Genomic DNA, 54,154 nt, shown 5'->3' on the forward strand with positions numbered 1-54,154 from the left:
ACCCCAGATGACCCTGCTCACAGGATCTTCCTGCAGCAGTCTTCAATCTGGTCAGACAGGAACATCTCCCCAGCCCATGACAGCCAGTGCACACAAATGACTCGGCTGTACAAACAGCACTCCCTTCGTGTTTCTGAAACTTCCTTCCTGGCACGGCTTCTATGCAGCGGTGTGGACCTCTGAAGACTAGTCTCAGCAGTCGCACTGTCTGCTGGCGGCTTCTGAGTGCTGGCGGAGTGGGCCATGGGGGTTGTAGGAAAAGCAGGTGACTAGGAGTTACCAATCCCAAGCAGCCCAGAAACAGCTATGAGGTGGCTAGACTTTGACAGCTAGACTGCAGGGATTGGGGGTCAGAGAGCTGAAAAGCGAGACTGTGGAGCCATCAGTCCTGTGCGTGAAAGAGGAAGGCACTGAACCGCTGGCTCTGCTTGCTTAGGAGCTGGACTTGGGTTGGAAACTAGGCCACTGGCGCTAGAAGGCCACACTTGAAAGCAATATTCTGGCACACTGCATTTGGAGTTGCTGACTCTGAGTTTCCCTTTGAATAGAGCAAAAGGACCCTTGGTTTGATGTGGGAGTGTCATATATCAATCTGTTGATTTCATTGGCTAAGCAATAAAGAAACTGCTAGGCCCATTGGATAGGCCCACCCTTAGGTGGGAGGAGTAAACAGAACAGAACGCTGGGAGGAAGAGGAAGTGAGGTCAGACTCCGCAGCTCTCCTCTCCGGAACAGACGCAGGAGAGACGCCATGCTACCCGCTCCAAGCAGACGCACACTATGAAGCTCTGACCCAGGATGGACTTAGGCTAGAATCTTCCCGGGTTGCTGTGAACATCTTCAGAAAATTGCTTTGCTCAACTGCCAACTGAGATGAAACTAGCACACAGGTTATACCATGAAAGACCTAATTAACGACGCCCCCATTCAGCAGGAAGCAGTTTGGAGAGAAAAAACTGCGCCCATGTTCCCAAATATGGTTTATAAGTTCTTTTACATTTAAAGGGGGAAATGATATAGGTATGAATAATTTGCATTGGTATGGATTTTAAGGTCAATTTTGTTATATGTATAAATGTTTCTGATGTAACTTTTACTTGATAACTGTTATATGTAATTTTGCTATGTTAAGGTTAAAGCCTTCGTTTTTTTTTGTTTAAACAGAAAAAGGGGAAGTGATGTGGGAGTGTCATATATCAATCTGTTGATTTCATTGGCTAAGCAATAAAGGAACTGCCTCGGCCCATTTCATTGGTTAGAAGATAGGTGGGAGGAGTAGACAGAACAGAATGCCGGGAGGAAGAGGAAGTGAGGTCAGACTCCACAGCTCTCCTCTCGGGAGCAGAGGAGAGGCCATGCTCCGCTCTCCCAGGCAGGCGCACGCAATGAAGCAAGCCGCCAGGTCAGACATGCTGAATCTTCCCGGTAAGACCGGTGCTACACAGATGATAAGAAATGGGCTAGTCCAGGTGGGAGAGTTAGCCTAGAAGATGCTAGATAGAGATGGGTCAAGCAGTATTTAAAAGAATACAGTTTCCGTGTAATTATTTCGGGGCATAAGCTAGCCGGGCAGGCGGCTTGGGGTGTTGGGGACTCAGCCCTGCCGCCGCTCCATATTACTACATTGGTTCAGGACGAAGTGTGTTTTGTGTTACACCGGACCATCAAAGAGGGTCACTCCAGAGTGTAACCAGGCTCTGAGGCAGCGGAGATGCACAGTTTCTGATGAACTGAACTCCAAAAGCCCATGCAGAAGCATATTTATTGTCACACCAAAGTTTTTAGAGTAAAGCAAGTTCCTCATACCAAAACACAGATCTAATCTCCATGCTGCTTTTTTCAATTTATTTATTTATTTATTTATTTATTTATTTATTTATTTATTTATTTATTTATTTTTGAGACAGGGTTTCTCCGTAGCTTTTGGAGTCTGTCCTAGAATTAGCTCTTGTAGACAGGCTGGCCTCAAACTCACAGAGATCCGCCTGCCTCTGCCTCCTGAGTGCTGGGACTAAAGGCGTGCGTCACCACCACCCAGCTGATCACCATGTTTCTCGAAGGAGTACCTCACCCTTGCAGATTTAGCCCTTATTGTGCACCATTGCAGTACTCAATAATGCAAGGATTCCAGGTTTGCCAGGACTGTCTTGTGACTCTTCAAGGTCCAAGTCCTTCCAGAAAACAACTACTTCATTCTGATGTTTACCTAGGTACAGTGACTCTAAATTTCCAACTACAGTGGAACTTGGAGGTGATCTCTATGCCATGCTCCATGGTGTTAGTACTGGCCTGGGACCTGAGAGTCACATCTGTCTATCAAAGTGATTCTGCACAGGACTGAGTTGCATGGTATCAGTACCACCTTCAAAGGAACTGGAGACAGATCAACCACGTGGACAGCGATCTGTCTAAATGACCTACAGTAAAAACCGAATAAACTGGGCAGTGGTGGTGCATGCCTTTAATCCCAGCGCTCAGAAGGCAGAGGCAGGTGAATCTCTGTGGGTTCAAGGCCAGCCTGGTGTAGAGAGTTCCAGGACAATCAGGGTTACACAAAGAAACCCTGTCTCAAAAACAGGAAAAACAAAACAACAATAAAAAAGGGAACACTTCTGCATTGCTGGTGGGAATGCAAGCTGGTACAACCCCTTTGGATGTCAGTGTGACGATTTCTCAGAAAATTAGGAAACAACCTTCCTCAAAACCTGTAATACCACTTTTGGGTATATATCCAAAGGATGCTCAATCGTGCCACAAGGACATGTGCTCAACTATGTTCATAGCAGCTTTGTTTGTCATAGCCAGAACCTGGAAACAACCTAAATGTCCCTCAACCGAAGAACGGTTAAGAAAATGTGGTACATTTACACAATGGAGTACTACACAGCAGAAAAAAATAACAGCAGCTTGAATTTTGCAGGAAAATGGAGCTAGAAAACATTATTTTGAGTGAGGTAACCCAGACACAGAAAGACAGTTATCACAGGTACTCACTCATAGGTGGTTTTTAAACATAAAGCAAAGAAAGCCAGCCTACAAACCACAATCCCAGAGAACTGAGACAATGCAGACACTAAGACTTACGTAGATCTCATCTACATGGGAAGTAGAAAGTATAAAAAGACAAGATCTCCTGAGTAAATTGGGAGCATGGGGACCTTGGGGGAGGATTTAAGGGGGAGGGGAGAGGCAGAAAGGGGAGCAGAGAAAAATGTAGAGCTCAATAAATATCAATAAAAATTTTTTTTAAAAAGTTAAAACTTTCCTTTTTATTTAAACAGAAAAGGGGAGGTGATGTGGGATTCCCCTCTGTATGCTGTGAATATCATTGGTTAATAAAGGAATTGCTTTTCACCTATAGTAGAGCTATAGGGGAACAGAGCTAGGCGGGGAAAACTAAACAGAATGCTGGGGAAAGGAGGTGGAGTCAGAGAGAAGCCTTGGAGCCACCTGAGACAGACGTGCTGAGACATTGCTGGTTGGCCACGACCTTGTGGTGACGCACAGATTAATGGAGATGGGTTAAATTAAGATGTAAGAGTTAGCAAGTAAGAAGCTAGAACTAATGGGCCAAGCAGTGTTTTAATTAATATAGTTTCTGTGTGATTATTCTGGGGCTAAGTGGCCAGGAACCAACAAGCAGCTCTCTCCTCTTACAAGAGTGAGTTCTAGGCAGCCAAGGATACATAGAAAAATCTTGTCCCCCAAAAATAAACAGACCATATTACATTTGTATTTATATTGTGTGTGCGTGTGCATGCTTTGAGGTTTTGTTGTTGTTGTTGTTCTTGTTTTTGTTTGCTTGCTTGCTTTGTTTTATTTTGTGGGGGTGCTTCAGGGGTGTGGGAAGAACATGGGGGAACTGGAAGGTGAACAGAAATGGGGTGCATGATGTGAAACTCCCATAAAAAGGATATTAAATTTATAAAAACAAAGTTGGGTAGTGGCGGGCAGATCTCTGTGAGCTCCATGCCAGCCTGGTCTACTAAACAGTTTCAGGACAGCCAGGACTACACAGAGAAAGCCTTTCTTGAAAAACCAAAAACAGTAACAACAAAAATCATATTCTTGTGTATCAAGAACCTCAAAGCAGTGTTTTTGGGAGAAAGGAGTCTCAAGTAGACCAGCTGAGGCTGGACTTGATATCCTGACCCTCAGAGTGCTTTGAGTATAAGCATCTGCCACCATACCCGCCTCAAAGAGTGCCTAGTGAGAACTTTCTAAAGTATGTACACAGAGCTACCGAAAAGCTTAGAGCCTCCAAGTGGGGGCACACACCTTTAATCCCAGCACTGATGAGGCAGAGGCAGGCAGATCTCTGAGAGATTGAAGCCAGCCTGGTCTACAGAGCAAGTTCCAGGACAGACAGGCCTACACAGAGGAACCCTGTCTCAAAAACATAAAACAAAACAAATTGATTAGTCCAATAAATTCCATCACTGATAAAAAGATTTGGCCAGTGTTTGGATAGCTGTTTCCTCTAGGTTGACATGGTCAAAGTCAGAAGCAGCAAAGAAGCAGCCCACACTGCCACTAGTAGCAGACTCTTTTTCAGAGAGCTCCACTGGGGTAAAGGCGAGAAGGATTTCAGGACATACATGTCAGGATAAAAAGGTTTATCAGATTTTTGAGATGGATATATGGCATTCTAATTTTATTACACCTTAATGTGGGGGGCTGTGAGGTGCACATCACAGAGTTTGTGCGAAGGTCAGAAGACAACATATGGAACCAAGTTCTTTCCTTTCACTATCTGGGTCTTGAGACCTTTATTCAGGTCTTTAGATTTGGCACCATCATCTTTACTAGAGCCATTTCTCCAGTCCTGTGCGGGGAGCATCTCCACATGAACAGAACATCGTGCCAGGAGGCAGACTTCACAACAAACGCTGGTTGTGTTGGAATTCTCTGCTCTCAGCTAAAGACTTTAATGAGACTTGAGGGTGACAGGGCAATATACTTTGCTTTTTGGTTATTGTTTTTCCAGAGAGGGTTTCTTGGTGTAGTCTGGCGGTTATGGAACTCACTCTGTAGACCAGACTGGTCCACCTGCCTCTGCCTCCCAAGTGCTGGGAGTTACATTGCTTTCCTTCTTTTTTAGGGTTTGTGGGGTTTTTGTTGTTGTTTGCTTGTTTTTTTGGTTTGGGTTTTTTCAAGACAGCGTTTCTCTGTGTAAGAGCTCTGGCTATCCCAGAACTCACTTTGTAAACCAGGCTGGCCTCAAACTTACAGAGGTCTGCCAACCTGACTCTGGAGTGTAGTCAGACATTTCTCTCCTGACTGCCAGTTCCCAAATAGCCACTCAGGGGTTTAGTATTACTTCTAAATGCTAGGCCAATAGCTCAAGCTTGTTACTAGCTAACTCTTACACTTAATCCATGCTTCTTATCTATGTTTTGCCATGTGGCTCATGGCTTGTTACCTCATTTTCTATATATACTGCTTCCTCAGTGGCTGGCTGGCTGGCTGGCTGACACCTCTCCTCCTGGTGTGTGCCACCACAATATCCTGGAACTCACTTTGTAGACCAGGCTGGCCTCCAACTCACAGGTCCTCCAGTCTCTGACTTCAAGTGCTGGGACTAAAGGAGTGTGCCAACATTGCACGGCTGACTTTACTTTCTTACACCCTGTTTCCTTCTCTGCCTCAAGAATAGCTCTGAGTTTCCGCACGGGACAATCTGAGATTATACCTATGAACATTCCCTTGCAGAGTAGAGGGGGACTCACAGGCCTCCACAGGAGATCCTCAAGACTCAGAAGTCCGACAAGCATGTAGTGACCAATCCCAGACTGTCCTCAACAAGGCCAGTTATACAGGGGATAGTGAAGTGTGTGAAAGGAGCTGCAGGGAACCCAGCAGCCGTGGGATTTCATGTCCATGTCTCTTTTCTCCCTTTCCTCTTCTGCGATGCTGAAATTCAGACCCAGACCTCTTGCAAACTGACCACAAAACACAGAGGTGTGTGTGTATTAATATATAGCCCTAGAACTGAACTGCTTTAATACCAGCACTCAGTAAGCAGAGGCAAGTAGATCTTTGCGCTTGAGGCCAAAGTGACTTCTAGGACTGGACAGTCAGGGTTAAAAAGGGAAACCATGTTTCAAAACAAACAACAAAAACAACAACATAAAACGAAGAAAAAGAATAAATCTTTTCCTAAAACGAATATACAGGACTGACAAGATTGTGAACACAGGAACCATCCTGCCTCTCGAAAGCTGGGGTTACGTGTGTGCCTCCACACCTGGCTTAAGTCTAGAATGCTTAAAGAACTTTTCTGCCTTGTAATTTAAGAAACACTTATTTAATTCCTGATAAAGCTTTTTTTCTGGTAACAATATTAATTTTTCATGTATCAAGGTAACCAATGCTCTAGTCTGGCCTCTGCAGGCACCAGGGACATATGTGATACACAGACATACATGCAGACAAATAAATAAATACACATTAAAATACATAAAATTTATTCTGTAAACTTTTAAAAAAGATGCACACTATGTATGCCCCCCAGCACTTGGGAGGCAGAGATAGGAAGATCTCTCTGAGAGTTCAAAGGTCAGCCTGGTCTACAAAGCAAGTTCCAGGAGAGCCTGGGTTATACAATGAGACTCTGTCTTAAAAAACTCACAAAGATACACCAGCAATAATACTTCTCTTACATGTGTACAATATAAAAAAGACTATAGAAAAAGCAAAACAACATATTCAAGAAAAGATAATCTGAGACCAATCCAGACTGAATTAACTTTATTCTGTAAGGAATTTAGAGACCTTGAGCAAATATTGATATTGCATTAAAAACAAAATTTGTACATCATCCAAACTTTAAAAATCAAGTCAGTATTGATACTAAAAAAATGTACTAAGCAATATTACATTTGCGAACAAAATACTATCAGTGTTTCTTCACAGCAAGATCCACAAACAGAAAATTCGAAATGCTATAACTTTTGGGCCTCAACGAGACCCGGCGAGTTTCGGGGAGCACCATTGAACCAGTGTGACTGCCATGTACTCGTAAGGTAACAAACTAAGGCGGGAACAAGTGCTGATGACCAGAATTCTGGTGTGAAGTTGAGTTTCATGATATTGTTATAGGTATTTCCTCTACTTTCTTCCTTCAAGAGAAATAACTGGATATGTGAAGGTATAAAAATTATTTCCCAATTATATTTTACCTTTCCAGGACAAAGACGCTTATACTTAACAAACAGAATGCTCACCTGTCAATATGGCTATTAACTATATTAAAAATGTTTGACTGTTCTTTAGATTTCATCACTAGAATTACAGACAGATATGAGCTGCCATGTGGGTGCTGGGAACTGAACCTGGGTCCTCTACAAGAGCACCAAGCACTCTTAAGGAATGGATCGCTGATGTGGGATTCCCCTCGGTATGCTGAGATTCTGGGCAGCCGGGATGAACAAGCCTTAAAAGTATTTAACAACTCTAGTATACTCTGACTTAAAAACCTCTAAATCAAGAATATATACATATATATTTGTTTGTTCTCTTGTTTATAAGACAGGGTCTCACTGTATAGTACTGACTGGCCTGAAACTCATTATGTAAAATAGGTTGGCCTTGAACCCAGGGATCATCCTGCCTCTGCCTCCTAAAGGTTGGGATTACCTGTGTGTGTTTAAGTCAAGGATGCTTAAAGAAACTTTCTACCTCTTAATTTAAGAAGTATTTATTAAATACCTGAGAAAGCTTTTTTTCTGATGACAATATGAAGTTTTCATATATCAGGAGTATTGAAAGTAGTTTTAGGTAATCCAATTACACCACTCAGAATCAGACCCCAAAAGTTCTAAAGTACAAATCTTGGGGGGTTTTGTGCACTAAATTTTACCAAGAGAGACTGTAGCCTGAAACTCAAATACTAGTATTTCATGTAATTTGCTTGTTTTCTTTTATTATATTTGTGTGCATATGTGCGCTTGTGCCCACATGTATGTATATGCGCACGACAAAGAACAACTTATACTTTGTGCTATGTGGATCATAGGATTGAACTCAGGTGACCAGATTTGGTAGCACAAACCTCACCAACTGAGTCATCCGAGTCACCTCATCTGCCTAAGAACCAGCACTTGCTTTTTCCTTGTGTTAGACCTGGGACACACTTAGGCAAGTGCACTACCACTGACCTAGATCCCCAGCCTTGTTCTTTTGTTGTTTTGTTGTTGTTGTTGTTTTATGTTTTTGTTTTCCAAGACAGGGTTTCTCTGTGTAGCCTTGGCTGTCCGAATTAGCTCTGTAAACCAGGCTAGCCTAAACTCCCAGAAATTTGCCTGCCTCTGCCTCCTGCAAGGTTTCATTATGTAAGCCCAGGATGGCCTCAAATTTATCATCTTTCTGCCCCCATCTTGGGTTCTAGGATTACAGGCATTCACCACCTGTCATGTTGTAACGGGGAAAAATTCATAACCTACTCAATCAGTCTGAAGGAAAATTAAACTAAAAGCAGTAAGGTATTTATATATAGCACAGTATAGCTGTCGAAAGAAACACTTTGGAGGGAAAGGAATCATATTTTTAGTATGATAAGGCCACAATCACTTTCTCTAAAAGTAGGCAAGGACGAATTAGCACTCAGGCACAGTCAGAGCTGAGAGGGAACCTGAAATAGTAACATTGATGCAGCTGAGGGTGGCAATCTCAAGCACTAGAGAGGTAGACACAAGAGGATCACAAGTTCAAGGCCAGCCTATGCTACAAAGGGACTCTCTCAAAAGGAGGGAAAATAAAAGGAAGAAATGCAAAAATCTCATTATGTTGCTTATGTTTAATTTTACAAAACCAAAGGCAAACCAACTACTACTTATTTCTGATGAAAAAATTAAAATAAAAACTCTGGACCTATTTTGTGAATGTCTACTGTAACATTCTTTGATCCTGTTTATGAGTTCCAGTCAGTCAAACAGAGGAGGTAAGCTTAAAAGGCAGCAACAAACATGACAAGGCCTTCACCTTTCTTAGATGATCACATCGCATTTTCAGTGACAGAGGAGAGGTCAGTGGCCCTCAGTGACTGACAGACTTTATTAGTACATTCAAGACAACACCCCACTGTTTCCAGACTCTTAAATATTGGTACCAAAGGTTGACATAAAGGAGTATCGCATTCTGAAAAGAGGTCTGATTGGAATGGGGTTTGGACCAGTGTGGGGCAGTACTTACTGACAGGCGACTTCTGTAAAAAACAACTAGTTTCTTGTATTTAAAAAATAAGCAAGACAGAACTTTCAGGGTCTTACTTTACAATACATTGTAAACGTCACAGACCAGCACAGGTACAAAGTGGCTCTGAGTGGTTTATAATACTTTGTATCGTCCTTTATTTGTTGGTTGGTACGAATTTTGCTATGAGAGAAAATAAAAGAAAGGTTAGAAAAAGCACACATAAAAAAGGTGAATGTTTAAGATTATTTTCTTTTTAACAATTTGTTACACTATCACATAGCCAAAATAAAAAGGCTGTTACTGAGTGGAGGCAGAGGGATAGCTCAGTAAAGAATTCGTTCTCTCTGTTCACCCCGCATTCTTTCCCTGATAACTCTGTAGTCTCAAAGCATGAAGTTCTTTTTCTATTACTGTTAGGTGAAATAATCTCAAAACCTTTGTACACTACTATATTATTAATACATTTTAGAAACAACACATTCAATAGCCCAGACTAACCCTGAATTTAATCCTCTTGGCCAGCCTGCTAAGCGCTGGGATTACCAATATGAGTCACCATACTTGGCTTGAGCCCTTGACTTAAAGCTTGTTTGTATTTTCTCTTGTTTTGTATACCTTCTTTTTAAAAAAACTATTTCCCTGGGTTAGAGAGATGGCTCAGCAGTTAAGAGCACTAGCTGCTCTTCCAGAGGATCTAATTTCAATTTCAGCACCCACACATAGCTCACAACCGACTGCAGCTCCAGTTCCAGGGGATCTAACAGCCTCACACAGGCATTCATGTAGGAAAAACACCAATGCACATAAGATAAAAAAAATATTGTTAACAAAAAATATTCCCTGCCTTAAACTGGGGCACTGGCATTGAATCACAGCACTCAGGAGGCAGAAGTAGGTGAATCTCTGTGAGTTTGAGGCCAGCCTGGTCTATATAGTGCGTTCCAGGACAGCCAGAGTTACATAGAGAAAACCTGCCTCCAAAAAATTAAAAAATAAAAACTAAAAATCCCCCCAAAAGATTTCTTTGTATAAATGGAATTTCAAAAAAGCCCCCCAACCGCAGAAGCTGCTGCATGGAGAGTTTATAGCCCATATCTGGTACTTAAGATCAATGATGTATCTGTGGCTCCCTTAGAAAGGTTATCTTTAGTAGGTTTTTCTTTTTCCAAATTTAACTCACTGCAAACTTTAAAATACTGGCCACACCATGGGTTGGTCAGGACACAGAATAACTGGCATTTTCAGATGCTCCAATGAGTAAAAACTGGTAAATTCTTTTGCAAAACAATGTGGTAATAACACCTACTAAATAGATAGACTATATGGTACTTAAAAATAGAAATTCTATTCCAAAGTGTATATTCAATAAAAAGATGCATTAATGTATAGCAAAAAGTCAAAGATGGTTCACATTATGTTATTCATAAAAGTCAAAAGCAGAATACCCTCAAGTCCAGTATGTAAGTAAACTGCAATGTATGTAAACAATTAAATAGCATGCAGGTATGAAAAGGCATGCATTATTGCTACCTGCAACAATAGCCTGGCCGCCTCAGTATAATGCTGAGGCATGAAGAGTAGACAGCATGTAGCCCCACTATGTAGAGGTAAAAACACATAAAACTAATGGAAGCCAGAGGCCAGGCTTCTATTCTAGATGGAGCAATGATCTGCATTTCTTCATTTAGATAGTGACTACACTCAAGTGCCTACTCCAAAATTTCATCAAGATATATTTATGTGAGGCTGGAGAGATAGCTCAGAGGTTAAGAGCCCTGGCTGATTTCCCAGAGGTCCTGAGTTCAATTCCCAGGAACCATATGGTGGCTCACATACAACCATCTATAATGAGATCTGGTGTCTTCTTCTGGCATGCAGGCATGCATACAGATAGAACACTGTATACATAATAACTAAATTAATCTTTAAAAAAAAAAAAGACTTCCGTGTTGGGACAGGGTCTCAAATCCCACCAGGCTGGCTGTGAAACTCAACTGCTTCCATGTCCCAAACACCGGGATTACAGGTGTTCAGATGGCAAGACAGGTGTTTATGATTTCTATGCCTGTGTGTATTAAAGTTCGATAAACAGTCACTGAAACAAATAAGGCCCGAGGGTTTCACTTACCAGTCGGATCAGTTCTTCTTTTATGAGCCTGGTGATTTCTGCCTTTGCTTTCTGCACAGCCAGCTCGTTGGCACCTGATGATTGAGTAGAAAATGTATGGTTCATTCTACTGTTCTCCACTGAAAGGAGGTCCAAGAATGCTTCAGGTAATGTTAGGAAGTGTACTGCTTGCCAAGATAGTGAACTGGTACAGCTGGGTTACTTTCTAACTTAAATGCTGACCAAAGTATTTGACCTAACAGAAGTGTGTCAAGCCTGTGCTCACTTGGACAGCACATGCACTAAACTATGAAGATGCAGAGAAGAGAAACATGGCCCCTGAACAAGGATGACACACAAAATCATGAAGTGCTCAGTATTTAAAGAAAAGAAAATGTGTATGTCCTTAAAATTTGTACCTTCTTTAAAGCAATTTTCAAACGTAATCCCCACAATAGGTCTGGCAGCTTTAAATGTATACAACCATATTCTGAACTTCTAAGACCTCAAGTGACACATGGTCACGGATTTCCTAGAGGTGTTCCTATTTTCAGTTCTCTCCTACTATCAACTTCATACTGACTCGTGTTACACCTACACCAACCCTGATCTAACTCAGGTGTCACACAAAAGCAACGGTACGTACTTTCAATCGCCAAGTAAATTTTCCGCTCTCCTTCCTTGGGCTCCTTGCCAGGAGGGAAGTAGGTGCCTCTGATGGTGATGGCGGCTTCCGAGTACTCACTGATTCTCTGCAGGGCTTCCTTAGAGGTGACTTTCCACCTCGCCGTCTAAAAAGAAGGTTTGGAGACTCAAATCACAACACAGAAGTCTGAGTTGAGGGCAGGTGAGATAAATGCTCAGTGGATATGAGTCCCGCTACCCAGGCTACCGACCTGAGTTCAAGCCCTGAACCTGCCTGGTAGAAAGAGAAAACCAACTCCTGCAAGCTGTCCTCTGACTGACACGCCCATCCTGATCCCTGTGTTCCTCCAACTCCTAATACATAATATCACACAATTAATCTAAAATTCTGGGCTGAAAAAAAATAGATTCACTAGGCAGTGGCAGTGCACGCCTTTAACCCCAGCACTGGGAAGCAGAGGCAGAAGGATCTCTGTGAGTTTGAGGCCAGCCTGGGCTACAGAGTTCCAAGATAGCTAGGACTACACAGAGAAACCATGTCTCAAAACAAAAACAAAAAGGAAGGAAGGAAAAAAAAGAGAGAAAGAGAACAGATCACAGATTCACTATTACTCTCCCCTATATTGGTAAAAGTCAGGCATTTAATGTTCACTTAGAAACAATCCTGTCTCAGGGGCTGGAGGTCCAGATCAGCACTGAAGTATTGTCTGTGTGTACAAAGTCCTAGGTTCTCCTCTAGTGCAGGAAAAAATAAGAGACAGGACTAGAGGTGTGCACTTGTCAACCCAGTACCTGTGAGGTCAGGCCCTACCTAAAAAAAAAAAAAAAGAAGAAGAAGAAGAAGAAGAAGAAAAGAAAAGAAACAAACTAAGAACAACAGAGCCAATAGTTCATGTGTTTCAAGGAAAGGGTTCTGAAAGAAGCATTTCTACTTCACAATATAAAAACCTTTATATTTGTTACTTGCCTGTGGGAAGTCATTAATTTCTAACTCTTCCTCGTATCTCTTGAAAGATTCGCTCTGCCCACCCTCCTGCCTCTCCTCTTCCTGTTTCTCCAAAGGCACGTAATTGAGCTTGGCATTGATCTTTTCAGCAAGCTGTTCTGCAATGGTTTTTGCCGACACCGTGGGAGCCAGAATGGTGCCCCCTCTGAGAATGGCATTGGTGGCTTGCTGCATTACATCCTGCGGTTTAAGAAGACCTCCAGTTAAACCTCAGCTGCAGAAGAGAGAGGGCCAAGGACCTCACCATAAATGATTCTCCCCAAAGCCACTAATTCCACTTAATAAACAGAAAGTATCTTTCTAAAGCAATCCCTCACACAGTGTGAGTGCATAACTGATACTGTCACTTTCCTCTCATGCTGATGAGAAAACTGAGGGACAGTCTCTGTAGACACGGAGCATTAGCTAAGGCGCAGCACGCAGAACACAACACGGCTTTTCTAAAATCGCATACCTTGTGACTGGTGCCATTTCTACTTCGTTACAATGCCTGTGTGGCCATCATCACTGAGCCTTCCCCTACCCACAATGAACCAACCAAAAACGCAATAACTTATCACTCTTTGGGCATGCTATAAAAATTCTGTTTTGCTGGGTGGTGTTGGTGCACACCTGTAATCCCAGCACTTGGGAGGCATAGGCAGGTGGATCTCTGAGTTCAAAGCCAACCTTATCTACAGAGCAAGTGCCAGGACACACTCCAAAGCTACAGAGAAACCCTGTCTCGAAAAACCAAAGCCAAAGCCAAAAAAAAAAAAAAATCAAAACCTTCTGTTTTACTTTGTAGTAAGCAGTGCCCAGCACGATGGCTCACTCCTATAATCTCAGGAGCAGGAAAGGAGAAACTGTCAGCTCTGGGTTGGCTGAGAATACAGACCCGGTGTCTAAAAAACACAACCTCAGCTAGGCATGGTGCCGCACACCTTTAGTCCTAGCACTCGGTTGGGTAGGCAGAGACAAGGGGATCTTTGTGAATTGGAGGCCAGCCTGATCTACATAGTGGGTTTCTGGACAGCTAGGGTTACACAGAGAAACCCTGTCTCAAAAAAACAAAAAACAAAAAAACACTCAACATCAGGTCACCAAAGAAAAACAGTTTCCGATTATGGAGCATTCGGGATCAGGATGCGCATCTACTCTCTATGAGCTGTCCACAACTCAAGTGCCTTATGGGGTTCTACAAGAGGCACACAGAGATGCTCCTGGAGGGGACCCACACTAAAGTGGGGTCTGAAGCATGTGGGGCACACTGGTCATCCTGGCACATGGGAAGCAGAGATAGAAGGACTAGGAGAGGGTTATCCTTGGCTACACAGAGGGCTCGAGGCCAGCCTAAGCTACAAAAAACCCTGCTTCTTTAAAAATGAAAGACACTTTCCACTTTGAACCATCACTCTAAAGATTCTCTTGTCACAGCAACAGGAAGAATGACTAAGACTCGGAACAAATTACTTAATACCTGAGACTCGATGCCTAGGTTCTTCTGAGCGTTGATTCTAAGAGCCAGCCTCTTGGCAATCTCTAGCTTCTCAGCGTTGCCTGCGGTTGGGGCAGGCACACTAGATGTGCCAGGTGCAGCCATGTCTTTTACTCTCTTCTTTGAATTAAACATGCTCTCAATCTGTTCATCAATCTAAAACAAGAGAAAACGAAGAATTAGTAAATACTGGGTTAGAAATATTAATTTAGTTGCACCTACACAAAAAGAAATGTTTCCACAAAAGGTTAGAATTAGTTAAATTTACATAAATTCAAATACATGAATCAACAGAAAAAACAAACCAACTCTTCACTATCTTTTCTTTCAAAAATTTATTGTCTGCGATAGAAAAATTTAAAAAAAAGACAAAATCAAAAACAAAGAAATCTGCCATACTATAAGACTGCCGTAATCAGACTTCTGATAGGCAAAAAAAGAAAAGAAAAAGAAAAAGAAATCCATCCTCATCTTGTCAATGAAGAAACACAGGTTCTCAAGTCAGAGCAGCAGAAATGATGCACTGAACTATTCCAGGGCTCAGGCACTGAGCCGAAATTGTTCTATAATGATAGAAGGTGGAAGGGCTGTCACTCAAAGCCTGCGAGTCTCAGGAGAAATGATGCAGTGCTCTCCTAAGCAGGACTCCCACCCCTAACTCCTGAAACGAGGATTTTTCTTTTTCTTTTGAGACAGGCTGTCATGTAGCTCAGTCAGATAAACCCACTGAATAGCTGAGGATCACCCTCAATGCTTTTTTAATTTATTCATTTTATTTGATGTGTGTTTTGCCTGCTTGCATATATATGTACCATGTATATGCTTGGTGTCTGAGGAGGCCAGAAGGGGACTTTGGTTCCCCTGAACTGCAGTTAGAGAGGGTGGTGAGCCACCATGCAGGCACTGGAGGAACTGAACCTGATCTTCCAGGAGAGCAACAAGTGCTCTCAACTACGGAGTCCTATCTTTAGCCTGACAGTGAACTCCTGAACCTTCTCCTCTCCCTCTTCCAAGGGCTAGGACTGCAGGTTTGCAGCTCCACACTCAGTTCTTGCACTGCTGGAGATCATACCAGGCTCCCAATTGCCAGAAAGCACTCTAATAACTGAGTCCTTCTTTTAAATGAAGAAAAATGGGTCAGCAGAGAGGCATATACTTCTAATCCCAGCACTCTATAGAGACTGGGATAGAAGGATCAACAGTCGGAGGCCAGAACAGGCTGCATAACAACAACCTGTCAAACAAACAAACAAACAAGAAAGAAAAGGGACAAGGAAGGAAAAGAAGGCTTCCCTATGACGCAAGAGCAACAATGAAGCTTTCAATTCTCCAAGCCAGGAACCCTAGTGTAGTTATCTATACTGCCATTAAAAAAAGGAAAATCAGCTGGGCGGTGGTGGCACATGCCTTTAGTCCCAGCACTCGGGAGGCAGAGGCAGGCGGATCTCTGTGAGTTCAAGGCCAGCCTGGTCTACAAGAGCTAGTTCCAGAACAGGAACCAAAAGCTACTGAGAAACCCTGTCTGGAAAATAAAAAAAATAAAATAAAATAAAAAGGAAAATCACCTGCTATTAACTGTGTGTGTGCCTCAATGGAAAACACATGGAGTCAGCTCCCTCCTCCCATCTTTACATGGGTTCTGGGGTACCCAGGCTTATATGGCAAGGGCCTTATCTGAGCCATCTCACCAGCTCCCTTGTCTTAAATGTCTTTGAACAGGGCTTGGTGACACACATCAAAATCCTGTCTCAAAAACGGCTGGTGAGAAGGCTCAAGGGTCAAGGCACTTGCCATGTAGGCCTGCTGACCTGAGTGATGCTCCAGGATCTACAAGGGAAGAGAGAACGGGGTCACCTATGCTGTCCTCAGGCCCCAATACACATGCCATAAACACACACACACACACACACAAAATTAACTATTAGAATAGAATTAAAAAAAGGACAAAACAAAAAAGGGCACTTTGACCCAGAATGACTTGTGGAATCACGATGAAAGCCACATAATTTCCTTCAAAAGATCAGAGGTAGTGGGTCTTTTATCTTCTCAGACTCAAATGTAGGGGAAGCTTGTTGGACTTAAATTTAATTAATTTAGAAACCATTTCTAATGAAATGGTCTCAATTTAGTTTCTTTTTATAAAACATACATTTTTTCCCTTATGGAGTTAGAGCCAAATAGTTTTTATGGTGAGGGTGTTTGCAGCTGTGCATTTAACTGAGTGATGTTGTTTTAAATTAAACAGCACACATGCTTTTAAAAATCTCAGTAAAGAAGCTGGGTGGTGATGACACATTCTTTAACCCCAACACTCAGGAGGCAGAGGCAGGCAGGTCTCTCAGTTCGAGGCCAGCCTGGTCTACACAGTAAGTTCTAGGACTATCGGGGCTACACAAAAAAACCCTTGCCTCAAAACAAACAAACAAAAGAAAATCACATTTGTGTATTTTGTGTGTATGTGTCATGTGTACGACATGGTTTTTTTAATTAAATTATTTAAATTACATTCCTCTTAAAAGTAATCTAATCTAATGACTTGATCAACATCATTTTTTGTTTTTGACTTTTCCTTTTTCAGACAGGGTCTCACTATGTAGCCCTGGCTAGCCTGCAACTTACTATGTATACCACAGCACCACAAAATTCAAAGGGATCCTTCTGACGCCCGAGTGCTAAGTATGCTACCATGCCCAGCTCTAACCTGCTAATTTGAGTTTACTCAATACAAGGTAAACATATAACCGAGCAGCAACTTTACTTTATTCTAAGCTAGTGTGGTGCACCAGAAACAAACGGCCAGCAGCTGACAGGAACCCTGCCCTGTCTGTGTCCGGTCCTGAACCAATACTCTCACTGGTTTCAGTGTTCTCAACAGCCTGGTCAGGCTAAACCTACTTACAAGACGATGTCTCAACAGAGGTCATCTGTGGTTATATGAAAAAGTCTGCTGTGCTGCCCAGGCTGACCTTGTACTCTGGGGTCACTGCTCCTGCCACAGTCCTCTGAGCAGCTGGGAAAGTCACAGATAACCACGTCTAGCTTGGAATAATTTACTATGATGTGTAAAAACTGTCCTCCTACCAACAAGCATGCTGGAAACTTCAAGAGGCTCCCTTGCCTACTTCTCAACATTCACAAACTACTCCACGGCACACAGGCAGAGACCTCAATACTTACATCAACTGCAGCGTCCTCATCATCTGAATCTTGCAGGCCAAGAGCAGCTTTCTGTAACTTCTTCCTCTCATTGGCTAACGCCTGTTCTGTTTCATCAAACTTGAATCCCTTGCCAGAGAAACCACTACTCTTTTTAATTATTTTTCCTTCCTTTTAAAGAAAAGTTAACAAAGATAATTTTTAGAGTAAAAACTATTAAATATTTTCAAAGTAGAATATAGCAACTTAACAAAAAATAAGCAAAAGAGAAGATTCTAGTTTCATTATTTTCCCTTCTAAAAATGTAAGTGAGCCGGGCGGTGGTGTAATCCCAGCACTCAGAGGCAGGCAGATCTCTGTGAGCTCGAGGCCAGCCTGGTCTACAAAGGGAGTTCCAGGACAGGCTCCAAAACCACAGAGAAACCCTGTCTCGAAAAAAAAAACCAAAAAAAATGAATAAAAAAATAAATAAATAAAAATGTAAGTGGCTGGATGTGCACCCTTAATATGAGCACTCGTGAGGCTCATATACATCTGAGAGTTTGAGGCCGGCTTGGTCTATATACCAAGTACCAGGACAGCCAGAGCTACATAGAAATACCCGGGGTGGGGTGGGGTGGCAAAAACAGCAAAAAAAAAACCTAAGCTATAAGTGAACACAGTTACCAGTCACGTCAATGACTCATATAAGGAAGTTTAAGACTCACTGCTTTCTGCTGATCTTTGAAGTCACTCCAGAGCTTTTCTAGGTCAGGAGGCACTGCTGTCCCTGACAATTCAAGAGCTTTAATTATATCACCAGCATAGCGAGCTTGATCTTCTGTGATGAAAGTGTAGGCATAGCCCTAATGAAAATGAGGAAATAGAATTAAACAAGATGATTTAAAATCAACACAAAAACCCAGCACCTTAGTTGTAAACAAGTAACAAACCTACTGACAAGAAGATGAGGAATACCTTATCCACAGATCTCAAAAAAAAAAAAAAAAAGCCGGGCGGTGGTGGCGCACGCCTTTAATCCCAGCACTCAGAGGCAGGCGGATCTCTGTGAGCTCGAGGCCAGCCTGGTCTACAAAGGGAGTTCCAGGACAAGCTCCAAAGCTACAGAGAAACCCTGTCTCAAAAAAAAAAAAAAAAAAAGTCTAGAAATAAGCCTAGCCAAAAAGGCAAAGATTTCTACATTGAATACATTAAAACTCTGAAGAAGCGTTCTGTTCGTATGGTGCTTGCCCAGTGTGCACAAACCATGGGTTCCATCCCACCACACAGGTAGAGGCAGCTACACAATCAATTCTAGGCACACCTAAGGTATGAGACCCTGTCTCCAAAAAGAAGAAATTGAAGACGACAATACAAGAAGGAAAGACCTGTCAGGAAGGATTAATAAAGTGAGATTGCTATATTACTGAGACATGATAAACAGACTCAATATAATTCCCAGACAATTCCAATGACACTTATTATTGACCTAGGAAAAACAATACTAAAATTCACATGGAAACAGAGGATGGCAAGCAGCCAAAGCAATACTAAGAAGAACAATTATTTAGATATCATAATTCTATCTTTAGTTCAATACACATTTCTTAACACCATAAACTGAGCTTTGTAAACAACCAGTGGATACTGGGGAAGCAGAGGCAGCTGGCTGCAGTTCCCAGTTCAGATCATCCTCTCTGCCATTCCATGGATGAACTTCTGCATTCTCTCTATTCCAGACTCTGCTGGAGGAGATTGACTTTCAGCCTCTGTCTCACTGCTCTCTTCCCACACTGTCATGTAGAGATAGTCCACTCCTAGGCTTGCACACACCAGTTTTTTACTTGGGTTCTCGTAATTGAGTTCAGGTCCACAATGACAAGAGTCATCTCCCAGCTCAACATTCTTAGCAGGGAAAGACAAGTTAAAACTACATTGATACTCCATTTCATCCCAGTCAAAATGGCTAACATTAAGAAAACAAATGACACCACGCAGTGGTAGCGCATACCTTTAATCCCAGCAGTTGGGAGGCAGAGGAGATGGATCTCTGTGAGTTCGAGGCCAGCCTGATCTATAGAGTGAGTTCCAGGAAAGGCTCCAAAGCTACAGAAAAAAAAAAAAAATCCTATCTTGGGGGAGTGAGGGGAGACAACAAATGACAGAAAATATTACACTATTCACAACTGCTAAGCAATAGAACCAGCACAGATGCATCAGCAGGTGAACAGATAATGAAAATGTGGCACAGACACACAGCAGAATTTTACACAGGTATAAAGAAAAATTACATCGGGGCTGAAGAGATGGCTCAGAGGTTAAGAGCACTGACTGCTCTTCCAGAGGTCCTGAGTTCAATTCCCAGCAACCACATGGTGGCTTACAGCCATATATAATGAGATCTGGTGCCCTCTTCTGGCATGCAAGCATACATGGAAGGAATGTTGTATATATAATAAATAAATAAATCTTAAAAAAAAAAGAAAAATTACATCAAGACATTTGTAGAAAATGGTAAGGTTAAGTGAAATAAGACATTTGTAGAAAATCATAAGGTTAAGTGAAATAAGACAGACTTCAAAGATCAAATACCACATATGGACCCTACATTTTAATTTTTCAATATATATACATACATCTAGGGTACATGTAGGTTATAAAATCAGAAAGAAAGGAACAGGGTATACTTGATATGAGAGCAGAAGGGAGGCTACGTAAAGAAGAAGACCCACATGGTAGGAATCACACTGGGAGAGAATGAAAATAAGAACACATATTAAACCATCATAATTTAAGAAAGAATTCTGGGATAGAGAGCTGACAGCTAAGAGAGCTGGCTGCTCTGGCGGAGGACCCAGGTTTGACTCTAAGCACCCACACGGTGGCTCACATCCACCTGTGAATCCAGGCCTAGAGCATCCAAAGCCTTTTCTCACTTCTGCGTGCACCAAGCTCACATATGGTACCACACAGACATGTCGTGGGATATCTGTACAATGTGTGAAGGTGTATCGCTGTGATTGGTCTAATAAAAAGCTGAAATGGCCAATAGGTAGGTAGGAGGTATAGGTAGGACTTCTGGGCTGAGAGAGGAAGGGGGAGAAGGAACCTAAGCTATTTTTACCTGAGGAAGACGCCAAGAGACGAGAGAGGAAGCAAGAGGGACAGATGGAAGAGAGCTCACGCCACATGGCAGGGTATAGATTAACAGAAATGGGGGCTGTGGAGATGGCTCTGTGGTTAAGAGCTCTGCCTGCTCTTCCAAAGGTCCTGAGTTCAATTCCCAGCATCCACATGGTGGCTCACAACCATCTGTAATGAGATTTGGTGCCCTCTTCTGGCCTGCAGAAATACATGTGGGCAGAGCACTGTATACATAATAAATAAATAAAATTTATTTAAAAAAAAAGAAATGGATTAATTTAAGTTATAAAAAACAGGTAGGAACAAGCCTAAACTATAGGCCAAGCTTCTTCTGACCTCCACAGAAAGTGCATGCATGCCTGTACACCACATATGTGCACTTGCTCAGAAGAGGACATTGGAGCCCTTGGAACTGGAGTTAAGAGGCAATTGTGAGCAACCATGGGTCTTCCATGAGAGCAGTCAGTGCTCTTAACTGCTGAGTCATCACTCTAGCCTCTTTTAATTTGTTTATTTGTTGTTTTTTAAGACAGTCTCACACTATCCAATACAGGCCTTCAACTAATGGCAAGCCTCCTGCCTCGGCTTTCCAAGTGCTAGGTTTATGTGCATGAATCCCAATGCTCAGCTTTAGCATCTTACTTTTGGGATTTTATATATATATAAAACCTGCCATTTTTGGTTTATCTTCTGAGTCAGAGTCTAGTTCTGTAGCTCAGTGTAGTTGAGTGCCGTCTCTGCTCCCTGAGTGCTGGTGTTATGTATCTTCAAGCTCTGTTCATGTTTTCAGAATACAAAGTGCGTGTTTGTATTTGATTATGTACACAAACACATTCTTTACATAATTATGTATTTCCGAAACTATTTTGCAAAAATGAAATCAGTTGTATCATCTTCTTGGGAGTCTGGAAAGTGAGCACTCAGATGCCCCAGCTTCTCTTCAGTCCAGGTAAGAGGAAGACAGGGGCAGAAAAGAGGACAAACCATCGGCTTATCATCTTCACATACATTCTAACCTAATTTCAGGAGTAGTCACCTGCTGTCCAGGCTCTGCAGCTTTGCCTCCCATGAGCTGACAATCCCATTTTATACGGTTATAAACACGCATGTGCAAACAGAAAGAGGGTATGATGAGAGAGTATATGTGGCCCCTAAAACATACTCACTACTCCTAACCATACACATTTTATGTGTATGTTTTTGAGGTATGCCTGTGTGCCATATGTGTGCAGGAACCCATGGAAGACAGAGGACCCAGGTTCCCCTGACAGCTGGGAGTACCATGTGGGTGCTGGAAACAAAATCTGGGCTTTAACATTAAAGCAGGTAATTTTAACCACTGAGCCATCTCCCCAGTCCCACTCCTTAACCACTATAGGACATGCTTCCAGATTCCTCAGAATACCTCAGTTAAGGAGGTGCCATTGCTACAGAACCTAAGACACAGATTTTATGTGCTTCGAATTTTCTCAACTATAAAATGAACCGTGCCTATTTCATTGGGATATTGAGGATGAAACCCTATATGTAAAGAACTCAGAAGTTTAGTAGAAAAATAAGCTATTGTTAGTACTATTGTTACATCATGATGCAACATCTAAGGTTGAAAAATCAAATATATCATTATTAATATTTCTAACAACGAAATACCCTCATGCCTTCCTAAAGAATCATTAGGGGCAGGGAATACTGAGAAATGACATGGTGATTAAGAGCACTGTGTGCTCTTCCAGAAGACCTGGTTTGATTTCCAGCACCAACGTGGCAGCTCACAATTGTCTTAACTCCAGTTCCAGGGGATCCAACACTGGTCTCCATAGGCAATGTATGCATAGGCATATATGCAGGAAAAATATCTATACACATAAAAATTAATTAAATAATTATTTTCTTTAGAAGGAATGACTGACTGGGCATACAGCTCAGTGATGAGACACTTGCTATATCCCCAGCATTGCAAAATAAAAAAAACAAAAAGAAAGAACTTTTGTTGTGTGTAGTGGCACACCTACAGTTTGCGGACAGACTTGACAAAGACATCATCCCCCAAATAAAACAGTAGCAAGAGGTCTTAGGCCCCTTTGGGAGTTGCATATAAGATATTTACATTATGGTTCATAACAGTAGCAAAATTATAGTTATGAAGTAGCCACAGAATAATATATGGTTGGGGTCATGACAGCATGAAGAACTGTATTAAAGGGAGCAGTACTAAGAATGTTGAGAACCACTGCCTTAGACTATAGAACATCAAGTAAAGAAAACAAGCACTAAAAAGCAATGAAACATCCTGAATTTACGTGTCTCTATGTGCAGAACATGTTAGGCAAGAGCGAAATATAAACTGTTACCACTACCTACTAGAAACCACAAAGGTACCTGATAATCTTAATTCTGCTTTGTTCTGGTTTTGGTTTTTCAAGACAGGGTTTCTCTGTGTAGCCCTGGCTGTCCTGGAACTTACTCTGTAGATCAGGCCAGCCTCATACTCACACAGATTTGCCTGCCTCTGCCCACAAGTACTGGGATTAAAGACTCGTGTCATCACTGTCTGGCTTAATTTTGTTTTAAATATGCATGGGTATTTGCTTTTATGTCTGTGCACCACATACACACCTGCTGCCTATCATGGCTAGAAGAGGGCATCAGGATTCCCTAGAACTGGAGCTACAGATTGTTGTGAACAGTGAGTACTGTAAACAGAACACAAGTGCTGTGGAATAATCCTCTGTACACTGTGTGAATATATATCGCTATGATTAGTTTAATAAACAAGCTGTCTGGCCAATAGCTGAACAGGATCGTTAGGTGGGAAAGCCAAACTGAGAATGACTGGAAGAAGAAGGAAGGAGTCAAAGGAGTTGCCAGTAAGATGATGAACAGGTTGGTCACACAAAATGGGACAGAGGTAAACCATGAGCCCTGGGGCAGCACACTGATTAATAGAAATGGGTTACGTTGTAAGATCTAGTTAGTAACAAGCCTGGCTATTGGTCAAGCATTTATAATTTATATCGAGTCTCCGAGTCAGTTATTTGGGAAGCAGCTGCCAAGTTAGTTAGGAGCAGGTGGCTGGGACAGGAAAACTCTGCCTATGCACAGGACCTCCGCAAAAAGGAGCCAGTGTTCTCAACTGAAGCACAATCTCGGGGGCTGGAGAGATGGCTCAGTGGTTAAGAGCATTGCCTGCTCTTCCAGAGGTCCTGAGTTCAATTCCCAGCAACCACATGGTGTCTCCAACCCATCTGTAAAGAGATCTGGTGCCCTCCTCTGGTGTGTGGGTATAAATGGAGGCAGAAAGTTGTGTATATATAATAAATAAATCTTTTAAAAAAAAAAAAAAAGAAGCACAATCTCTGCAGCCCCAAAACTGGTCATTTTAACAATATGGAGACATAAATACATATGTGATTAACAACATCCAGTCAATGTTCAGCTATTTAAAGACTTTCAAAATAACATCATAATGTTACTCTGCTATCTATTCCTGAAACTAAACACCTGTGCTGTAGTAAAGACATGACTGTAAAGACTTACTTTGTTGCCTGCCCTTCCAGTCCGTCCAGCTCTGTGCACATAATCTTCATAATGGTTGGGACAGCTGTAATTTACTACAAGAATCAGATGTTTCACATCTAGACCTCGAGCAGCAACTGACGTGGCTACAAGAAGTTTGCAGGTTCCATTCTTAAAGTCATTTATAATGCTGTCCCTGTCATATTGATCAATACCTGTAAGTAAATTAAAGAGACAAACAGAAAAACATGTTGAAATTTTCCATTTCTACTAAGAAAGTCCTAAACACAGAAATAAAAAACAGACTCAGGAGCCGGGCGGTGGTGGCGCACGCCTTTAATCCCAGCACTCGGGAGGCAGAGGCAGGCGGATCTCTGTGAGTTCGAGGCCAGCCTGGTCTACAAGAGCTAGTTCCAGGACAGGAACCAAAAGCTACGGAGAAACCCTGTCTCGAAAAAAAATCAAAAAAAAAAAAAAAAACAAAACTCAGGGCTGATGGCTCAGAAATCTGTGTTCAATTCCCAGCAACCACACCCTCTTCTATCATGCAGGCAAACATGTAGGAAAAACGCTGCATACACAATAAATAAATAAATAAATAAATCTTTAAAAATATATCAATTTGCCAGGCAGTGGTGGCGCACGCCTTTAATCCCAGCACTAGGGAGGCAGAGGCAGGAGGATCTTTATGAGTTCAAGGCCAGCCTGATCTACAAGAGCTAGTTTCAGGACAGGCACCAAAAACTACAGAAAAACCTTGTCTCGAAAATCAAAAAAAAAAAAAATCAATTTGATGATTTCTCAAAAACTTAAAGTCTGAGTTCTGGTTCTAGCAATTCCATTACTCAGAGGAACTAACAGCTGTTAAGATGAACACATACCATAGTCACATCATACACAAGAGTCTAATAATAAAACCAACCAGGTCTCTATCAACAAATGAATCAAAAGAAGATAATAAATATACACAAAAGGATGTATTATCCAGCTTTTAGAAGAAAATCTAATACATGTTAAAATATGAATCATAAAATCATGACTGGGTGAACCAGAACAAACACAAAAGGATATGAAATGTATTAATTCCCAATAAACAACACAAAGGATAAGAAATTCATAAAGGCATAAGATAGTACGGAAGTATCAAAGTAATAAAGGACAGGTGAAAGGAAGACATAGAGAATAATTGCTTAACCAGTAGTCTTCATGTGGATGATGAAAAGTTCTAGGTACAAGGAGAGAGGGAGAAGCTTCACAGGGAAACAGTGCTTGCTTGCTTGCTTGCTTGCTTGCTTGCTTGCTTGCTTGCTATGCAAAAAAGAAGACCGACGAATCAAGTCTCTAATGGTCATGTAAACAGTCTCCTTATACCTCTGACTGTACTAGCACTGGATCACGGAGAGAGGCGGATTCTGACAGCTAGGACAGTGAGGCACTTTCTCAAGGCAATTACGTGAAGAGCAATAGATAGCAGGGCATGAAGGTGGAATTTTGTCAAATGCCTGTCAGATTTCTTCTACCCACATTACAGAAAACAAAGCAGGTACTATTCAGAGCACAAGACAGCTGTTGGCAAGTTAAGTTAAGCAAATGTTACCGCCGTGAAGAGACATGCAGGGGTAAGATGCTCTCATCAAGTCCTTCAGGAGACCATCGGCATGCTCCTGTTTGTCAACAAATATAATGACAGATCCCGACTCCTGATAATGGCCTAAAAGCTCGAGTAATTTCAAGAATTTCTTTTCTTCTTCAATCACAATCTGAAAACAACACATTGTAGCAAGTTAATGTAAAAAACACAAATGTGTCTTAAAACAAAAATGTTTAATCTGTATTGAATGAGGAGAATATAATAGCTTCCTAGACCTTAAATCAGCTAAGCAAATGCGGACTTTTAGCTGGTAGAGTTGTAACTGTGGCAGCCACTGTGGTCACTGGCTCACTCTGTCCCTTAACCTCAATTCCATTAATTAAAGACAAGAAAGATGTATCCCATTTCTGTTAGCCTTCATTGCTGGTGGGGAGAACTAAAAAGAGCTTTATTAAGTCAGTTCCATGTACCTGGCAACAGACTGAAGGTTATAACTGATGCGTAATATTTAACTTTAGAAGTTATCTACCTATTTCACAACTATGATATAAAAAGGATCACACACACACTGTCTAAACTAACAATTTCCTGAAAACAGTACCTACCACTTGTTGTTCCACATCTGAGCAAACCACACTCCTGCCCCCAACCTGAACTTCAATGGGCTTGCTCAGGATCCTGCGGGCCAAAGCCTCCATAGCTCTAGGGAAAGTAGCTGAAAACATAACTGTCTGTCGGTCAGGACGAACATTATCCACAATGCGCATGACCTGAGAAAACAATATAGTATATATGTATAAATACAATGAGTCTGCAAAAACCTACCCATTCCTCAAATCAAGCAGAAGGAACTTTGGAGAGCTAGTTCAGTTACTTTAAATTCATTATCTTAAAAACTCCGAACTTATACCAGAATTTGCAGCTCTCGGTTACATCTTGTCAAGAAAGGGCAGGCTAAGCTAGGGTGGCAAGTGTAGTGATAGTTTGTGTTTTAACAAAAAAACCTTGCCTGAAGATTGGCGTGCAGAGCTAAGCCGCTAGAGACCAAGCAATGGTGGCTCACACCTTTAATTCCAGTACTTGGGAGCCCCACGCCTTAATCCCAGCCCTAGGGAGGCGGAAACGGGAAGGGATATGGTAGGGTGGAGAGAAGAATATAAGGTAGGAGGAGACAGGAACTGAATACAGTCTGAGGTTTGTTGGAGATGGTTGTAATCCAAGGCTGCATGCAGTCTGAGGAGCAGTCTGAAGCAGTCTGAGGAGGCAGTGTGAGGACAGGATCTATCTCACCCCTTCAATCTCAAGTTCTGGTAGAGGTAAAAGGTCTCTCTAGTGGTTGGCTGCTTTACTTTTTTTATCTTCAGCTTGAACCCCAATATCTGTCTCTGTGTTTTTATAATTCATGCTACATTCTTTTCTCCTTTTTGTTTTTGAGACAGGGTTTCTCTGTGTAGCTCTGGATGTCCTAGAACTCACTCTATAGACCAGGCTGACCTTGAACTCACAGAGATTTGCTTGCCTCTGTCCCCCAAGTGCTGGGAATAAAAGTATGCATCACCACTGCCTGGCTCTTTATCTTCTTCAATATAGACTTCTTTTTCTTTAATTATTTATTTATTTATTTTTATTTTATGTTCATTCATGTTTTTGCCTCCATGTATGTCTGTGTGAAGATTTCAGATTCCCTGGAACTGGAGTCACAGACAGCTGTGAGCTGCCATGTGGATGCTGGAAATCAAATCTGGATCCTCTGGAAGAACCACTAAGTCACCTCTCTAGCCCATCAATAGACTTCTGCCTAGACGCATACTACTGCTTTCCTAATCCTATCCAAACAGAGCCATCCTAGAGGATAAACTTTATCCTAGAGTATAAACTCTCACTTCCTGAAGCTGTATTAGTCATGGTGATTTACCAATATCTAAATAGCAGCCCATGACCTGAAGCCCTACTTACCCCTTGATTTTAACCAATAAAGCTCACAAAAATCATCACTCTTTAATTTTCCTCTCCACGGGCTATAATAAAACTTTTAAAAAAGGAAAAAAAAAAAAACCACAACACTGGCTCAGTAGATTACGGAACCTGCCACCCAATCTGACTGCCTGAATTCAATCCCTGGGCTCTACCAGGATTGGAAGCAAAGAACTGACCACTGCAAGTCATCATCTGACTTTCAGCCCCATACATACATACAGCCATGTCCAAAATATATATTAAATACTGGGGGGGAGGGGACCCTATTGATTATGCCCCTCACTGACAAAGCAGCCAGTTTTACCTAGAAGCAGATCCTGTTCAGTCCTTCAGCCCCATTCGCTGAGACTGTAAGACTGTGACAGCTCATGAAGAACCTGAAGTCCTCTACTCCGTGTGAACTGGACTGCATCTATTTAACTGCTCCCCAAATGGTTCATGGATTCCACAATCCTGGATTTTTAGGCCCACCTACTCATATCTCATTCACAATTCAGTTTCTAACAGGACGTTGACAGAGCACACCTTTAATCCCAGCACTGATGAGGCAGAGGCAGGCAGATCTCTGTGAATTCGAAGCCAGCCCAGTCTACAGAAGGAGTTCTAGAACAGCCATGGCTATACAGTGAAACCCTGTCTCCAAAAAAAAGAGTTCAGTTTCTGAATCTAAATACAATGGTAGTATATGGCAGATGATGTCTCTTTGGAGGTATGGAAATAATCAAAAGGCTATGCTTCTGCTGTCCCTTCAGGGCCACTCTCTCCTTCCCAGACCATGCAGATGTCTTATTCTCACAGCTGTCACCAAATCCTCTACACTTCAAAACCTTAAGAGCCTTAGTGAGGGGCTGGAGAGAGCTCTCAGAGAACCAGGTCCAGTTCCAGGCACCCACCAAACACCCACATGGAACAGCACACAATCACCTGGGACTTCAGCTCCAGGATGAGCTGACATTTCCAGCCTCTGCAGGCACCGGCATTCATGTGCACACACCACACACCATACACACAATTAAAGGTAGAATAAACCTTTAAAATTACAAAGAAATGGAATTATTACCTGTGGTTCAAACCCCATGTCAAACATTCTGTCTGCTTCATCTAAAACAACATATGTCACTCTTCGGAGATTTGTGACTCGACCTAAGGTCAAAAGAAAAAAAAAAGACAAAAAAAACACTAACTATCAGTCACAATTCACGATGACAACCAAGAACTTTAAAAAAACCATAAAGGGAACTAAAATGCCTGACTTAAGCAGAGGGGAAGGTTAGGTTTCTTTAAACAGTGAAAAGAAACTTTGGTATAAAAGTCTTAATCTAGTGGCAAGTACTTTCTGACAGTGGGTACATGAGGCCCTTTATTTTGTCAAACTCGCCTCTTGCATACCATCATAGGGCCTGAAGAACCTGTAAAATTCAGAAAACAGCCCTCTCCAAAACACATCATAAAACTAAGACTGAGATGAAGCATCGAGCCACATCAGCCATTATCTGACAGCATCACCTAGAAAAAAACATATTAGAGATTACAGCGTATGTGTGGAAAGCAGGTTCCAGTGCTAACTACTTCAGAGGCAGAGAGCCTCTGCCACTTTACAGCCTACTACCATACAGTCAGAAGCACCTTAAATGGGCATGTCAAACCACTGACAAACTGCTCAAAATCACTGGGAACAATGTATTACACAAACTTTAAATAACAAATGCATTACAGATAAATACACTTTTCTATGCAAAGATATACAGTAAAGTATTAATTGCTGCCACTGATTTAATAAACAGCCCTGGCTTCTTAACCAGTTAAAAACTAAAAATACAAAAAATCCTTTCTCAAAGATCAGTAAGCATTTCTATCAACTGCAGAATCAACCACCTGGCAAAAATATGTATAAAATAGTTATTAAAAGGTAAACAAAAAAAGACAAATAAAGGAAAAAGGTAAAATTAATCAAGATGAAGTTCAGGAGGTTTAATTAATATAACAGTGAGAAAAAACAAGGAATTATACAGTCAGCACTCATCCCCAAACCTTCACTTGCTACACAAGCGCAAGGCCTCAAACAGCCTCAGGGAGAATCAAGTTTACCCCAAGCTCAGGCGGACACTAGTACAAACATGCACTCCTCGGTTCCAGCACTCAGTTACAATAGTCTGAACGCTGCAATGGAAACTTCTAACCAGCTGTTTCTTCAAAAACTAAATATACAGTGTTCACACTAACATCTCCAGCCGCCAAGAGTCTCACAAGGTTGGAAAGAGCATTAAGTCACCTACCTTTGACGGTTACCATCTCGGAAGCCCAGGTCTATAAATCCTCAGGGCCTTTCTCCACAGAAGTTAAATAATGTCAACAGTTTAGTATCAGTTTTGATAGGGAATATTTTAACAAAACATAACATTTGATCTAAAAACATGCAGTATTTACAAAAGACACATTTCTTGAAGCTGCAATAACTTAATTTGTCTATTATTATAAAATACTAACTCCTGTGGAGAATTTTATAATAAAGACTATGATGTTACCCTTTTAAAAAGCAAAGATAAGCCAAAAAAAGTCAAGTTAAATGCTATAAGATACTGCAAAGTTAGTTGTGAAAAGAAACTGAACTGCCAAAACTTAACTAATACTTTCAACAATAATATTCACTTTAAGATATTACAGCTTTAAGAAGAAACATAGAAACCATTTGTTGGTTTCCAACATCTGTTTTAACAAAAATGTGTCAAGTTTAAAAAGGAAAAAAAAACAAAACAAATTAAAAAAAAAATACCTGTGACTTACCACTGTTAGCAGCTAACATGTCAATCATTCGACCAGGTGTGCAAACAATAATCTCAGCACCTCTTTTCAGCTCAGCGATCTAATGAAACAGGATGAAATTTCATAGTATAGTCATCAGGACTTCTTCAACAGATATGAAAACAGCAGCTGACCCACTCGTGGCTCTAACAGGTAAGACAAAGTCTGAATACAAGACTGGAGGCTGGCATGTGGCCCTGGGGCTGACAGCGTGCTGAAGGACAGGGAGCGGCAGGATGACAACTGGGGCCAGAAATTTGAAACTAATAAAACTCAAGAATTTTCCAGATTTTAATTTGCAACTATTTCTCGAAAATCAAGAACAGGAGGTCAAAATAAACAATAAAATACATATTCTAACACAGAGATCAATGCTTTCCAAATTTAGGAAACCATGACATCAGTCTTCTAAGCCACACCAGCAGATTTACCAATAGAAAACACAGTAACAGTGCACGGGACTCGGGAAGCTCTGCTGATCTCTATACAAACACACATGGATGCACCAGGTTATACTGAATGCATGCACTGGTCATTCTCTTTCCTTCCGCCCTTTATTTTGCATGTATGAGTGTTTTGCCTGTAAGAACGTCTATGCATCCCGTACATACAACGCTGGCAGAGGCCAGAAGAGGGCACTGGCTCTTCCTGAAACTGGAGTTACAGATGGCTGCAAGTTACCTTGGGGCACTGGCAATCAAACCCAAGTCCTCTAGAAGAGCAGACAGTGCTCTCAACCACTGAATGATCTTTCCAGCCTTAAAGCAATTGCAACTCTGGGATGTTGGTTGGCCTGAAAGTCATCTCCTACAGCACAGGTACCAGCAAGAGTGGCAAATATTCCAGATGACATACTGCTTCCCATATGTGTTTTAGTATTTAAGAAAGTACAGGGCTGTGGTAAAGGTGGTTGCTGCCAGGATGACAACTTAGGTTCACTGCCCAGGATTTCACATGGTAAAAGGAGAGAACCGACTCCTATATCCATCTTCTGACTATACTCAAGTGCTGCATGTGCACGTGGGCAAGCACATAAGCAAACTCAAACACATGTGTGACCCGCACGTGCACACACACGCACACGTGTGCACACAAACACAGGTATAATTATAAAATATAAACAAAAAAAAAAGGAAAAAATGTAATGGTTCCTTTCCAATAGAACTAAGGCTGACAGAGCCAACACAGTCACTCACACACAGACTATTGTTAATGTTTTAACTTTTTTTGTTTCTTCTATTACAGAGCCCTGAGATGCTTCTCTGATCTCAAAGCTAAGGTAAGCCTGGCAGCAGCATCTTTGCCTGACTGTCTGGTGGAAACCTAAAGCCCCTGTGGCAGAGCTCAAACCATTCTCACTGCAAAGGCTCTAAGATGTTTGTTTTCTTGCCAGATGTGGTGACACAGACCTGTAAGTAAGCGCAGCACTTGGAAGACAGGAAAGAAAGATCCATCTGGAAATATCAAGGTCATCCTCAGCTACACAGCAAGTTCAGAGCCTTCCTGGGCTAACTAAGATCTGTCACAAACAAATACACACAATTTGTTTTATAGCGGGGCAGTGGTGGAATCTTTAATCCCAGCACTTGGAAGGCAGAAAGAGGTGGATCTCTCTGAGTTCAAGTCCAACCTGGTCTACAGAGTTAAGTTCTAAGACAGCCAGGGTTTTCTCAAAGAAATCCTGTCTCAAAAAAATCAAAAGAAAAAAAATATACATGTATTTCTTACTACAGGCTGTATGGTCAAATAAACTGGCAAAAATTAACAGTTCAAATATTTAAAATAGCAAAAATGCAAAAAATTCTCAAGGCATGTTCATACAACACTTGTTCTAAAATACACTTTCTTGCTAAGCGTGGTGGCACATGCCTTTAACCCCAGCATTTGGGAGGCAGAGGCAGGCAGATCTCTGAGTTCAAGGCCAACCTGGTCCACAAAGGACAGTCAGAGCTACATAGACAGATCCTGTCATGAGAAAATGCTAAATCAAAGACAGTCAAAGCTTCCTAAAATTTTTCTATATATCATTATGAACAAAGATGAAGGTCTAGCACTAACACATAGCATTAGTTAGCACCTTCTAAAGAAGCTAGCATAGATCAGAGACAGAAACTGTTGGTCTGAGAATTACAGGACCATGTCCTAAGGCAAACTGCAGCTCTAATTAACCTAGTTGGTCAACTTATGTCATCATTCTGCATAATTTTTCACTTATAAAATGGAAAAACAGACCTGCATTCTTAGGCATAGCACATATTAATGCTAAGAACTACTTTAAGCCCAGCAGTGTTGGTGCACAACTTTAATCGCAGCACTTCAGAGGCAGATGGATCTCTGTGAGTTCAAAGCGAGTCTGCAAAGAGGACAAGCAGGGACTGGAGGGGGAGGGGGAGAGGAAGGGAGAGTGGAGGGAGTGGGAGGGAAATGGGAGGATGTGGAAATTTTTAATAAATAAATAAATAAAAAGAGGACAGGCAGGGATACAAAAAGAAACCCTGTCTAAAACAGCACCCCCCCCCCAAAAAAAAGACTTCAAAATTCTTTATTAGATTTATTATTTTTCTTCATTCCCCAGGTTTTGAGAAACAATTAGTAACAATGAAGTGCACATACTGGGAGCCAGAGAACTGTAGCTCACTGATACCAAAACTCCCGTCTAGCATTCATCAGACCCTTGGGTCAATAATCCGCAGCACACACCAAAAAGAATGGAGTTTAGAAACACGAATGATGTTTTCTGGTCTATATACACATTGGCAAGATAATCAGCACAATCAAGTTCCATCTTTTATCACAGAGCCATCAATTTTTGTGTTTTGTGGAAAGAATGTTTAAGCTCAACTCTGTTATCAAGATTTAAATATATAAGGGCTTTATTTATTCAGCCACATCATGCCTAGTCTCTACAGAACATAAGCTTCCGGCATGACATCACACATTCTTAGGAGCAAGGGTATAAGATAAGGTCTTGACACATATACCTGGCTGGCCTGGAACTTGCTATGTATAGGAAGCCAGTTTCAAACTTGCAGTGGTCCTCCTGCGTCTGCTTTCTTCTGAGTTCTGGGGTTACAGGGATGCCCCATCTACACATGCACACACACCCTTCTCAGGACAGGGTCTTTCTATATGGTTCTCAGGCCTCAAGCTAGGGATCCTCCTTCCTCAGTCTTCTTAATGTGGGAATCACAGGCACACCACAGGCACTTATAATTGTTTAATTATTATACTTATAAACCTTATAATTATTTCACACCAAATACCCTTTAAGATTTTAAGGGGAATTACCTACATACAAACACTAAAATGAAAGAATTACTTAACTCACTGGAACATTCAATCTGAAAAAGATAGAAAGGCTGAGTGGTTTATTCTAAGTACCTGCTCGCTGATTCCTGTCCCTCCGTACACACAGACCACTCTGAGTCCCAAGGTCTTCGAAAACTTCTTACATTCTTTAGTGATCTGTAAAGCCAGTTCTCGAGTTGGAGTCATGATGACAGCTGAAAAGATAAATATGTCAAAGCCTAACCCCAACCCTTCAGAAGACGCTTCAAAACACTAAAGTAGACCTGTGCAGGATGGCCCATGTCTCAGTGAAAAATGTTTGGTCTTTATGGAAACCTGAAAACTGTGTTTCAAAAATATAGTAATGGCAGAAACCAAGGTAAAGGGCAAATGGATTCTCAAGAACGTGCTATGAGGAAATAACAGTTACAGAGCATACTCAAACCTCAGAAATATACTCGAAAACAACATAGTTTCCAACAGCAAATCACAGGGTAAAGGGAATCAAGTGACTCTGTGCTACAGAAGCCACAGCTGCTGCCCAAAGCACATCGCTCTGAGAGGTACAGAGAATGCACCGTGCCGTGTGTTTCCACAGAAAGAGCTGAGTAATTTTCCCTAATCAAATATGCAAGTCGTAACTGCAAAAATGCGAAGAAATCTGAATCTGAAGACCTAATCCTACATGAAACCCTGGCACACTGGGAAAGCACACTTTTCCTTCTCCTACGCCGAGTTCATAATACAGTGATACAGGGCTGAGAACACACCTCAACATAAATAAACAGAGAGATGCATGAGGGGTCTACCTGCCAGGTCAGTTTTAAAACTGAGCTGTGCCAGCCTTGTTTTTGTACTTCTTAAGATGTCACTCCAGAGCTCTGAAGATTCTCATTCCACCTGCTGGTATGGGGAAATCAGCCCCAAACTGCCATATTGATAAAGGAAATGCACATAAAGACATCTTTATTGTCATAATTAATAACTGCAAGAATCAGGTCTTTCTGAAGTAACAACAGCACTTCTAAGAATGACGTGATGAGAAGATTTGTACCTATTGGGCCCTCTCCTTCTTCTAAAGATCTCTGATCCATGATGTGTCTAAACATGGGCAAAAGAAAGGCAATGGTTTTTCCACTTCCTGTCTTGGCAATGCCAATTAAATCTCGTCCAGACATTATAGCAGGAATTGCTTGAGTTTGGATTGGTGTGGGCTTCTCATAGCCATGCCTTAAAAAGAAACAAAAAGAACACAAGAATTATGAGCATTAACTACTCTCAGGGGACCACAAACATTACTTCTTCTAAATGTGATATATCCACCTGATAAAACATTATTTGGTGGACAGCAGAAAAAGCCAAGTGCTGTGGGGATGTCTTTCTGTATGCTGTGAATATGTTTTATTACCATTTCTTTTTTTGTTTTTTTTTTGTTTTTTTTTCTTTCCGAGACAGGGTTTCCCTGTGGTTTTGGAGCCTGTCCTAGAACTAGCTCTTGTAGACCAGGCTGGTCTCGAACTCACAGAGATCTGCCTGCCTCTGCCTCCCGAGTGCTGGGATTAAAGGCAGGCACCACCACTGCCCGGCTTCATTACCATTTCTTAATAATGAAGCTAATGTGGTCAACAGCCAGGCAGAATAGAGCCAGGCGGGAAATCCAAGCAGAGATACACGGTAAAGAAGGGCAAAGGCAGAGAGATGCCAATAGCCTCTGGGGAAGTAAGATGTTAGGTAACAAGTCACAAGCCTCAATGTAAAATATAGAGCAATAAGGCCAGGTGGTGGCAGCGCATGCTTAATCCCAGCAGTCCGGAGGCAGAGACAGGAGGATCTCTGTGAGTTTGAGGCCAGCCTAGTCTACAGAGTGAGTTCCAGGACAGTCAGGATTGTTTCATAAAGAAACAGTCTCGAAAAACAAAACAAACAAAAAAATAATATAGACTAATGGAAATGGGTTAATTAGTTGTAAGAGTTAGTTAATAATAAGCCTGAGCTAATAAGCAAAAAAAATCTGTAATTAATATTAAGCCTCTGAGTGATTATGTTAAAAGGGCCTCAGACTGGGCAGAACAAAAGAAGCCCTCGTTTATATCTTGCTGGGCTGACATGAAGGCTTAGTGAGTGCTTGCACTCAGGCCAGATAACCTGAGTAGATATGTGGAATCTGCAAGGTAGAAGAAAGAGCAGACTCCCCAGAGTTATCCTCTCATCTCCATCCACACAAGCCACAGTACATGTGCTCCAGCAAGCATGCAGCCAGGCACAAAATAAAATACAAATGAAAAACAAATAAAAAAAATATTTAAAAGTCAGCATGGTGGTGCATACCTTTAATCCCAGCACCGAGGAGGCAGAGGCAAACGAATCTGTGAGTTCAAGGCCAACCTTGTCTACACATTGAGTTCCAGGAGAGCCAGGGCTAGCTACATAAAGAGACAAACAACAACAATAACAACAACAACAACAAAAAATTGATAGTTTTTAAAATAAATAATTTTTTAAATTGACAATGAAAGAATGAAGCACTAAGAAATTCCACAGGGTGGAACCCTGAAAATAGTAATTTTACCAAGTGACAAAAAAAAAAAGCAATCAGGAAAGACGGCACACTATGTAATTCCACCTGCATCAACTGTCCAGTGGGGCCAGACCACAGGCATGGGAAGTACACTAGTGGTTGCCTAGGGTGAAGGAGATGGAAGAAGACTGATAAAGGACAGGGAAGACTGATGAAAATGTCTATAACTAGATGGCTGCACAAACCCATAAACATACCACTGGATCATAAACTCCAACTGGTCAACTCCACACTTACACTACAGCTCATTAAAGACGTTTACAAATTTCTTTAAAAGCCTGGGGCTAAGATGTAGCTCAACGGTAGACTAGTTCCCCAGCACAGTCAACTACCTGGGATGGGAACTTCCACCTAAGAGAAAAATTTTAAGTTACGAATATAACTGAAATCCAGAGATATTTGTGTGGAAGGAACATGGGGAGTAGCAGGACACTGAAAACTGTACATAACCATCAACCACTTACTTTTTTTTTTTTTTATTTTTTTATTTTTTTAAAAATATTTATTTATTTATTGTGTATACAATATTCTGTGTGTATGTCTGCAGGCCAGAAGAGGGCACCAGACCTCATTCCAGATGGTTGTGAGCTACCATGTGGTTGCCGGGAATTGAACTCAAGACCTTTGGAAGAGCAGGCAATGCTCTTAACCACTGAGCCATCTCTCCAGCCCCCAACCACTTACTTTTTGAGGGAGTTTAGTATCTTCATGGAAATTCCACACTGGACCCACGACTTAATTGGTTTGGGACAACCTTTTCCTTTAACTGTAATGCCCTCCATTTCCAATCGAAACACATTCACCTCTGGAAAACAAAGCCTGTTAGAAACTCTTCTGCTGGTACCATCCAGCTGTGTTCACTAGGCGGTCAAAGGTCAAACATCCTCACCTTTGTTTAAGTGCTATCTAAAGAAATCCTACAGCTGAGCTACAGAGAAACACTAAAGCTCAGAGAGACCAAGCAACAATTGTTGCAGTAAATCAAGAACAACGCAAATACCCCAGTTTCAACACTCTGGTTTTCCTGTTTTCTTCGACTGTAGCAGAATAATAAATGCCCAACAACACAACCACCTGGTGTGGCATGATTTTCCCACATTGCATTTACAGCCGGCTGATGGTGAGCAGTCATACCAACTGCCTCACACACCAGCAGGGCCAACAGAAACACTGTCCGAATATGACAAAAACATTACTTCTACCCCTAAGAACAACTATGTGACTCTATCGTTTTGCTCTTTTTAAAGATACTTCCAAAACATCTTCCAGCTCCCAAGCCTATGCACGCTACCCCTGTGGAATAGAACACACTCTCCCGGAGGCCACCATAACATAACCAAACAGAAACATCTTACCCTCCTGAGACATTTTTGCTAGTTCTGGAACTTCAACATAAAAATTTTTTCTGAATGGTTCATACTCAATTTTTCCATGATCAACTGGTTCTAGAAGTTTTCTCTGTTTTGTCTGGTAGCCTGTCAAGGCTGTCTGAAGATCAACTTCCTCCTCCTCTGAAGAATACTTGAATTTTCAGGAACAAAAAAGGAAGTCCATTATTAATTTCTCCTTCCAGAAGAAAACAGTCCCAGTTATCAAAGCCCTCCTCTTTCTTAGGCACGAAATTAAGATTGCACAACCTAAAAAATCTCAAGTAAGAATGCCCATGATTTTTAACATAGGTAAATCAACTCCTTAAAAAGGTTTCAATTGGAGAACAGGAGAATTCTGGGAAGAAGGACTCAGTCACAGAGCAAGCAAGATGTGACTGCCTGACCAAAAAAGGTACCGAGCCACATGGCTACCATATATAAGAATAATGGACTAATATAAGTTATAGAGTTAATAAGAAGCCTGAGCTAATGGGCCCATCAGTTTATAACTAAAAAAATAAATAAATAAAAGTTTTCAACTTAGAGTTGGGTGGTGGTGGTGCACACCTTTAATCCCAGCACTCGGGAGGCAGAGGCAGGTAGATCTCTGTGAGTTCGAGGCCAACCTGGTCTACGAGATCTAGTTCCAGGACAGGCTCCAAAAAGCCTGTCTCAAAAAAAACAAAAAAAATTTTCAACTTAGTATCTTTTTCTTTACTCAAAGTTTTTTTTTTTTTAAGATTTATTTATTTATTACATACACACTGTTCTGTTTGCACACCAGAAGAGGGCACCAGATCTCATTACAGATGGTTGTGAGCCACCATGTGGTTGCTGGGAATTGAACTCAGTATCTCTGGAAGAGCAGTCAGTGCTCTTAACCTTTGAGCCATCTCTCCAGCCCTATTCAAAGTTTTAATAGTAATACAAACCTCATATAATTCTCAGAAACACCACTGAGGTTTTGCTGCTGTTTTCATTATCTAGACCTTTACATTAGAGGTTACTAGGAAGAAATGCCATTCACTTTACTGCTTCACTTGTCTTTCTGCTGCATGCCTGAGACGAGCTGATAAAGCAGAGAATGGAAACGTAGGACACAACGCAGTTACACCGCTGCTATACTCTGAGATCCTGCCCTGGTAGCTAACTGCGAAGCACATCAACACCGACGGTTTGCAATAAATGCTCCTAGGACATGAGCATAACCAAGTCAGACTGAAGACTCACCTCCATGGCATCCTGGTCATTCTCCATCAGCTCTCCCTTCTTCTTATCAGAATCCACTACTGCTTTTTTGGTTGTTACCACAGTAACCACTTTGGTGACGGTTGGTCCAGACTTCTAAAATAAAAAAGGATTACCATACTTTGCAAAAGTTAAAAAAAATAGATTTTAAAACATGTGGACACCAGATAAAAGACAATGTTCAATCCTACAAAATGTAATTGAAACTAACATGATTTAGGTTTTAAGAAGACCAAGAAAGCTTTGGTTTTCTGCAAACTTGTCGATGTGTCTACACAATAGTTCATAGATACACTAACACAAAACTGTAAGTTTATACATCTAAGTTTATACGTGTAAGTTTATACAACAATTTTTTGCTTGTTTTTGCTTTTTGCTTTTTAGAGAAAGGGTTTCTCTGTAGCCCTGGCTGTCCTGAAACTCACTTTGTAGACTCAGGGATCTGCCTGCCTCTGCCTCCCAGTGCTGGGATTAAAGGCTTGCTGCTACCACTGTTGTAGAATTTCGATCGATGTAGCCAATGACCTTGGGGCAGAAAGCCATAGGGCAAGGCCTTGTCTGATATGAGTAGTGACCCTTAGAAGCTGATGGGGAGGGAGAGTGCACTCTCACTTTCTTGCTCAGGAGGTTGGACCCCAGCTCCCCTGGACAGAACAGCAGGACACAGCAGCTGGATCGTGGCAGAGTCTAATCTCTATCAGTGAGTGTTTACCCCATTTTATACCTAAATAAATTCTTAAGATTGTTTAACAGACTCACGTGGTTTCACGTAACAACCCCAGCAATACAGCCCGCTTTTTTACCCCATGATCACTTGATGTTAGAATCCCCAATAACAAACCTGCAGGCCAACAGAGCAACAGCAATAAAGGCAGCGTTCCCGGCAGCTAGCCGCATACCTTCTCATTGCCCGCACCGCCTTTCACACTCCTCATGTTAAACTTCTTCACTTCTTCTTTCACTTCCTCCATGTAGGCATCTAATGGATCTAACTCCTCGCCCTCCATTTCATTCCCTTCCTTTTCAGCTTCTGCAGGATCATCTTCATCATCTAAAACGGCAGAGCGTATTTTCTTTGTACACACATTTCAAAGGGAAATACACAGCCAGTGACAGGCTCAGTGGGGAAAAACTTGTATTGCATAAGTCTGACAACCGAGGCCAAGTCCACATCCCATGATGGAAGGAGAACTAATTCCTGGAAGCTGTGCTCTGATCTCTCTGTGTGTGTAAGCATGCGAATGCAGTTACACACAAGCACAAACTAATGATTTTAAATAATTCAATAATTATAAAAATAATTTAAAAATTTTTAAGATATACTCATTTATGTACATGAGTGCTCTATCTCCTTCTGAACATCAGAAGTCATTTGATTTCACTACAGATGGTTGTGAGCCATGTGGTTTCTGGGAATTGAACTGAGAAACTGTGGAAGGGAAGTCTGTGCCCTCAACCTCTGAGTCATCTCTCCAGCCCATGTACAATTCTTTTTTAATTGCCACTTCCATTCTATGACTTCCATTACTGCAGTGGGGCAGTGCACTGACAGCACCTGCTAAGCCCTGGGTTTAAGCCTCAGAAGCACAAGACAAGGCAGGAGAAATGTTTCTCTCTTAAATCATAAAAAGTAAGAAGTGTACTTCTCTTTTTAAACACAAACATGTGAATGTATACATGTATGTGCCTTGGTGCTCTGCTCTCACAGAGCAGAAGAGTGGGCTGGATTCTTGGCTGGAGTTCTTGATGATTGGGAACCATGAGGGGGCGCTTACTCTCATTAACAGCTGCACTGAGGGAAAATACTCTAGCGCCATCTACAAACTCCGCAAGTGACAACTGTGTGTTCTCAAGTAAAATCAGTGATTCTTACTGGATGCTACTTTGTAATTGAAGGAGGTCTTTAAAAATCTCAATATGGCCAGGCACAGTGACTTATCCCTACAGTCCCAACTACTCAGGGCATTAAGGGAAGAGTCACTTGAGTACAGAAGCTCCAGGCTGGCTACAACAGCAGTGAGACCCTATGACTAAAACTACAATAACCTTAGCTTAGTATGTATCCAGAAAATCTGCCTCTAGGTACAAAGAGTTACAAAAAAAAAAACAAAAAAACAACAACAACAAAAAACCCCACAAAAGTTGTAAAAGAAAGTCAAATATTTCTGTGCAAACAACTCAAGCATCAACAGCCAGTGAAAAAATAAACCAGCCCAGTACACAGTCCCAGTGCTTGGGAGACTGAAGTAGGAGACTCACAAACTCAAGGCCTGCCAAGGTTAGAAAGAGGAAGCCTGTCTTAAACAGGAAAAGAAAATATTTCCAGGAATAATGGCCACACTTTTAATTGCAGCACTTGGAAAGCAGAGTTCAAGGCCAGCCTGGTTGATACAGAAAATTCTAGGCCATCTGTGGATAATATAGAGAGACCATGTCATGTACATATACTCAGGCCACACAGAAGTAGAGTAATAATTCAATATGAATGAAACTTCAAGACAATATGACAAACTAAAAAGCCAGACACAGAAAAACACCAATAGTATGGCTGCATATGGAGGAACATAGGCCACTTCTCTGAGACAGAAAGCAGTGTGGAGGCAGGATGGTGAGATCCTCAATGGGTCGAGTTTCCACACGGGATGATTAAAGAGCTCTGGAAATGGACAGTGATGAGGGCTATGCAGCACTGAATGTACTGCAAATAACTAGACTTACCATTCTGTGCCTGAGAGGGTTAAAGTAGACCTAGGGAACTAGCTCAGGGCTAGAGCATTAGGTAGACATGCCGAAAGCCCTGGCTTTGACCCTCTCTCTGTTCAACAGGGAAGACGGGCAAAAATGTTAAAATGTAAATACAACATTGGCACATTTTCCACAATTTTAAAAACGAACATCACCCTTCCCAAATATACCATCATCATCTTCTAAACTCCACTTTTTCCCTTGTTTCATTTCCTCGATTTCCTTCTTCAATTCCCCTATGTTCTCCATGGCCTTTTTACGCTGCTCTTCTCGCCATTTTTCAACTCTTTCTTTTCGTTTTCTCATTTCTTCCTCCAGCTTATTCTGGTCAAAGTTCTTTGGGGAGGGAAAGAGAAAAAGAAAGAGGGAAAACCAAAATCAGAATTAGCAAGTATAGTCCACATGAAATTTTTATTTGTTTGTTTTGTTTATTTCTGAAACAGGGTTTCTCAGTAGCTACGAAGTCTTTCCTAAAACTTACTCTGTAGACCAGGCTGGCCTCAAACCCACCTGCCTCTTCCTCCCGAGTGTTGGGATTAAAGGCGTGCACCACCACTGCACAGCTTATATGAGGTTTCAATAAGTTCTCAAAAGTATAAAAAAAGAAAAATGGATGTGTGTATACATTCCTAAATGCAAACCAGCTTTAGTAATCACCCATCTTTATAATTAACCCTCCTACTATATTAAAAGCAAGGCCAGTGGGATGGATGGCTCAGGAGATAAAGGCACCTGTTAACAAGAATGATCGTTTCAGTTCAATATGGATAACTCATATAGTGGAAGTAGACAATCAACTCTTAAAAGTTAATTTGAGGGCTACACTTGTGCCATGGCATGCCATGTGTGTAACCCCGACAAAACATAATATAATTTTGGAATTACAAAGTTACTCCTGGTCGTTAGCACCTGTAACCGCAGAAGGCTAGGGTTAGTTCCAGGCCAGTCTGAGCGATATATAGCAAGACCCTGAGAAAGAAAGGCAGTGAGGGAAGGAGCGATGAAAAGAGAGAACAAGGAAGAGTCATAACAAAAGGCACGTTCAATAAAGAAATATAATAAATGAGACTAGAGAGTTAGCTCAGCAGTTAAGAGCAATGACTGCTCTTCCTGGAAGATCAAGTTTGACTCCTAACATCTACATGATGGTTTATAACCATCAGTTAACACCAGTTCCTAAAGATCTGGCACCCTATTCTGGCCTATGCAGGCAGCAGGCACACACACAATACGCATAATATAAAATAATAATCCAAAATGTAAAAAAACACTTATGTTATGGGATAATCTTTCTGTATACTGTAAAGATATGTCTCTCCAAAGGGGCCTTCTGACTGCTTTAATAAAGAGCTGAATGGCCAATAGCTAGGCACAGGAGAGAATAGGCAGGACTTCCAGGGGAGAGACAGAGGATTATGGGAAGAAGAGAAGGGGACAGGACACCAGCGAGGCACTGAAAGTTGGCCATTATGTACAGAGGAGAGGTAACCGAGGCAGGTGACAGAACAGATCACTAGAAACAAGCTAATCTGAGTTAGGGAAAAAGCCTAAGCTAAGGCCAAGCTTTCCTAATTAGTAAGTCTCTGTGCTATTATCTGTAAGCTACTGACTCAAAGAAAGTCCGACTACATCCATACAATTATTATGTCCTGGGGCTGGAGAGAAGGCTCAGAAGGTAAGAGCACTGGCTGCTCTTCCAGAGGTCCTGAGTTCAATTCCCAGCAACCACATGGTAGCTCACAACCATCTGTAATGAGACCTGGTGCCTTCCTTGCCAGCAATACATTGTATGCTTAATAAATAAATAAATCTTAAAAATAATTATGTCCTATTAGACTGATAAAAATGACATCCCAACCTTGGCAAGGATATGAGAAAGTAAAGCACACCATTGTGTGCCTTAACCCTTTTCATTTTGATTTATTTACATATGCATGACAGTGGGCTGCACACATCACAGCATGGGTGCAGCAGACAATGTGTCGTCTGCCTTTCTTCCCACCTTCATGTGGGTTTCATTCAAACTCAGGTCTAGGCTTCCATAATAACTGCTTTTCCAGCTAAACCACTGTGCTGGTCCCAGATGACTAAAATCTGTATATAGTTTTTAGGCTAATTTGATACTTTTTATATGGACTGATCACATTTTCTGAGTAAAAACAGGTAACATAAATATGCAATGTTTTCAGAAGTATTCTTCAAGACTTTTATCTGCTTATTTTATATTACTGTTATAAATTACTTAAAAGTAAAACTAAAGAAAAAGAGTATCATTAAGATAATAATTATCAGCTGGCGGGGTTGGCACACACCTTTAATCCCAGCACTCGGGAGACAGAGGGATCTCTGTGAGTTCGAGGCCAGCCTGGTATACAAGAGCTAGTTCCAGGACAGGCTCCAAAGCTACAGAGAAACCCTGTTTTTTTTGGGGGGGGGGGGGGAGAAGAGAAAAGAAAAGGAAAAATTATCGTCAGGTATAGTGGCACACTCCTATAACTCCAGCACATGGGAAAGAGGCAAACAGATCTATGTGAATTCAAGGCCAGCCTGATCTACAGAAAAACAGCTAAGGCTCGGTTACACAGAGAAACCCTGTCTCAAAACCCCTCTCCAAAAAAAAAAAAAAAAAGAAAAGAAAAGAAAAGAAAATAAGAAGAAACAATTATTTGCCGGGGAGCTCAGTGGTTAAGAGCAGTGCCTGCTGTTCCAAAGGTCCTCAGCAACCACATGGTGGCTCACAACCATCTCTAATCAGATCTTGTGCCCTCTTCTGGCTTGCAAACATACATGCAGGCAGAAGACCGATAAATAAATAAATACACTTAACCAATTTGGAAAAAATAAATTTTTTCACTGGGTGGTAGTGGCACATATCTTTAATCCCAGTACCCGAGAGGCAGAGGCAGGAGGATCTCTGTGAGTTCGAGGCCAGCCTGGTCTGTTGTGTGTAGCGGCGTAAACGAATGCAGACAGTTTGTAAAAATATATATAGTTTTAATGTAGAAATAGACTTACAGAACCACCGTTCCTGCGGAGACCAGGAAAGTAGAAGCAACAGCTCGGAGCACTATCGCCAAATTTATAGGCAGACATTAGCCCGAGGCGAACACGCCCCCTAAGGGGCGGGACTTATCCCTACAGTTGTGAAAACAAGACTGCCATTGCAGACCTGTTCCAAGCTGAACATACCCCAGCATCCTTCTCCTTCTCATCTTCCTTGTCGTCTTTGTCCTTTTTCTTCTCTTTAGAACTGTCCCCACCTTCTGCTTTCTCTTTGGATCTAGACCTACCAAAGAACAAAAGAGAATAAGATACCAGCACTGGGAAACACAAGCATCACTTCTTCACTGTATGACATATTTAGTAATGTGTATGTGTGACAATGCCTGTGGACGTCAGGGGACAACTTGCAGGAGTCAAGTCTCTCCTCCATTGGCAATGAGGGATCAAAGTCAACTCAAACCTCAGCAGCAAGCATCTTTACCACTGAGCCGGCTGAAGGTCCTGCAATACTCATTTTAGACTATTTAACAGACTTGGATCTCATTTTCTTATTTCTCCAATAATCAGCACATTGTCATAGTCCAACAAAAAATACCTGGCATAAGAAGAAAGTAATCTTTTAACACTAATAAAAAACATTACTAAACATGAGGAAATTTGTCTAAGAAAAACAATTACAGAACTTAGGATTAGCCGGGCGGTGGTGGCGCACGCCTTTAATCCCAGCACTCTGGAGGCAGAGGCAGGTGGATCTCTGGGAGTTCGAGGCCAGCCTGGTCTACAAGAGCTAGTTCCAGGACAGGCTCCAAAACCACAGAGAAACCCTGTCTCGAAAAACCAAAAAATAAAAAACTTAGGATTGCAAAATTTTAGTAATTCATATATGTAATAATACAATCACAATGGATTTAAAATTTGACCTATGCCTCTAGTAAAATGGCTTAATTTTAATGATATAAAAAAATTAATTGACATCAGGCTAACGAGTTGGCTCAGCTGTAAGGTGCACTGTGTTCTTGAAGAAGATCCAAGTTCAGTTCCCAGCAGCCACATGAAGTGACACCAGCTGAAGCGGGTCTCTTCTGGTCTGTGCAGGTCTTGTATGCAGGAATCCAGACACATATGCAGGCAAAACATTCATATACCTAAAATTCAAATATCCCATCTCTCCTCTCTATTCATGACTGGTGTTTCTGAGTAATTTCTGGATAGCCTTTCAAATTTGACAAACATACTCAGAGACGAAAAGACATTTTCCAACAAAAACTATAAGATTGACCAGTTAACTTTTTTTGCCATCTAATTTGTCTTTTGCCTTTCTAATGTGTATGTTCTTTAGTACAGAAATGTTTGTACATGTGTTCATATGTGTGCATGCATGTGTGTAACAGAGTCTAAAGGACAATCTGGGGTAGCATGCCTTAGAAGCTGTCAACCTTATTTGTTGAGACAGGGTCTCTCACTGGCCAGATTTGGGCTAGACTGGCTGGCCAGCAAGACCCACTGGTAAGCCTGCCTCCTCCCTATCTCTGGGATTACAAGTGCATACCATGCCCTAACTTTACTAACCTGAGGGCTTGGGGTTGGACTAAAATCTCAAATATGAGTACTGACGGCCATCGCTCAGCCCTATTTCTAGTCTTATGATAAGTTTGTAAAATATCCTTCTATTCACATCTGCTAAGAAGTTCAAAAACATATATATGTTAAATTTAATAAAGTGGGGGGGGGGGGGGAGAGACAGCTCAGTGGGTAAATTGCTGCTTGTTGCTCAGGCCTGAGATCCTGAATATGGGTCCACACCCCAGGGAAAGTTAGACATGAGATTAGTTTCCCAGGAACTCACTGAAAACCTCCACAGCACATTCAGAAAAGCACTCTCTTATAAAAAAAAAAAAAAGATGGTGGGCCAGAGAGGTTTAGAGCACTGACTGTTCTTCCAGAGGTACTGAGTTCTCTGGTGCCCTCTTCTGGCCTGCAAGCATACAGACAGACAGAACACTGTATACATAATAAACAAATCTTAAAAAATAAATAAGACATTTGAGGAAGTACAGTTCTTCACATGTGCACACACAGGCAAGTATACACACATGAACATATACAACACACACACACACACACAATCCCCAATTAAGAAAAAAAAGCTTGGAAGTGGTGGCATGTGCCTCAATCCAGCACTGTCTCAGGAAAAAGAAAAATAGAAGAGAGAAAAAACTATTCCCACACCCCCAGCAGGAGGCCTCCTGCCTCCACAGGCACACACACGAGTATACAGGAATAATAAGAATCTTTAAAAAAGTTGTCAACAAACATCTTATAACTGTCTGAGAAAGCAATCTCCAAGGTACAGAAACTGATGCCAAGGATGTAACAAATACCGAGGGCTTGCCTAGCTGGCAACCAGCACGCCCACTTCAATACTCATCGCTGCCTCCACAAAAGACACTCAATTCCCACAGAGATATTTACAAAAGTTTTCACCATTAATAATATATACTAAATAAGGGTACACTGTAGTGTTTAAAACCAGCAGAATCCACTAATCTCCAGCTGAATTATAAGCCCCATGACCTAATAAATAAAAGTTCTGCCAACAGTTGATATCAAGAGTCAGGCTCTGCATTACTGATAAGGATGAACTGTACAATTACACAGCAGATAGGGCCACTGACAGTGTTACCTATTCTCAGCCTTCTTGCTTTTGCTGCCAGGACTGGAGGACCGGGATCGCCGGCCCCGGCTTCTACTCCTTGAGCGCCTCCTATCTCGGCTCCGAGATCTTCTTCGCTCTCGGCTTCTGTCTCGCTCTCTACTTCTGGAGCGCCTGAAAAGAAGAAATTTCATTTGTTTTGTGGCCAAAGGGAGCTATTATTTCAGATTATGGCTGTCCCAAACTGAAAACAGTTTCTTAAAATTAGAATCAACATTAGAGCAACATTCTCAATTCAGCTAAACAGGACACAAGTGAGGCTAGTTCTTACAAAGATCAATGGAAACGTGAGGATACAATGATATCTGCTAACAAACATAACAAGTTATAACAATAAACACTTTAAATCCGCCATCTATAGCAAAGCCAATTCTCACGGACAGCACACAGCTGGGACTGCAGCACAGCTCTGGGGCACTCGATGAGCTGTGCAAGACCTTAACCCCAGCAGCAGGGGAAGCTCGAGCCCAGCAAGAAGATGCACAGAACCTGTGCTAAAAGACCAGTGAGCTGCTGGTCACTGCGTGCACCCCAACTCCAGGCACCACACTTCCTCATCTAGAAAATATAGACAATTCACTATATCTTTTTTTTTTTTTTTGATCGCACTAGCTTGGAACATAAGAGATCCACCTGCCTTTGATTCCCTAGTGCTCGGATTAAAGGCGTATACGACCATGCCCAGCTTCAAAGTTCTTGATCTAAAAATCTTACAATTTTATTTTCACATAAAAACTCAAATATCGGGCTGGAGAGATGGCTCAGCGGTTAAGAGCATTGCAGTGCTCTTCCAAAGGTCCTGAGTTCAATTCCCGGCAACCACATGGTGGCTCACAACCATCTGTAATGAGGTCTGGTGCCCTCTTCTGGCCTGCAGGCATACACACAGACAGAATATTGTATACGTAATAAATAAATAAATATTTAAAAAAAAAAACTCAAATATCAGTCAGGCAATGGTGGCACATGCCTTTAATCCCAGTACTTGGGAGGCAGAGACAGGCAGATCTCTGTGAGTTCAAGGCCAGTCTGGTCTACAGAAGAGAGTAAGTTCCAGGACAGGCTCTAAAGCTACAAAGAAACCCTGTCTCAAAAAAAAGACAAAAAAGCCGGGCGGTGGTGGCGTACGCCTTTAATCCCAGCACTCGGGAGGCAGAGGTAGGCGGATTTCTGTGAGTTCGAGACCAACCTGGTCTACAAGAGCTAGTTCCAGGACAGGCTCCAAAACCACAGAGAAACCCTGTCTCGAAAAACCAAAAAAATAAAAAAGGTCGGCGGTGGTGGTGCACCCCTTTAATCCCAGCACTCGGGAGGAGGTGGCAGGTGGATCTCTGTGAATTCAAGGCCAGCCTGGTCTACAAGAGCTAGTTGTAAGACAGGCTCCAAAGCTACAGAGAAACCCTGTCTCCAAAACAAAACAAAAAGTTAAATGATCAATTCATTAATATGTATTGACTGAATGTGGGAAACTCTCTGATTTCAACGGTTCCATCTGTCAGGAACCAGTGGTCTTAAGAAGAATGTCTTACCTCAGGCGCTTCCTGTCCCTGGACCGTGATCTTCTTTTGTCCCTGCTGCGAGACCTCTCTCTCCTCCTGTCTCTATCTCTACTCCTAGAGCGTCTGTCATCTCCACGTTTACTTCTTTTGTCAGAGGGTGAGCGACTCCGAGACCGACTTCCAGACCGTCCTCGTGATGCCGAGCGTTTGCGGTAGTGGCTAGAATTGTACCGAACCAAAGAGTAAACTTAGCAAGCAGCTTGTATTTTACTTCTATGTGTAGCAAATTAAAACATGTTTGATTAGGAGAAAATGAACTACGCCACAGTACATATGCAGGGAAAGTCTCGAAAGATGCCACACACAGTACCTCATGCACAGCACTTGGGAGGCTGAGGCAGGAGGATCACTATCAGGGGTTTGAGGTCAGGGTTTGAAGTCTGGGCTACAACATAAAAACCTGTCAAAAGGGCTGGAATGGCAGCTCTTCAGAAGAGTTTATATTCTGGAAAAGAAGAGACCACAGGCAAGTGAAGAAGTGCACCACCACATGTCAAGTACTGCACTGGAGACAGACAACTTGCTCAGAATAAAAGAAAGTGAATAGGAAGTATGACATTGGGAGTGGCTGCCTTCAGGACACTTGTCTTCACCACCTAAACAACAAAATGCTATTGACTTAAGGTCTCAAAGTGTTAAAGCAATTAACTGCTGAGTTGTCCTTTGTATCATGTTAAAGAAGTTTTTTGTTGTCTTCTTCCCCCCCCCCTTGGTGTTGGGGGGATAAAAGTGTAAGGAAAATTCAATGCAAGGATTTTAATATTCACTAAAACTCCCTCCCAGTGCTATTTACTTATATTTCTGATCCCCACCCCCCTAACCTGGCAAGTTGTATTTTTGTTGAAGCTGGTCCCCGACACTGACATCTTCTATCAGACAACTTGAGAAGTCACTCATAAAGTAACATTTTTAGAGATCCTCGAAGGAAATGAAAGCAGGAATCATGTGGACATACAGGGGAGACCTTCCAGGCAAACGGGACACAAGTAAACTCATGGGAAGGAATCTGGACTGGCACATGAAGGAATAGCAGCAAGGAATATGGTTAAACAAGTTAAGACAGTAGTCTAGTGTAGCGGCACACAACTTAATCCCACCAACTAGGAAGCAGAAACAGGCAGCATTAGTTCCAGTCTAACCAGGACTACATAGTGAGACTCTGTCTCAAAGAGAAGAAAAAGAAAAACCACTCAAGAGATCAGAGAAATAACGAAGTAGTCAGAGGGTCTTAAAATGATTACGTCTTTTATTGAGTAAGATGGAAAGCTACTGGGCCACAAACAATGGCAGACTCCTGCAGTGCCAGCTACTAAGACTGAGGAAAGATTACGTATATCACACTTTCAATTTATGTATGTGTATATTCATGTGCCTCAGTATGTGTGTGTGCATCCCATCTGTGCAGGTACCTAAGAAACCAGAAAGAGGAATCAGATCCCCCAGAACTGGTGTCATAGGCATCTGTGAGCCATGGGGGGGGGGGGGGGGGGGCTAGAATTAAATCCCCTGGGTGAAAAATAGGTGCTTTCAACCACTCAACCATCTCTCCAGACCCATGAATAAATTTTCTTACAAGAAAATAGATAATAAGCTGGAAGGAAGTAGCGCACACCTTTAATCCCAGCACTTGGGAGGCAGAAGAAGGCAGATCTCAGCGAGTTCGAGGACAGCCTAGTGTACTAAGTGAGTTCCAGAACAGCCAGTTACACAGAGAAACCATGTGTCAAAAAAAAAAAAAAAAGTTTAAAAAAATTTAAGCCAGGCATTGGTGGCATACACCTTTAAACACAGGAGGTGGGAGACAGAAGCAGGCAAACATCAGTGAGTTCGACAACAGCCATGATTACACAGAGAAACGAAGGAAGGAAGGAAGGAAGGAAGGAAGGAAGGAAGGAAGGAAGGAAGGAAGGAAGGAAGGAAGGAAGGAACCCATTTAACCATCCAGGTTAAGAGACAATGACAACTGCTGAGATATATCAAGATCTGCAAAGAAAACAAAAACGCAGCCCAGAGCACGAGCACTGACTAGATTTACTGATGAACTGAATGTCAAATATGAGGGCACCAGGAAGAGCTGGATGTCTTCACATTTGAACAGAATAAGCAAAAAACTGAGGCTGTGCTGGGTGCACAGGCTGTGTGGTCCACCCCTGACATATGTGAGGCCCCAAGATCAACTCACAGCAGCTTCCTCAAGAGGCTGCCATTCACAGGAGTTAATCCATTCACTTTCTGGGCCTTCTCAGGATCTACCTCCTCCTACCTCTCTCCAATCTTTCAGGAAAGCTCGGTATGTACAAAAACTGCGCTTGGTGCTGTTCTCAAGCACCCTGCTCTCCCTCACCTCTGAGCCACCACTGCTCCCTGAACAAACAAGAACATCAGCCAAGTACAGCATAAAAAATAACAGTATAAAGGTAAGATGGGTGAGGTGAAATGGGCCTTTGTAGGAAAGGTCTGGGGAGCCAGAATTTCATCTCTAAAGATCCAATGGAAACTAAGGCAAAAAATGGCAAGTTCTTATCGTTATTTTTAAAGGGTCACTCTGATTCCAGCAATACAAATATAATAATTATAACAGCAGGATCAAGAAAGGCAATTCAGGTGCCTAGCAGTGATGGTGCACACCTTTAGTCCCAGCACTTGGGAGGCAGAGGCCAGCCTGGTCAAGACAGGCTGAGCTCCACGACAGGCCCCATAGTTACACAGAGAAACACGGTCCCGAAAAAACAAAAGTCAGAGGCAGGAATGGGAAAACAGTGCAGAATCTAACTAGAAATGAGCAGCGTGGGTGAGAATGGGCCAAATATTGCTTCCAGATTTCTGGTATAGTAGTAGCCAGATGAAGAACAGCGTCTTCGGGAAACTTGAAAGACAGTCACATGAACTGTCTGTAGTCAAGGTGGTACAGCCTTTGCCTTTATCCAGATGCCGCTACTGGCTTTTATATCCGCAGAATTTCACGGTGCTCCACTCACACTTTGCTCAGTTCCTGAACCTAAGTCATAATGACCCCGGTAAAGTGATGTTAGCACTAAAAAAATGCAAAATTGTCATCCTCCCTAGGCACTGAACCAAAGTATCTTTCAGACCGGCTACATACACTTCAGTCATCTTTCAAGATAATAATAATAACCTCAAGGTCTTGAACCTGTTATCAACATCCTAAAGTTTTGAAGAATCTTTAATTATAATTATAGTTATAATAAGGTGCGCACGTGAACAGTTTTAAAAAGACAAGAAGCGGGTAACAAAGTAATACGGAATCTATCTGAGAAGTAAATGTCCATGAAACAAGTGTTTATTGCAGCCGGGCGGTGGTGGCGCAGGCCTTTAATTCCAGCACTTGGGAGGCAGAGGCAGGCGGATCTCTGTGAGTTCGAGACCAGTCTGGTCTACAAGAGCTAGTTCCAGGACAGGTTCCAAAACCACAGAGAAACCCTGTCTCGAAAAACAAAACAAAAACAAAAAACAAGAGTTTATGGCAACCCAATAAGAGTCGGTCCTACACATATTGCAGGTACGGTTTAAAAAAAAAAGTCTGCCCACACGCTCCTTTTAAATGACTTAGGAAGACGACGCGCGCACGAAAGTAAACTATAGAGCGGAGTAAGCAACCTTGCAAAGGCGAAGCGAAGAGGGAGTGCAAGCCGGGGTCAGGGCTGACCTGGAGGTGATGAAGCTGCTCGTCGGTGACCGGGCGGCCTGAGCTGCCGAAGGCTGCTCCAGGTCAGGGGTCGACCCGGCTGTGGCAAGTACAGGGGACTCTGCGGCCCTGCGCGCCAGCAGCGCCTCCTCGCAGCCGAGGTGACCGGCTCCTCAGCGGCCACACGTGGGGCCGCCCCACACCCGCCGCGACGCCACCTTCACCCGCTCCCCTCGGAGCCCAAGAAACCGCTCGCCCGCGGACTCACCGAGACTCCCGGCCCATGCTGCCGGCCACGAGAAGTTCTGCGCCCTGGGAGACGATGCACAGGCTTGTCAAGAGGACAAAGGAGGGGGCGCCAAGACCTCTTCGTGCAGAGCGAGGACCGGCCCTACGCACTGGCCAGAGGTCCGGCAGGGACCGCCATCAGCGTGCGGCCAACGAAAACAGGATGTGCTGTCGCCGGGCGCGGAAGGAAGCAGAGGCGGAAGGAAGTGGCTGCTTCCCCACAGCGCCGCCCACCGGCTGGAGGCCGCGCGACGCCGGCCGCGCCTGAGTGGCCCTCGCCGGGATTCCTGGTGCAATCTGGATGATGCGATGGAGTGGGACCTCAGCCAGGTCAGCCCTGCCAGAAACCTCTGAGTAGCCCTGCACCAGAACTTTACTCTTGTGATCCCTCTACTGCCACACCAACCCCAGTAGATTATGTGTGACAAGTTCCACAGACTGAGGCGTTACACTCCAAAGGGAGGTCTCCTGGAACCGATTGTGGAACTCTCTAGCCGGAAAGAAATTATTGAGCCGTAGTTCTCATGACAGTTTGTCTGCTTCTATTTCCTTTTAATATGTACGAGATGTTCCTGATAGCCTGGGCCGAGAAGACGCCACCCCCTTGAAATGGGGTTACTGGCCATGACCTCTTTTCTAAAAGATTCAACGCTTTGCTTCATAATCATTTACATAATTATAAAATAATACTTTGATAAAATATCCTCCCAGCAATATACGAATTTGTATGGCTGTGCGTGTGTAGATGAGGTTGGCTTTGACATTGTGGTGTAGAAAGCATTGCTTTAAATTGAACTTTGAGGATTTTAAATAAGACAAAAGCTAGATGTTAGATAAGGATTACACATGAAAATTTATTAACTTGATGTGGACCTACGAGTCATCCCTTAACTATAAGTAATATTTTGTGTTTTGTTCTGTTTAGTGATTATGATGTTATTTGTTCCATTGGTAACTGATTTTTGAACCCATTGTCCAGGATATGTAATACCTATTGATTTTGTGCTTCCTGTGCCAGGTGATTATAATAATCGTTCTTTGTAACTGCTTCACTGAACATCTTTTAAGAATTGTAATACCTGTTCTTCTTGTATAAAAACCCTTGTTTGAGAGCTGCAAAA

The 54,154-nt window shown here is 42.1% G+C and overlaps 1 protein-coding gene and 1 non-coding gene across 3 annotated transcripts; one reads left to right on the forward strand and one right to left on the reverse strand.

Annotated features, from left to right (window-relative positions):
• Window positions 1-6,733: 6,733 nt before the first annotated feature.
• Window positions 6,734-53,231, reverse strand: Ddx46 (DEAD-box helicase 46). 2 transcript variants are annotated; one of them, XM_075969531.1, is made up of 23 exons: window positions 53,014-53,231; window positions 49,070-49,258; window positions 47,511-47,654; window positions 45,014-45,110; window positions 41,995-42,160; window positions 39,979-40,130; window positions 39,062-39,175; window positions 37,817-37,982; window positions 37,146-37,266; window positions 34,938-35,113; window positions 33,977-34,098; window positions 30,578-30,656; window positions 28,854-28,936; window positions 26,422-26,586; window positions 25,823-25,985; window positions 24,247-24,440; window positions 18,294-18,431; window positions 17,608-17,757; window positions 14,413-14,586; window positions 12,915-13,133; window positions 11,949-12,093; window positions 11,324-11,397; window positions 6,734-9,375 (listed from the first exon to the last, which is right to left on the reverse strand). In XM_075969531.1, the coding sequence occupies exons 1-23, from the start codon at window positions 53,028-53,030 to the stop codon at window positions 9,328-9,330; spliced, it is 3,096 nt and encodes a 1,031-aa protein (XP_075825646.1). In that variant the 5' UTR covers window positions 53,031-53,231; the 3' UTR covers window positions 6,734-9,327. The 2 variants fall into 2 exon arrangements, with proteins under 2 accessions (XP_075825646.1, XP_075825645.1); XM_075969530.1 differs by having other exon boundaries at window positions 14,410-14,586.
• Window positions 11,581-11,686, forward strand: LOC142849167 (U6 spliceosomal RNA). The gene has a single exon (XR_012910560.1). It is a non-coding gene; the product is annotated as a U6 spliceosomal RNA (small nuclear RNA).
• Window positions 53,232-54,154: the final 923 nt, after the last annotated feature.

Source organism: Microtus pennsylvanicus, chromosome 4 (genome assembly GCF_037038515.1).
Source record: "Microtus pennsylvanicus isolate mMicPen1 chromosome 4, mMicPen1.hap1, whole genome shotgun sequence".
In the NCBI taxonomy this organism is placed as follows: domain Eukaryota; kingdom Metazoa; phylum Chordata; class Mammalia; order Rodentia; family Cricetidae; genus Microtus; species Microtus pennsylvanicus.

Coding starts and splice junctions, on each gene's coding strand:
- Ddx46 (XM_075969530.1), bottom strand. Junction 25,986..26,421: donor CAGATGTGGAACAACAAGTG/GTAGGTACTGTT, acceptor TGTTGTTTTCAG/ATTGTGATTGAAGAAGAAAA. Junction 9,376..11,323: donor AAGAAGAACTGATCCGACTG/GTAAGTGAAACC, acceptor TTTCTCTCATAG/CAAAATTCGTACCAACCAAC.